Here is a 72,089-nt window from a genome sequence, read left to right on the forward strand (position 1 = left end):
TGAACTGTGCCTGGTGTGACGAGGGTGGACCCAGAAGTATGTTAACCAATCAAATCAACTTAATGTTCATATATCTTTTGCTTTTTTATTATTTTTCCAATCAGTTTATTTATATACAACTCGGCACGAAGTAGTGTACAAAAAATAAATCAGGGGACACTCGCCACCATGAGGGTAAAAATAGAAGTGACTTCATTAAGTTTTTAGGAAGAGTGAACCAGTGTGGTACACTTAAAACACTAGTTCAATCAATATACTGTAGACCTCAAACACTAGTTTAATCAATGAGGTGCACTTGAAACACTAGTTTAATCAATGTGTGGTACACTTAAAACACCAGTTCAATCAATGAGGTACACTTGAAACACTAGTATAATCAATGTGTGATACAATTGAAACACTAGTTTAATCAATGAGGTACACTTGAAACACTAGTTCAATCAATGAGGTACACTTGAAACACTAGTTCAATCAATGAGGTACACTTGAAACACTAGTTTAATCAATGTGTGATACAATTGAAACACCAGTTCAATCAATGAGGTACACTTGAAACACTAGTTTAATCAATGTGTGATACAATTGAAACACTAGTTTAATCAATGAGGTACACTTGAAACACTAGTTTAATCAATGTGTGATACAATTGAAACACCAGTTCAATCAATGAGGTACACTTGAAACACTAGTTTAATCAATGTGTGATACAATTGAAACACTAGTTTAATCAATGAGGTACACTTGAAACACTAGTTCAATCAATGAGGTACACTTGAAACACTAGTTTAATCAATGTGTGATACAATTGAAACACCAGTTCAATCAATGAGGTACACTTGAAACACTAGTTTAATCAATGTGTGATACAATTGAAACACACAGTGATGTCGAGAAAACCCACTTGTTGAGAAATATATAATCACAAAAGGCTCGTTTAGTTGAGAAAATAGTTTACATAGAAGAGCCTGACGATGACCGAAGAAGGTCGAAACGTTGTTTGCTCTTCTATGCAAAATATTTTCTCAACCCAAACGAGCCGTTTTTGCATATATAATTGAAACACCAGTTCAATCAGTGTATGGTACACTTGAAACACTAGTTCAATCAGTGTGTGGTACACTTGAAACACTAGTTCAATCAATATACTGTATACCTGAAACACTAGTTCAATCAATGTATAGTACACTTGAATCACCAGTTCAATCAATGTATGGTACACTTGAAACACTAGTTCAATCAATATGTGGTACACTTGAAACACCAGTTTAATCAATGAGGTACACTTGAAACACCAGTTTAATCAATGAGGTACACTCGAAACACTAGTTCAATCAATATGTGGTACACTTGAAACACCAGTTTAATCAATGAGGTACACTTGAAACACTAGTTTAAACAAGTATGACGTTTAGATCGTTCACAATTCGAACTTTGACCTACAATTACAGATATTTTCTTCATGAAGTAGTAACAGTAAGTTTTATTAACTTCAATATTATTGTGTTTCCAATCTTGAAATACACGTTATCATGATAAGTTGAGCGGTTTGTGTACAATGTCCACATTCTTATTGAACTAATTACTCTTACCAGGAAAAGGACCAACGCCTCTCTCAAGATCTTAGAAACCATAATATTATATTTCATATGGCAGGAGTTACACAGCATACACCGTGTATCCAGATTGTGACCCATCCTGTACCCAGATTGTGACCCATCCTGTATCCAGATTGTGACCCATCCTGCAATATAAGGAGCACTAGGATGTCCTCACCCTCTATCACAGTGTTCATGTTTTCATGTTACAGAAACTAGGAAATTCCCATCCTGGGTTTTAGGTTTTATATTAGGTAGCATAGGAAATCTCTATTTCATGTTACAAAAACTAGGAAATCCCCGTATGGCATCATATATTATATTAGGGATAGTAGAAAATCCTCATGTTGTATCATAGAGTTTATGTTACAGTGAATAAGAAATCCCCATCTTGCATCATAGGGCTTATGTTACAATTAATATGAAATTATATGATGCAAGATAGATTTCATATTAACTGTAACATTAATACTTAATATGAAATCCCCATCTTGCATCATATGGTTTATGTTATACTTAATATGAACTCCCCATCTTGCATCATATGGTTTATGTTATACTTAATAGGAAATCCCCATCTTGCATCATAAGGTTTATGTTAAAGTTTTGTTTGTTTATGTTTTTTTTTAATTTCGCGCAAAGCTACACGAGGGCTATCTGCGCTAGTCGTTCCTAATTTAGTAGTGTAAGACTAGAGGGAAGGCAACTAGTCATCACCACTCACTCACCCACGACCCTCGGATTGCGAGTCGAACGCCTTAACACACTTAGCCATGCCGGGTCTATGTGACAGTTAATAGGAAATCCTCATTTTGCATCGTATGGCTTACGTTAGGGACACAAGGAAATCTCTGTCATTTTTCTTAATGTTAAATGTACATTAGAGAAACAAGACACTTTTCATTCTGATTTAATATACTTTAGGAAGAATCAAAAACTCTTATCCTAAACATTCTTTGATCTATGTTATGGAACTAAAGGTTCTTCTATATTAGGGACGACAGAGAAGTTTGATCGTCTTTCTTAGAGTTTTCTCTGTTAGAAGCGCTAAAAATCCCACTACGCGTCGTAAAGTTTAATCTAATTCATTACACTGAAAACAAATCTTCATCCTGCATACATCAGCGTAATTTACATTTGCACGTTAGGTGTCGCCGAGAGACACCTAACTACAGGAGGAGTCAGCTCCAAGGTATAGAAACCTCTGTCCTTCTTAATGTTGGCTGTATCAGTGTATTGTTAACATATCTGTACCACATCTATAGAACACACATCAAGTTTTATCGGCCACGTTATCTCGATACAACCCAACATTAAGTTCGCCTGTGAACAGGAAAAACACAAACCAAATAGCATTTCTTAGCCTCAAGATCACTAGAACTGATACACAATTCAAAACAGAAATACACAGAAAAATCACCCATACTGGACTATACATTCCTTGGGACTCAGAACATGAAACAAAAGAAAAACTCAACATATTAAGAAACCAAATAAACACAACCATAAAACTATGTTCACCTGATAAAATTAACAATGAAATCAACAAAACAAAACAACACTTCATCAACATCAGCAAATCTCCTCAAAAAACCATGGAAAAAATTATACACACACACCTAGACCAACAAGGAACAAACAACAATAAATCCCAAGATACAACAAACCACAAAGCCTTAAACTGTTGTATACTATATGTTCCAAACATCAGTGGAAAAATAACCAACATTTGGAAAAACTTATAACAAAACACAACAATCCAGTAAACACCAAATTTATTCAAAAATCAGGTACAAAACTAAAGTCCATACTATGTAAAAACTACACTGACAAACACAACACCAACATAATTCATAAAATACGATGCAACAACTGCCACGACTTCTACAATGGAGAAACCAAATAGAAAAATGGAAATCAGACTCAAAGAACAAAAAACAACAACACCTTCACACGTTTTTGAACACTGCAAATCAAATAAACACAACATAACTATAGAAAACACTCAGATATTAAGTAGTGAAACAAATATAAACAAACACAAAATCAAAGAAGATCTACTTATACAGCAACTAAAACCAAAATTAAACCAATATAAAGGAACACCTTAATACTTATACTAATTAATAACCTAACATCTAACTGCAATGCCACCTACAGGCCCGTACCCGAATACACTCTCGTCCCAATGACATGTGCCCGGCAACGGTCAGTTGCAAACTCTCTCTTTGTTAACCTGAAGATGACCTAAGAAGGTTGTAATACTGTTCTCTACTTTATTTTAACAAAAGTGTTAATAACCATACCAGCCATCTTGAGATACAGTATTAGTTCAAGTTGGATCCTTGTCATCACGAAATGAGCAGTGTTGAACAAGACGAGTATATAGGTAAAGTCAGCTTCACAGGGGTACTGGTTCTATGTCTTCCGTCAACCAAGTTCAGGTTAATAACCTATGTGTTCACCATTTCTAGTTGCTTAAGGTCTTGGGCTTTGTGTTGGCATCCTTTTCTCAAGACAGCTCGTTTTCAAGACCGTGTTTCCCACTAAAATAAACTAACATGACCTGATTCAGGTTTTGGAAAAATATCCAGGTTAAATTTAAACTACCTTTATGTTATGTTTAAACAAACGTAACATCTAAAACCAGGTTTATTACTACAAACGATTAAAAATGTGATAAAAAACAACAGATTTTACAACTTTTCAGTTCATCAAGGAACATAAGAAATATATCTCTGAAATAAGCCAATGTCCCAAGGGCATTAATTTATGACAGATGGTAAGATGGATGTGTAACACGAAGCAGGTTGTTTACTTACTAAACGTTATATGTTTCTCGGCCTATTATCAATAATACCTAGAAACACATATCTTAAAATACTTCCTTAGATTTGTGAAGAATTAATATTAAAAGGTATTTCTACGTGTTTTTGTTTCAGTCCACTTACAGTTTCGTGATTTAAATATTACGTAGTTTGATATTTCAACATGGCCTGGCAAGGCCAGGTGGTTTTACCTTAATTAAATCTAGGAGATTTACATGTGATGTTTCTGTAAAATAAATAAGTTGATTTTCTGTAAACTTGTTACATATGTATATGTATGTATTAGGTTTATTTCTTATCTTGGATTAGTGTAATTAAAAAAAAAAGGACGCTCCACTCATAATCTGATGGTCGCAAGTTCGAATCCCGTTACACCAAACATGCTCGCTCTTTTAGCCGTGAAGGCGTTATAACATTTGGGGCTATCTGCACTAGCCGTCCCTAATTTAGCAGTGTAAGACTAGAGGGAAGATAGCTAGTCATCACCACCCACCGCCAACTCTTGGGCTACTCTTTTACCAACGAATAGTGAGATTGACCGTCACATTATAACGCCCCCACGGCTGAAAGGGCGAGCATGTTTGGCGCGACGGGGATGCAAACCCGCGACCCTCAGATTACGAGTCGCAAGCCTTAACACGCTTGGCCATGCCGGGCCCATTTGGTTTATATACAGTGCCTTGCAAAAGTGTTCACCCCTACCAATAATGCAACGTTTTGAAAACATTTAAAAAATTTGAAGAGTTTGGTTTTAATTAACTTGTTTCTATGCAGACTCTAATGATCAAACTTGACTCTGTTATATGTAAAGGAGGGTGAATTTCAACAAAACCTGTAAAAAAAGAATATAAATTGAAATTCGATGATTAATCAAGTATTCAGCCCCCTAATTCAGTACTTAGTGGAAACAGCAATTACTGCTGTGAGTTAACCTGAATAAGTGTCTATCAGTTTCACACAATGAGATGGTGTAATTTTTGTTCATTCTTCCTGAAAAAAATGTTCTAGTTTTAACTTCTTTGGAAATCGTTAACGAACTGTAATATTCAAGTCTCACCAAAATTTTCCATTGGATTCAAGTCAGAACATTGATCGAACCACTCCAAGACATTTACTGTCTTCTTTCGAAACCACTTCTGTATGGATTTGACCTTGTGCTTCGGGTCACTACCTTGCTGAAATGTTAAATATCAAATCAGTTTTAGATTTATGGTTGATTCAAGCAGATTGTGTTCTGGAATCAACCTGTACATTGAACCATCCACCTTCCCCTTTTGGCAATGCTTTGAATTTAGAACAAAAGACTCAATTTTTGTCTCATCTGACCACAAATCCCTCTACTACATGTCTACGGTATCACCCATACGCTTTGTTGTAAACTCCATACGAGATTTAAGATGATTCTTTTCAGTAATGGCTTCTCTGTTGCCACTCATCCATACAGACCAGCTTTGTGTAGGGACCAGGATATTGTTGATGTATGAACATTGACTCCCATCTCAGACATGAAACTTTGCAAGTTTTTCAAAGTCACTGTTAGCTTCACGGTTGCAACCATAACTAATCTCCTGCTCACCCAGCTGCTTAGTTTGCGAGGAAGTTTGCTGACGTGGGATGGTTGGATGGTATGAACCACATTCCATTTCTTAATGATGGACTTCACCTAACCAAAGAGATAATCAACGAATTTGACGTTCTCTTGTAACCTTCTTCTGATATCTGCTTCTCTGCCACTGTATCCATGATTTGTTGGGGAAGTTCCTTAGTCTTCACGATCGGTTTGTTGTACCACTGTGTGAGATGTCACTTGAACAAATCTATCTACTCTGAAGTTAAGTTAAACCGTTTTAATCACACTCAAACAGAGACCATTACACTAACTGAGTGACCTTTCAAACAAATATTTTACACCATAACTGATCTAGGACTGATCTAACTCTGATATAGAACTATATATACAATTGAGAAAATTCTAATTTTCTTTAAAAATTTACACAATATTACCAATGTTTAGCTCAGTTTAGATTCTTTATATTCTAAATACAAATTCCCATTAGAAAGTTTCATGAATGCAAGATTAGACGATAAAAGAAACTTTGAAGATGGGTGATCACTTTAGTAAGACACTGTATTTGGATTTCTAGAAGAGAATTTAACTTATACTGACCTCTAGAGATAACACCTGATTCCTTATTTCTATCTATCAAATATATCTACTGCCTTTATTTGTAAAAAAGTTATTGTCACGTTTTTGAACACTGATCCAGAAATAATCTTGTTTCTGGGATATTGGTTGTTCTGTCACATGTGTGGTTTAATTATGAATCTAGAGTTTCTTACAATAAACAAACGAAACATGACGTTTATCCACGTTTTCAGAAATCGCGTTTTTAAGGAACATTTAAATGTACACTCTAGCAAATCTGTGGATGTACCCACGCTGTTATTAAGAGCACTGTAACTAACACAAGTCACAGTGTGTTTCATAAGTAGTTTAGAAAAGTGTTTCTCGAAACCAGTGAAATTGACACGAATCTCAACGGAAACTTGGCTATTCGGGTAACATTTTAACATAAGAATTTTTCAGGATATATAACATTTTGATATACCCTTCATCATAACATAAACATATACCCTCATCGAGAAGAACGTTACAACTACATATCACCAAACGTCGGTGAAACTAAACTTCACGAACAATCACGAAATTTACAACGTTCGTCTAAAAACCTTTCGTGAATCCTGCCCTTTCTTCACCTGAACCTCTTCCTGATAGCATAAGTTGCATTTATACTATCAGCCAATAACCTTATTGAAGTCCGTAACAACTGGTACAGTAACGTTCATATCGTTAAAAAAAAAATGGACAAAAATATAGTCACTCGTCCAAGATGACAGCCTGCATTTGTCAACGATCCCAGAAGGCACTACACGTGTCATTGAATTCGAAAGATCGGTTAGAACTTTGCTCTAACGGGCTATTTATGAAACGTGCTTATATCTAAACATATTTTCATTCATTTTAAGGACACTGCAGCGAATAGACACCGGTTTTAAATACAGCGTCACTCAAGAAAACAAACCTTGGCAACACGTGCGTTCAAATCGCCACTTGATTTCACGTTTTCCACGTGAATGTTTAGTTGTAAAAAGCAACGTGCTTCAAGCTTAAACTCAAATAATCACAATTCAGTCTCGAACTCAGTGGACTTAATAATTATATAAAGTTATTACAAAACGTAACTGAAAAATTTCATCCACTAACCCCATCATTAAACCTACATTAACCGACAATCGGTTTGAAAACAAACCCCTCATGCAAGGAATTAAAGAGAAAGGTTGTCACCAGATAAAACGTTATTTACTTTTCCCTGTATTTTCTTATAACCAACCCACATCGAGCTATCTGCTGTGCTCACTGAGGGGAATCAAACCGCTGATTTTAAGCATTGTAAATTCTAAGACCGCTGTCTCACCGACTACACGTTAACCCTAACTCAGTGTTATAATGGTGATTAAAAACGTATTTTTAAAACTGACTTTTAATGTTTTTGATAAACACATGGATATGCCGCTACCACCACGGGCTCGGCATGGCCAAGTGGTTAAGGCACTCAATTCGTAATTCGAGGGCCGCGGGTTCGAATCCCCCTCACACCACTCATGCTCACCCTTTCAGCCGTGAGAGCGTTATAAAGTTACGGTCAATCCCACTATTCGTTGGTAAAAGAGTAGCCCAAGAGCTGGCGGTGGGTGGCGATGACTAGCTGCCTACCCTCTAGCCTTACTCTGCTAAATTAGGGACGGCTAGCGAAGATAGCCCTCGTGTAGCTTTGCGCCAAATCCAGAAATAAACAAACAAACAAATCCACAAACAGGGGGTGTTTTACGCTTCTTTAATAATAAATAACAGGAAAACTGAACATTTTCTTTTGACAAACTTTGCGACAATCCACGAAATAATTTAGCATTCAGTTGGATTTGTGACATAAGTAATAACTTAACGATCAGTTTATTAACATAATTTGTAACCAGATCTTGTGTCGTCCATCTAACTATTTTATAAACAAATATGATCCTGTGTCGTCCATCTAACTATTTTATAAACAAATATGATCTTGTGTCGTCCATCTAACTATTTTATAAACAAATATGATCTTGTGTCGTCCATCTAACTATTTTATAAACAAATATGATCCTGTGTCGTCCATCTAACTATTTTATAAACAAATATGATCCTGTGTCGTCCATCTAACTATTTTATAAACAAATATGATACTGTGTCGTCCATCTAACTATTTTATAAACAAATATGATCTTGTGTCGTCCAACTAACTATTTTATAAACAAATATGATCTTGTGTCGTCCATCCAACTATTTTATAAACAAATATGATCCTGTGTCGTCCATCTAACTATTTTATAAACAAATATGATCCTGTGTCGTCCATCTAACTATTTTATAAACAAATATGATCTTGTGTCGTCCAACTAACTATTTTATAAACAAATATGATCTTGCGTCGTCCATCTAACTATTTTATAAACAAATATGATCTTGCGTCGTCCATCTAACTATTTTATAAACAAATATGATCTTGCGTCGTCCATCTAACTATTTTATAAACAAATATGATTTCACAATGACCAGTTTAACTACATGAAGCGTAAAAAAATAAGATTTTAAATCCAAAATATACAGAAAATATTACATATTGTTTTCATATTAATACATTCCATTACTATTATCAACTATTGTTCATTTTACCTCCAATAGGTTTATAAAAGTGATTTGAATGTGAAATAAATCTACTCCAGAAAAATAAACACTGATAATAATATTAAAATGAAAATAAAAACCTAATTTTAGAAAATGTCTTCTCAAAAATACATTTATTTGTAATTTGATTTGTTTACGTTTCAAGCTTTTAAGTAATTTAATTTGTGAAATATTTTAGAAAATCTGATTTACTATCAATAGGAAATAAGCCAGTTTTTTTTAAAGTAATAAATCTGTTTGTCTCATCATTTAGGAAATCATGTTTTGTTTCTTTACTTTCAAGTAATTTATTCAGTTTTGTTTTGTTTTGTTTTATGATCACCAAGTTAGAGGCCTGGCATGGCCGAGCGCGTAAGGCGTGCGACTTGTAATTCGAGGGTCGCGGGTTCGCGCCCGCGTCGCGCTAAACATGCTCGCCCTCCCAGCCGTGGGGGCGTTATAATGTGACGGTCAATCCCATTTTTCGTTGGTAAAAGAGTAGCCCAAGAGTTGGCGGTGGGTGGTGATGACTAGCTCCCTTCCTTCTAGTCTTACACTGCTAAATTAGGGACGGCTAGCACAGATAGCCCTCGAGTAGCTTTGTGCGAAATTCAAAAAACAAACAAAACAAAACCAAGTGAGAATGTTCCGAAGTGTGTTGGGAAACCAGTCGAATATTCTGGTGTTATGTCGTTTGTTTACCGGTAACGCAATGTATTGTTAAGAAACGACACCGTGTGCTATGGTGAATTCTGCTGTCATTTAAAACGTAACACAAGAGAGGTTTCCAAAAAACGGCCTTGTAGTGAGTAATGACTTCTGTGTCTCTACACATAATCCTGAACGAAGCGTTAACACTTCACGAAAACACGAAATCAAAGCTTTTGAATAATAATAAAGGCTGAAACACTCGATCAAAGGATAGAAATATAGGTCAACCTTGAAAGCAATGAATCACGAAAAGCACGTCCGAGGAATATCTTGACTCTACCAGTTGAAGCCAAATGGTTACATGTTTTAGTAGCGACAAACACCGCAAACTGACACCGAGAGTCGGAAAGTGACAAATATTTTAATTATAGAGTGTATTTCAACTTAGTAACCACTTTTTATGTTTATATTCTTATTCACTGAGCCATAGATGTGTCAGTGACGAATTAAAAAAAAACTTCATGATTTATTAGAATAAAATTATTAATTAAATTTTAAATTATTGACATGTTTAAAAAACGACTGTTTCTAATTTAACGATTAGCTAAGTTCATAGAACTACCTGTTTCTCTTTTAACTGACTTTTAATGTTTTTCCATAAATAGACAGCTATGCCTCCCCTACCATGGGCCCCGGCATGGCCAGATGGTTAAGGCATTCGACTCGTAATCCGACGGTCGTAAGTTCGAATCCCGGTCGCACCAAACATGTTCTCCCTTTCAACCGTGGGTGGGATTATAATATGGTGATGACTAGTTTCCTTCCCTCTATTCTTAGGCTGCAAAATTAGGAACGGCTAGCCCAGATAGCCCTCGTGTAGCTTTGGGCGAAATTCAAAACCAAACTTCCTTTCACGTGATACAATTCTAAATATTCATGTTATTTAACTCTAATAATCACGTATTTCATTCAGGTTAGTTCAGGCTAGTTTTAATTCTGAATGTATATGTTCTACAGACTATTATTCTATCAGTTTTACTTAGAACGTTTTAAGTTTAATACCCTATCAATGTTACATCATTCAACCATTATGCCAACCCAGTATGACAAGTTTGAAAGATGTTGTTCTTGACCAATATTTATATCAAGAAACGTAAATATAGTCATTTATTTACCTCAAACAAAATAGCTAACAAAACACCAATATAACATACACAGTATTATGTAACACTAGCCTAAACCGTGGGCCTTCTCAAAGAGTTCTTAGAACTAAAATGAAAATGATCGAAGTGAATTAGTGGTAACTAGAGACTTTTGAAAACATAAATTGGTTAGAAGTGTAAAAAGTGTTTAGTAAGTTTCTGGATTATTTAATTGTTCAAAATTGACATTTATTTATTTGTTTAGAAAGCCCCTTGTCTTTTCTTTACGACGACAGTTGTTTAATTAAAAAGATCCCCCCCCAGTAATACAGTAGTATGTCTGCGGACTTACAATGCTAAAAATCGGGTTTCGATACCCGAGGTAAGCAGAACACAAAAAGTCTTTCGTGTTGCTTTGTGTTTAACTTCAAACAAACAAAAGAAACCCAAGTCATATTTAAACCTTATTCAGTTTTTAGTTAAATGTTGGATTCACCAAACGAACTCATATTTTAACTTAAAGTTGCAGTAGAATCTTGAAAAAGATGGGCAGAGTACAGATAGCCCATTGTGTAGCTTTGTGCTTGATTCAAAACAACGGCATAATTAAGTGTACTGAGTGTTATTTCTGAGACTATCGTCAGCTTCAATTTTAGGACCTTCATCACTGATGGTGTTTACCGTTTCACTAAATTTCATTTCCTTAGGCTCTTGAAGTATTTATAAAGCTGGAAGTTCATTGTTTCTTGTTCCTAATCACGTGGTTAGACTTACGTGACAGTTTTAGAATTTCCCAAAATGGTTGTGTGCAAAGTGCTAAGGTCGTCACCACAAGAAAGTACAAATTAGAAAAGCTGCAATCTTATAAATAACTCATCAGGGCTGTCACTATGTAAACAGATAAACTATCGAGGCTTGAACCATACAGATAAAGTGCAAAAACTGCTACCACATAAACGGACAATGTATCGAGACTGCCATGAAATAAATAAGGTATTGGGGATGTCATCATAAAATAAATAAACTGCCAATATAATCACCATACAAAGAGACAAACTATCAAGGTTGTCACAATACAAAATGATAAATTACGGAGTATATAACCATAAAAAGATAAACTATGAAGGCTGCCACCATACAAAAAAAAGATAAAGCGTCAATTCTGTTATCATATAAAGGGATAAAGTGTGAAGGTTGCCACCACGTAAAGTGATAAACTATAAAGGCTGCCACCATACAAAAAGATAAAGCGTCAATTCTGTCATTAGGTAAAAGGATAAAGTGGGAAGGTTGCCACCATACAAAAAAGATAAAGCGTCAATACTGTTATTAGGTAAAAGGATAAAGTGTGAATGTTGCCACCATGTAAAACGATAAACTATGAAGGCTGCCACCATACAAAAAGATAAAGTGTCCATTCTGTTGTCGTATAAAGGGATAAAGTGTGAATGTTGCCACCATGTAAAATGATAAAGTATGATGTTTGTCACCATGTAAAATGATAAACTATGAAGGCTGCCACCATACAAAAAAGATAAAGCGTCCATTCTGTTGTCGTATAAAGGGATAAAGTGTGAATGTTGCCACCATGTAAAATGATGAACTATAAAGGCTGCCACCATACAAAAAAGATAAAGCGTCCATTCTGTTATTATGTAAAATGATAAACTATAAAGGCTGCCACCATACAAAAAAGATAAAGCGTCCATTTTATTTTCATATAAAGGGATAAAGTGTGAAGGTTGCCACCATGTAAAAGGATAAAGTAAGGAACGGAGTGAAAACTGTAGCATTGAATTTGCTGTTAAATGCCAGTTAAATTTGAAATGTAAACCACATTATGTCTGTCAGCTGGCATTCTAGAGCTTAGGCCATGAATTGTTTTCTTTACTACAAGAATACCCTCCAAAACTGTTCACCAACAAAGGTAAAACATCCCTCAAAAACCATAATATCTTTACCACTTCCACATTTACAACTTACTGAGAAAAACAACAACAAAAACACTTACACATCTATGACCTACCGAGAAAAACAACAACAAAGTATACAAGACTCTGTTTGATCTCACTACCCACGCAAATGGGCTGAGTGCTCAACATTACTCAGAAACACGTCAATTTGACGAATTATTGGTATTAATGTGAACATGAATTTAAAGGCACGTAACGAATGGAAATTAAAATCCAGACTATATAAAGATGTGAACTATCTAAACCGAAAAGGTCGCCTTCTACTGAGACATCACAAATACACTAAAAGTTAAGAATGACACCAGGTAAGAGCCATCATTAAGTAAAGAATGACACCAGGTAAGAGTCATCATTAAGTAAAGAATGACACCAGGTAAGAGCCATCATTAAGTAAAGAATGACACCAGGTAAGAGTCATCATTAAGATCGATGAAGAAAGATTGCGTTGGTAGAAATTGGCTCCAAGTGTTTGGCCCTGCATAGCCAAGCGTGTTAAGGTGTTCGACTCGTAACCCGAAAGTCGCGGGTTCGAATCCCCGTCGCACCAAACATGCTCGCCTTTTAAGCCGTGTGGGTGTTAAAATGGGACGGTCAATCCCACTATTCATTGATACAAGAGTAGCCCAAGAGCTGGCGGGGGTAATGATGACTAGCTGCTTTAGATGGGGAGGAATAACAATACATTTACGAGCCATACTGACCACTAGAACAAGAGTTCTCTATCCCTCTTTAGATGGGGAGGAATAACAATACATTTACCAGCCATACTGACCACTAGAACAAGAGTTCTCTATCCCTCTTTAGATGGGGAGGAATAACAATACATTTACCAACCATACTGACCACTAGAACAAGAGTTCTCTATCCCTCTTTAGATGGGGAGGAATAACAATACATTTACCAACCATACTGACCACTAGAACAAGAGTTCTCTATCCCTCTTTAGATGGGGAGGAATAACAATACATTTACCAGCCATACTGACCACTAGAACAAGAGTTCTCTATCCCTCTTTAGATGGGGAGGAATAACAACACATTTACCAGCCATACTGACCACTAGAACAAGAGTTCTCTATCCCTCTTTAGATGGGGAGGAATAACAATACATTTACCAGCCATACTGACCACTAAAACATCAGTTCTCTATCCCTCTTTAGATGGGGAGGAATAACAATACATTTACGAGCCATACTGACCACTAGAACAAGAGTTCTCTATCCCTCTTTAGATGGGGAGGAATAACAATACATTTACCAGCCATACTGACCACTAGAACAAGAGTTCTCTATCCCTCTTTAGATGGGGAGGAATAACAATACATTTACCAGCCATACTGACCACTAGAACAAGAGTTCTCTATCCCTCTTTAGATGGGGAGGAATAACAATACATTTACCAACCATACTGACCACTAGAACAAGAGTTCTCTATCCCTCTTTAGATGGGGAGGAATAACAATACATTTACCAGCCATACTGACCACTAGAACAAGAGTTCTCTATCCCTCTTTAGATGGGGAGGAATAACAATACATTTACCAACCATACTGACCACTAGAACAAGAGTTCTCTATCCCTCTTTAGATGGGGAGGAATAACAATACATTTACCAACCATACTGACCACTAGAACAAGAGTTCTCTATCCCTCTTTAGCTGGGGAGGAATAACAATACATTTACCAGCCATACTGACCACTAAAACATCAGTTCTCTATCCCTCTTTAGATGGGGAGGAATAACAATACATTTACCAACCATACTGACCACTAGAACAAGAGTTCTCTATCCCTCTTTAGATGGGGAGGAATAACAATACATTTACCAACCATACTGACCACTAGAACAAGAGTTCTCTATCCCTCTTTAGCTGGGGAGGAATAACAATACATTTACCAGCCATACTGACCACTAAAACATCAGTTCTCTATCCCTCTTTAGATGGGGAGGAATAACAATACATTTACCAACCATACTGACCACTAGAACAAGAGTTCTCTATCCCTCTTTAGATGGGGAGGAATAACAATACATTTACCAGCCATACTGACCACTAGAACAAGAGTTCTCTATCCCTCTTTAGATGGGGAAAAATAACAATACATTTACCAACCATACTGACCACTAGAACAAGAGTTCTCTATCCCTCTTTAGATGGGGAGGAATAACAATACATTTACCAGCCATACTGACCACTAGAACAAGAGTTCTCTATCCCTCTTTAGATGGGGAGGAATAACAATACATTTACCAACCATACTGACCACTAGAACAAGAGTTCTCTATCCCTCTTTAGATGGGGAGGAATAACAATACATTTACCAACCATACTGACCACTAGAACAAGAGTTCTCTATCCCTCTTTAGATGGGGAGGAATAACAATACATTTACCAGCCATACTGACCACTAGAACAAGAGTTCTCTATCCCTCTTTAGATGGGGAGGAATAACAACACATTTACCAGCCATACTGACCACTAGAACAAGAGTTCTCTATCCCTCTTTAGATGGGGAGGAATAACAATACATTTACCAACCATACTGACCACTAGAACAAGAGTTCTCTATCCCTCTTTAGATGGGGAGGAATAACAATACATTTACGAGCCATACTGACCACTAGAACAAGAGTTCTCTATCCTTCTTTAGATGGGGAGGAATAACAACACATTTACGAGCCATACTGACCACTAGAACAAGAGTTCTCTATCCCTCTTTAGATGGGGAGGAATAACAACACATTTACCAACCATACTGACTACTAGAACAACAGTTCTCTATCCCTCTTTAGATGGGGAGGAATAACAACACATTTACCAACCATACTGACCACTAGAACAAGAGTTCTCTATCCTTCTTTAGATGGGGAGGAATAACAACACATTTACGAGCCATACTGACCACTAGAACAAGAGTTCTCTATCCTTCTTTAGCTGGGGAGGAATAACAATACATTTACCAACCATACTGACCACTAGAACAAGAGTTCTCTATCCTTTTTTAGATGGGGAGGAATAACAACACATTTACCAACCATACTGACCACTAGAACAAGAGTTCTCTATCCCTCTTTAGATGGGGAGGAATAACAATACATTTACCAACCATACTGACCACTAGAACAAGAGTTCTCTATCCCTCTTTAGATGGGGAGGAATAACAATACATTTACCAACCATACTGACCACTAGAACAAGAGTTCTCTATCCCTCTTTAGATGGGGAGGAATAACAATACATTTACCAACCATACTGACCACTAGAACAAGAGTTCTCTATCCCTCTTTAGATGGGGAGGAATAACAATACATTTACCAACCATACTGACCACTAGAACAAGAGTTCTCTATCCCTCTTTAGATGGGGAGGAATAACAATACATTTACCAACCATACTGACCACTAGAACAAGAGTTCTCTATCCCTCTTTAGATGGGGAGGAATAACAATACATTTACCAACCATACTGACCACTAGAACAAGAGTTCTCTATCCCTCTTTAGATGGGGAGGAATAACAATACATTTACCAACCATACTGACCACTAGAACAATAGTTCTCTATCCCTCTTTAGATGGGAAGGAATAACAATACAAGTAACATATTTTTAACAAATCACCTAAAAGAACCAAGAACAGAAACCGTTCAACGATATTAATAATTCTGTAAGTAAACTCGACTATCAGTAGAAATTAGCTCAATAACTTGAAAAGAAATACTTTTATTTATTGTTTCTCTGTGTGTGTGATAAAGCCACATCGGGCTACCTGCTGTGTCTACCGAGGAGAATCAAACCCCTGATTTTAATGTTTTAAATCCGAAGACTTACTGCTGTCTCAGCGGGGACATTATTTTACTTATGTTTTACAGAATACACAGTGACTCAGCAGCTTCTAGAAAGATATCTTCTCGTTTCATAACTTTCAACTACGTACGTTGCTCGAATCAAGTTGTTCCAAGTGCTTCACACGTTTAGTCCACATAAATGGCAAAGTCCGCGAGCAAATTGTTAAAAAAGGAAAAACGGTTTTTGACTTAGAATAACGTCCTACTAAAAGGCGAACCGTCGCTTAATATTAAACAGAGACGCTTTTCGCTCTGAAGCAAAATGAACACGTCCCTAATCAGTGTTGACGTCTATTTGATAGTGAAATAAATCAGACATTTCTGACTTGTATAAATATTATCAAACGTCGGCTCTTCGATTAATCATGTATTACTACGTAAAAGAGAAAATTATGAATATATAAGTTTAGAAATTTTATGTGTAAGATAGTTTGTCTGTTCCGAATTTTTTGCGTTCAGCAAAAACAGGGTTTATGACCTCTAGTTCTGAGCAAATACTGGAAATAGACAACAACAGTCACACCTCGCGCCACCTATTGGGCTACTAAAATGAAATTAGTGAGATTCGATCATTATTCTCACAACTCAACTCGCAGCCCCAAAGTTAGGGGCGCAATTTTACGATAACTGGTCGCGAACTATGAGCCTTCGGTTCAACAATTTAGCGATAATTCCAGGCCATGTATAAACCAGCCATCCGACGCGTTTTATTAGTAGTTTTAAAACAAAGTTGCATTTGACTTAGTTTACTTTATTCGCCGACACAGGTGTTGATGGATTAGAAAACGTTGACTTTCCTTTGGAACGAGGGAGTCCAGCAAACAAATATAGCATCTAAAAGAAACTAATATCAAAATATGTCTGAGATGGAGGACAGTAATATAACAGAAAACTAAATTGTATATTAGACATCGCTGACACCTGTTTAATCTCCGAACAACAAACACAAACGTTATAGTTAAAAACGTGGTATCAAAGGCCTTCTTTAACGTAACATTGTTCTGTTGGTATGTCACGGTTTCAAACCAGTTTATGGATCAATGTTGATGCCTAAAACGTACATACGTCAACTTTAAACATAGAAATGGATCGATGTTGAAGCCTAAAACGTACATACGTCAACTTTAAACTCAGAAATTGTCTCTTCTATTTAAAAGTACGTCATTTTTCTATCTAAAGTTACTCTTTGTTTGAACTGTTTACGTAACAGCATCCTACTTAGGATATCAAATTCAAATAACCCACCTTGAACCTGTTAAGCAATATCCAAATATGACAGAAACTTGAACGGATTAAATTTTCTGTATATTGTATGTGAAACACTCTAGTGGTCATTCCTCATTTAAAACTGCTAATCATAGCGAGGGAAAGAAGTTAAAAACACCCACCGTCTATACAGCTACTACTAACCAAATATAGGGATTAAATGTTACGATTGGTAAATTTCCACATAAAGAACGTTTTCAATAAGCAGTCGAGGCTTGAACCTAGGACCCTTAGATATTCTGCCTGGAAGACCAGTTAATTGTGCAATCACACGTGAAGTGTTTTTGTTGAATCAAACATAAAGTGATTCATGGTGAGAGTGATATACACGGCGTGGCCGTTTGGGTTCTCATAGAGCGAATCTTTTCGCTGTGTGTTTTAGAAAACTAACCATCATATAACGTTCCTGTTAAAACAACCGAACATGTTGTTGTTTTTCTCGCTTGCTCATCTTCTCCTGCGAAACGGCTTGATATAATTAATGTAACTTGAAGGTACGAAAAACAAAACGAACGATATTCATGACTAGATCTGAACAGAAGTTGAGATACAAAACTAACTACAGTCGTGACTAGATCTGAACAGAAGTTGAGATACAAAACTAACTACAGTCGTGACTAGATCTGGACAGAAGCTGAGACACATAATTAAGGACAGTCGTGAGTAGATCTGAGACACATAATTAACGATAATCCAAACCCAACCTAAAACCTAACCTTCAGAAATTAAAACTCGACATACAGATACGAAAATTTAGCCTTCAAATACTATACTTATTTGTAGGACATGATATGTTGAAGCCAAACTTTAAACATGATTTTCCAACTATTAGCATTCAAAAATACTCCATAAATTGTGAAATATGTTAAATTTAAGAAATCAAAAAAATATATTTAAAAAAAACGACTAAACTGAAGATTCGGTAGAACCAGTTCTTATTGGGTTTTGTTTTAATTTCGCGCAAAGCTACACGAGGGCTGTCTGCGCTAGCCGTCCCTAATTTAACAGTGTAAGACTAGAGAGAAGGCAGTTATTCATCACCATTCACTGCCAACTCTAGGGCTACTCTTTTACCAATGAATAGTGGGATTGACCATCACATTATAACGCCCCTACGGCTGAAAAGGCGGGCACGTTTAGTGTGAGGGGAATTTGAACCCGCGACTCTCAGATTATGGTTTGGATTGAATTTCGCGCAAAGCTACACGAGGGCTATCTGCGCTAGCCGTCCCTAATTTAGCAATATAAGACTAGAGGGAAGACAGTTATTCATCACCATTTACTGCCAACTCTAGGGCTACTCTTTTACCAATGAATAGTGGGATTGACCATTACATTATAACGCCCCTACGGCTGAAAGGACGAGCTTGTTTGATGTGACGGGGATCACTTGTTAGAAACTAAAGTCTGAAGACGGCTTGAATGGGTAGTGTAAGAAACCATCACTAAATATCCAACGTTTCGACAAACTTCCTCAAGTACTTGTTGATGGCATAAACTTTTCGAAACGCTGTTCACTTGTAATAAAGTTTCTTTTAACACCCATTCAAGCCGTCTTCAACTTTTATTATATATGTATATCCATTACTTCTGTAGCTGTCGGTTTTCCTGCCAATACTAGAAGTATCAGTGGAGTCTGTATGGGTCTCACACCTGTAAACTATTTAACCCCCACATTTGTTTTTGATCCGTGGCTTCGTTGGTTACAGGAAGGTCCCGGGTCCTCAGGATTGAGAAAAGTCTTGGGCTAAGACAAAAATTTATAAAAAAAATAGTCAAAAGTAAGATGTATCGTTGAGAAACGTATGTTTTCGAGTTTTTACTATAATAACAGCATCTTTAGTCGTTTCACGTTCATGTTTTTTCTCTCCCACAAGTCGCTACTTAAAAAAGATTTTCTTTAAAACTAGATGTCACTAGTTGGACTAGATAACGAAAGAGTAAAGCTTTTTATAGTTTGGTTTGGTTTGAATTTCGCGCAAAGCTACTCGAGGGCTATCTGCGCTAGCAGTCCCTAATTTAGCAGTGTTAGACATTTGGGCTACTCTTTTACCAAGATTTGCCTTCCTTTAAATTATCTTTGTTGTTGTTTTGAATTACGCACAAAGCTACACAGTGGGCTATCTGTGCTCTGCCCACCACGGATATTGAAACCCGGTTTTTAGTGTTGTAAGTCCACAAACATACCACTGATCCACTGGGGGGGGGCGATTATTTTTGTATTGTAAAGGGAAGAAACAAAACAACAACGTAGTTTCAGTAAAGTAGTTTTGTTTGAATTTCACGAAGGCTATCTGCGCTAGCCATCCCTAATTTAGCAGTCTAAGACTAGAGGGAAGGCAGCTAGTCATCACCATCCACTGCCAGCTCTTGGGCTACTTTTTACCAACGAATAGTGGGATTGACCGTCTCATTATATTCCCCCTCACTGCTGAAAGTGCGAGCATGTTTGGTGCGACCGGGATTCGAACCCGCGACACCTGACCAAGCTGGGCCAAGATTTGTATAAAGCACAGTTTTGATTTTGAGCAGCAACGAACAAAGTACGAGAATTCTGGGAAATGTGTTATAGTTAGCTTTACTTTTATAGCAATCTTTAAGTCTTCGAGCTCCCAGTGGTTCGGAGAATTTCGAATATGTATCACGTTTTGCTGTTAAAGGTAGAGCTGTAACAGTTATAAACATATTTATCATTGTTAATCAGCTCTGAATGGTATGGGATATTTATTTATCTAGTACAGACTACATCTTTTGCTATATATGCTCAGATAATTGAACTAAATGTATCTGTGCATGTTTTTCTTGTAAATGCAACTGTTTCACTAATCCTCATTAGTTCTTTGGCTTCTACACACTTGATTTGCCCTCCGTAAGAGTAGAATCAAACTCATTCCAAAGAGAAACAAGAAGACTCGTACAAGCTAGTATGAGTTAGGAGTAATCTCCTCGGAAATATATTTAATAGACAAGATCGCTGACCTAGTTAATTTATGGATTGTGGGATACCGCAGTATACAGGTCTCTGCTCTTGCTTAACAGTATGGTAGCTAGTTATTCCCTGCTTTCTCTTTGCTCAGTATTGGTATGAATCCTGTTTAATGGGATGATCGTATCTTTTGTTTTTATATTAAGCATAAAATTGCACAATAAGTTAGCTTTTTTAGTGCCCATTGCGGAGCTCGAACCCTAAACCTTAGAAATACAAGCAATCGAGGAGCGATTATGTTGTTTTCTACTTCAGCAGTCATTTGTAATTTTCACCGTGAATCAGAAGATGACCACTAAACTATATATATTTCACAATTTATTTATATATATTTGTATTTCCTCTAAACTGTTATTTGCGTAACATTCCTGGTACGTTCGTTTTGTGGCTATCTCAATTACTCTGACATATATTAGTTAATCTCAACACCACAACAACACTTGTTGTTCTACGAGTCGTTTAGTACTCAAACACGGAATTGTTGTCTTTAACAATACCTACGTCAACACGTTTTTAGATATATGTTTTATTAACATTTTCATTAACTTGTAAGTTAATCAGCTCTGTCATCAAGTTTATAGTTATACAAATACATTCAGAGAAATAAAATTTATATTATCCCATCGAAGATCTCTACGTAACCATTTTTTCCTTACAACGGGCACAGCACGGTGGTTAAGGGTCGCACCTAAAATGCTCGCCTTTTCAGCCATGGGGGCGTTATAATGAGACTGTAAGTCCCGCTATTCGTTGGTAAAGAGTAGCCCAAGAGTTGGTGGTAGGTGGTGATGACTAGCTGCCTTCCCTCTAGTCTTACACTGCTAAATTAGGAACAGCTAGCGTAGATAGCACTCGTGTAGCTTTGCGCAAAATTCCAAAACAAACAATTTTGTTCAGCCAGTACTTGATTTCGAGATTGTATACCCATATCGACCTCTTAACAGCTTTCCAGTAACACAGCAGTAATTCTGTGGTCTTATAACCTTAAGAAGTGTGTTTTAATATCTGTTATAAGCACAGCACAGACAGCTCATTGTGTAGTTTCGTGCTTAACTTTAAAAAAAATACAACGCTAAAAACTGGGTTTCGATACTCGTATTGGACACACCATAGAAAGCCAATATCTACATATTTTGGTTCAATAGTTCAAGAAACAGAGTAACACACTTGAGTCAGAAGTACAGCTTGTCTGTATCAACAAATATCACAAAACTGATCGAAATAGACAGCTGAAAGAGACACTTTTAAATCTGAACAATGTAACCTATTTACTTCATATGCCTGATTAAGTGTACGTCTCAGTGCAGTTACACACGTTGGCACGTTGTTCTACAAAAGTAATATATTCAAAAGTTCCGTTTATGTTACTATAATAATTGGATGAAAGGATATTGGCTGTGACTACAAAATTAATCACGTATTCAGTTAAACCACTGAAAGTACTAACAACAATAATAAGTTATCATTTCACTGATTCATCGAAAGAAAACGTGTTTTTTTGCAAGATTCATATCCATCACATCACCATCTAAAGTGTGTCAAAGTTTATTCACGCTCTACCAGGGAGCGCTAAGAAGAGAGATTCGATAAAGAGACTCGTTGATGTACATTTCAAACATCTGTTGGTTGGTAACTGGAAAACTGTGCAATTTGTTTTCCACCACGGGTATCGAAACTCGATTTTAAAAACGGTAAATAAGCTTTCAGTTCTACCTCTGAGTCTCTAGAGGCCATTTCAAAAAGTAAATATATGAATATATTATATTTATTTGTGCGTGTTTAATGAAACTTAAAATACACATCGGTTACCATAAGGAATAACACGCATTCGTTGACTCTGTTCTTCTGAGGAGGTACGTATGTTGAAAACTAATACTAGAGACATCTATCTTATGAAACCTAAATCACATAACATAAAGAAAACAGTAAACGTGAGCAACGTGTACGAATGGTTGATTAATTTTCTTCATTTTCCCTAATCAAACCCTTATTATTACCTAATACGTTTGTTTTCATAATTTTGTTCTTCATTTCACGTAAACTGGCCAGCAATACGTAAGTTTACTTTCGTAATTTGCATAATCTGTCCAAAGGAAATTCTCCTTTTCAAGACGATCTATTCAAGGTCCAACACAGTCAGGTGGGTTAAGGCGTTCGACTCGTAATCTGAGAGTGGCGTCGCACCAAACATGCTCGCCCTTTCAGCCGTAGGGGCGTTATAATGTGACGGTCAACCCCACTATTCGTTGGTTAAAGAGTAGCCCAAGAGTTGGCGGTGGGTGGTGATGACTAGCTGCCTTCCCTCTAGCCTTACACTGCTAAATTCGAGACGGCTAGCGCAGATAGCCCTCGTGTAGCTTTGCGTGAAATTCGAAAACAAATGATATATTCAAGTTTACTTCCGTCTCTCTGTTACTGTTGTTTGTAGCGCAGTGGCTCCTGTCATTATTACATCTACTTCACTTCATCTTGACTTATTTACCCCCCCCCCATCATAAAAGAGATCTTTGTAATTATGTCAAGTACGATAAATAATAGAAATTCATAATAATTTAAAGTTTCCAAATTTATTTTCTAAGTATATTTATATTCCACTTGTTACAAAGCGAGGCAGTAGAATTAGTACGAACATAAACACACAGAACAGATGTAACTATAGAATATGTACACTTATAAACACACAGAGCAGATGTAGCTATAGAATTAGTACACTTATAAACACACAGAGCAGGTGTAACTATAGAAATAGTACACTTATAAACACACACAGTATAAAAGGTTAATTTTGTAATAATTTCGCTTGCAGACTTGTTCACAGACTTGTAACTGGCCCAACACAGATAGCCATTGTGCAGTTTTGACACTGGTATTGAACACTTTATGTAAGATACAACTTGGGATTGTTGTATTTCAAGCTAAAGTAAAACACGTGATTAATTGTTACTAATAATAGTCATCAGAGGTTTACATCTTAAAATATATAAAAAATATAATTAAGACCAATTTTCTAGTGTCGTACATTCATTGCTGAATTACCCTGCGCAGTTTCCCGTTTCGCTGTTTTGAGTTTTAACCGCTAGATGACAACCGTTTCTACATTACTGTCATTCAAATGCTTTAACGACAAAAACAATTGTTCCCAATGTCAGAAGACATTGAATTAGTAAGAATTAGGTATTTTATTTTGATATAGACGTATAATTTGACTTTTTTATGAAACATAAGAAGTAGGCCTAATGTGTTAAAATTGTATTTATTCAAAATAAAAGTGACTATTTCTTCTCGGTGGACTCTGCAAATAGCCCGATGTGGCTCTACTATAAGAAAACAAATGAACCGATGAATGAATATCTCTTTTAATATGCTATAATTTCCTTAATAAAAACTTCATTCAAAGCTTATATATGATCACGTGATCTATGCGTGATAATATTCAACCTTATCAATTACTGGGTGTTCACTACATGCATGTGTACCACGAAGTTGATATTTTTAAGAAATATATTCATTGTACTTTTTCCTATTTAGACGACGTCTAATCAGGGCTGTGCTTACCTCTATTTAATGAACAATACTGAAATTGACACTGGAGTCGTTGGTTGTCTTTGTTTTTAACTTACAACTATTCACAGCTTGAGATGACTTCTGTTCATTTTTTTTCACGTCGAAAGTGTTTAAGATTGTTTACTTTTCCAAATAAGAAACTAAGAAGATACCAAGAAACTCTTTCCTTGTGCGGATGTAGACAGAGCTGTAGAGCATACCGAATGAAAAGACTTACATCATTGCACCACAACTAGGTGTGTGATACAAGTTTAGTATAATTAAATAAAGTACCAGTATCCTGAGAAGGTCCGTAAGGATCTCTTCTTCCAATTAAATATTGTCGGTCTTTTAAATATATTTTGTAAAATATATGTGTGCTCGTGAGTCGCCGACATTCTTAATGTAAGAGGATTACTCGTAAAACACTGTCCAGTTGTGAATAAAACCAAACTGTCAGCTAGAGCGCTTGTTATACATACTTCATAAAAGCCATTGATTTATTATTAAATAACAAGGATTTATTAGTTTACTTTTTGAAGAAAAATCGATAGTTCTTTAACGATAGAAGTTTGTTTTCATACATGTAGCAGACGTTTTAGTTTTGTTTTTTAATTTCTCGCAAAGCTACACGAGGGCCATCTGCGCTAGTCGTCCCTAATTTTGCAGTGTAAGACTAGAGGAAAGACAGCTAATCATCACCACCCACTCTTGGGCCACTCTTTTACCAACGAATAGTGGGATTGAGCGTAACATTACAACGCCCCTACAGCTGAAAGGGCGAGTATTTTGGTGCGACGAGGATTTCGAGTCGAACGCCATAACCCACCTGACCATACTGGACCCGCCATAACCCACCTGACCATACTGGACCCGCCATAACCCACCTGACCATACTGGACCCGCCATAACCCACCTGACCATACTGGGCCCGCCATAACCCACCTGACCATACTGGGCCCGCCATAACCCACCTGACCATACTGGGCCCGCCATAACCCACCTGACCATACTGGACCCGCCATAACCCACCTGACCATACTGGACCTAGGAGATGTTTTAATATTTTGAAATTTCCAGATGCACTTTGCCTGTTTACTCATGAATTAAAACATATTTCTAGCGACTGCTAGATTTTCACATGTTTCTTGTTTTTCGAGACCTCGAAATAACCTCGGAAGGTTATTGACTTTTAATATTTAATGGGAATAAGCCTGTTTTGTCTCTTTTGTCTGAAAATAAACGTTGATAAGAAGGGAAAAAATGAACAATATACATTTAATATTTAACTATTAAAGAGCATTCATTATATACTTATCAGGTGAGGAAATTTGTACTGAAACCTTTGGCGAGAAAAAAACAACCGTACGTTTCTATAGAAATACTAAGTGAACGTCTTAAGGAAGTGAGCTAGAAAGTCGCGTGCTTTAATTATAAACCAGAGCACGGGGTAAGCAACCCGGTGTTGTGAGTTCTTATTTTTATTTGTATCTGTAGTTCGTATTAAATAATATTTATCCTTACACTGCTAAATTAGGGACGGTTAGCGCAGATCGCCCTCGTGTAGCTTTGCGCCAAATTCAAAACAAGCAAAAGCAAACCTCTATGGTTAAACAAACTAAACTAATTACAAACAATATTGAATGAACTGGAACATGCTCTCTAGAGTTCCTAAGAGAAAGACAGATGCAACACAAATTACACTAAAGTTTTTTTCATGTTGTTCTGTTCAACTGTCAAACTGATGTCGTAAAATGGCCTGGCATGGCCAAGCGTCTTAAGGCGTGCGACTTCTAATCTGAGGGTCGCGGGTTCGCATCCCGGTCGCGCCAAACATGCTCGCCTTTTAAGCTGTGGGGCGTTCTAATGTGACGGTCAATACCACTATTCGTTGGTAAAAGAGTAGCCCAAGAGTTGGCGGTGGGTGGTGATGACTAGCTGCCTTCCCTCTAGTTTTACACTGCTAAATTAGGGACGGCTAGCGCCGATAGCCCTCGAGTAGCTTTGTGCGAAATTCCAAAACAAACAAACAAACAATTTCGTAAAATAATTACATTTTGTTCCGCTTGGTGAAACTTATCTAAATCATTCTAAATTTATTTTCTTAGACAACTCAAAACCAATTCGTAAGTGATGTGTAAAATTGTCTTGCAAAATTATTAAAATACGTAGAAATTTCAAAAACGTAAAATAGTCTAAAGATACGTGGTAAATTCACGTGTAAAATAAAATTAATACCACGTTAACAAAATCACAAAATGGCATTTTTCATGAATAACACGTAGATTACAGAAAAGCATTACATAAATTATTCAAGGCATGTTCCGTAATAACAGGAGATTTGCAGGAGTTAAAGGAATTTATTGGTCAGTTGTTGAATCATGTTTATTTGGAATTCCATGCCAAACTACTTGAGGTCTACCTGTTCTCACCATCCCTAATTTTAAGATAAATAGAAGGGAAGGCGTTTAATCAACTTAACCCAACAACAGCTCTTAGGCTACTCTTTACCAATGAATAGTGGAATTGTCCTTAACGTTACAACACTCTCACGTCTGCAATGGTGAACATCTGTGTGGAGACAGTATTCGAACCATTGTTTCCACTAAAAAAAAATTGCGTTTCGAATATCCTAACCGCCAGGAAATTCCAGGACTCTGTCGAGTTGTCGAACGCTGTTAAAATTGCCAAAACCAGCACCAGGTGATGAAATCTAATTTTATCGTTAAAAATCTATAAAAAATAAAATAATTATAAAATAATTATTTAAAGCAGAAACTCCTACAACCGGTAGATGCTACCCTTTAAGTGTATTTTAAATGGATCCTTAACTCATAAGAAGCGATAAAAAAAAGTCATACTTTTGTTGTGGGAGAAACTAGCCAACAGAAACTGTTGTGTCAAGTGACATCTTTCTTGGGAGATGTCAACCGATAGAAACTACAATTAGTTGAAATATTACTTAGAATACACCTTCCTACAGAAACTGTTGTGTCAAGTGACATCTTTCTTGGGAGATGTCAACCGATAGAAACTACAATTAGTTGAAATATTTCTTAGGACATACCTTCCTAAAAACACTTCTGTGTCAAATGTTATGTGCTTAATCTGAGAAGTAAACTATTAGAAAACTACTACAAAACAGTAGCTGACCAATCACTGAGCACATACATCCTATAACGGCCCGGCATGGCGAGGTGGGTTAAGGCGTTCGACTCGTAATCCGAGGGTCGCGGGTTCGAATCCCCGTCGCACCTAAAATGCTCGCCTTTTTAGCCGTGGGGAGGTTATAATGGGAGAGTCAATCCTACTATTCGGTGGTAAAAGAGTAGCCCAAGAGTTGGCGGTGGGTGGTGATGACTAGCTGCCTTCCCTCTAGTCTTACACTACTAAATTAGGGACAGCTAGCGCAGATAGCCCTCATGTAGCTTTGCGCGAAATTAAAAAAACAAACAAACAATTTCCCAAATGTAAGTTTCAAAAACATAGCCCCCCAGTGGCTCAGCGGTATGTCTGCGGACTTACAACGCTAAAAACCGGGTTTTGATACCCGTGGTGGGCCCATTGTGTAGCTTTGTGCTTAATTCAAAAACAACAACAACAAAAACATAGCGAATTATTCGTGTTGGTCACTAATATAGAATCTCTCGTTTAATTACAACTTGTGTAAATATATCGGTAATTAGGTCATAGGACCTAAACTGTTCTGTGTGATTGCTGTTAGTTGTTCTAATAAAAAAAATCACTGTTCAACTTTAGTGTAATACAACTTCACTTAAACCTGGGGTACTTTAAGAAAAATGCAATAATACAGTTCAGTGGACAAGGATAAGTGTCGTCTTATAATAGCATCGTATCATGTGTCTGTAATATATATCTCTATACATGAATAAAGCCAAACTCCTGTGAAAACTATGTGACTGCCTTATTATATCAAACGTTCTATAGAGTTATCAAATTTAATAATACCCTGGAACAGTAACCACCTAATCGTTGCTACAGGTTCTATACAGTTATCAGGTTTAGTGATAACCTACAACTATAATCACCTAATCGTTGCTACATGTTCTATATAGTTATCAGGTGTAATGATACCTTACAACTATAATCACCTAATCGTTGCTGCATTCAGAAAGTTCTGTAAAGTTATCAAACTTAGTGATACCCTACAACTATAACCATTTGAACCTCAGGGTTTTTTAACTATCTTCCATTTTAAATATATCAATAGTAATAAACGTATTTGATTTTGTTTGTTTGTTTTTAGAATTTCGGCTAAAGCTACACGAGGGCTACCTGTGCTAGCTCTCCCTAATTTAGTGGTGTAAGACTAGAGGAAAGGCAGCTAGTCATCGCCACCCACCGCCAACTCTTGAGCTACTCTTTTACCAACGAATAGTGGGATTGACCGTCACATTATAATGCCCCCCACAGCTGAAAGGATGAGCTTGTTTGGTGTAACGGTGTTTGATTCGAAAGCGATCCTCAGATTATGAGTCGAGCACTCAAACCACTTGGTCATGCCAGGCCATTAACGTATTTGGAAAACAAAATTCATCCACGTGTTTATTAATGTCACCTTAATTATATGAAAGTCACATGTTAGGGTTAGTTAAGTTGTTTCAATTACATACAATGTTTATGTTGTTTTTCATAGCTGCTTTAAATAATTAACAGTTTACTGAAGGTCTATATGAAACACCACATTTTCCACCAACATAAATACAGAGTTACGGTATATACACTCGAATGGTATTCTTAAAACGTTTCTAAGTTACTTTAGTTCATACATTGTACGAGTGTTTATTTATGTGTATCAATATTACAAGTTCTGCAACAGCGTGACATAAGATACGCATGTGTGTACACTGAAAGGACTTTGGTGTAAAATTACCACCAGAACTTAACAACTATATTTCCACCAGGGCGCGGTGACCAACATCTCAATTGTAACTTGGTGTAGCGGCAAAAGTAATGACTTTGAGAGTAACAAGAAACAGACAACAAAATATGACATTCATGGAGAGAGACAAGTTTCCCTGACATCGACGCATACTTGTGGCACGTGTTTAGGTTTCTTTTGTTTTACTCAACTCTTCTAATGTTAATAATCACCAACGTTTAATGTATTAGTGATCAAAGTTCAATTTCATTATGTTGCACTGACTAGGTTTGTAAGTTTAAAAAAAAAATCCATAACAAATAAATTTAAAAAAGGGCAAATGAACTCAGCAAAGCGAGTTGTAGATATTCCTAGGACTTTCGTATCTTTCTTGAAATAATAAACAAGGTGTTATCAGCATATTTTGTACAATGTCAAACGTCAACAAGGAAGAAAAGTATTGAGATGTCACGGCGTTTACCTTCAGCAAACTGATAAACATATGAGTTTCAACACAAAGCTTTCTGTGTTCTGTAAGTTGTGAGACTTACAACTGAAGAGCACGTGCATCATTATATATATTCATTAACAGTTAAGGTTTGTCTTGGGAAGTTCTAAGCCCCCACCCTCCACCTGAATCCAAGTCAATCTTTTTGGTTTGTAGAATGTGAAATTTCACTACACGAAGGGCTACTTGGCAAGAGGAGTGGCGGTGCACTCCACCAAATGCTGCTAATTGTTGTTGACTAGTGTTAATAACGAATGTAAGTCTCACGTGTATATAATAGGTGTGTTTTTGATCTGTCGAAATAGGAAGTTGAGTTGTGAAAGAAACCCCATAATTTTCAAGTTCCTACTACAACTTTAGGTTAAAATATGAGTTCGTGTGGTGAATCCAACATTTAACTAAAAACTGAATAAGGTTTAAATATGACTTGGGTTTCTTTTGTTTGTTTGAAGTTAAACACAAAGCTACACGATGGGTTTTCTGTGTTCTACTCATCTCGAGTATCGAAACCCAGTTTCTATCATTATAAGCCCGCAAACGTACTGCTGTGCCATTGGGATGCACATGATTTTGTTAAAGTAACACACATTGTTTAAGGATAACTCTTACCTTCACATACAGCTTAGGCGTAACAAGAAACCGGTAAACACTAACGGTAAATAAAATAGTATATGAAACTAGTAAACAGTGAAGTAATATTGCAAATAAAGTAATTTATGAAATCGGTAAACGGGAATGCAATAATACAGGTAAAGCAGTTTGTGAAATTAGTGAAAAGTAATACAATAATGTGAATAAAATAGTGTGAGAAACCGGTATGTAATATTGCAACTAAAATAGTACAAGAAACCGGTTCTAAATTAAGTATTAAGACGACGGGTAAGAGAGTTTACTTTGAATAAAGTAAGATTTAAAATAAGTCAATATCATACTAAAATAAATAACTAAACAAGAACTTATCAGACTGTCTTAGCTCTAGCCTAAATGTTACCATAGCAACGCTGTACATAATCCTTGAATTAATCAAAACGGAGAACTATGTTGAAAATCAAATGTTTCATACAACACTCCATGACTCTCTGTATCAAATGTTTCATACAACACTCCATGACTCTCTGTAGATACAACATCCCCCCCCCCAACGAATCGATAACATCAGTAGATATTTGTGTAACTTCGATGAGAAAACGTTTATATAACGGATTTACAAAGCTAAAATCAGGGGTTCGGTTCCCCTCGGTGGACTCAGCAGATAGTCCGGTGTGGTTTTGCTATAAGGAAACACACGCATGCGTTTATATGAACAAGCATTCTGTTATTCGTAATAACTACTAAATTTAAAATAGTTTACTTGGTCACGACTGAGTCTATACACTTTAGCGACAATAATATTCGCGCACCAGTAAATATTGTTTTAATAACAATGAGGACGACCGCTTCCAAACATCAGACGTGTGAAGCGCGTGCTTACTTCGAGTCACTCGATCACAAACAAATGAGCATTAACACGTTTTGTTTCACTCAACAATCAGCTCCTTTTAGGAAGTTATTTAATAGGGTTTGTACAACAAATTTATCTATAGAAAAAAAACATTTCAATTTAACAATCTTAAACAAAGAAAACAATAAGATACAACAGAAATAACCGTCTGTAAAAGTGTTACGATTGTTAATTCCATCAATTACATGAAATCTAACATTAATAACAAGGAAAAATAACTGAAAACACCGAGACGCCATCTGTAGTTTATACTGAACTAGATTAATATTATTTTATTATTACATGGCTAAGGACACGGTTCTGTAGTTTATACTGAATTAGATTAATATTATTTTAATTTTACATGGCTAAGGACATGGTGGGCTTTGGATTTCTGAGATGGCGAGCCGGTTTCTGATCTGTGCACTTAAAGAAAAAAAATTCACTCTCTACACAAACACAAACAAACAAACTGTGGGTGCGTTATAACAGTGAAAATTAAATATTGTATGATAAGGTGCTGTTTATCGGCTGTTTTTCCTCTGGTCAAGAGCTCAGAATGATGTACCGAAGCAGTTTTCACTCATAGCTTTGCCAAATATATAACGTAGCAATCCAAATCTCCCATAAAAAAAAAATACAAGAAAATTACATTCACCACAACAATCTTAAATATAAGCTTTAGAACTAATGTTATACATCCTAGGGATATGACGTTTGTATTTAGTGAGATGTTATGGTATGAAGACTAAGTCGTTAATATCGATGAAAATTGTTATGTACGTTACACCGTGAAGGCTATGTCATTATATGTTATCTAAATTTTTTGTATTGTTGTGTGTGTTACATTGTGAAAGCTATGGCTGTTATTGTTGTTGTTTTTTAATTTCGGGCAAAGCTACTCGAGGGTTATCTGCGCTAGCCGTCCCTAATTTAGCAGTGTAAGACAAGAGGGAAGGCAGCTAGTCATCACCACCCACCGCCAACTCTTGGGCTACTCTTTTACCAACGAATAGTGGGATTGACCTTCACATTATAACGCCCCCACGGCTGAAAGAGCGAGCATGTTTGGTGTGACGGGAAAAGCTATGTCATGATTAGCTATCCAGATTTAACATCGTGAATAATATATGAAATTATATTTTACGTGGAACTACACGTATATTTCCAACAGGTATAAACAAACCAGGTTTTATTTGCAGCGCGTTGCAGCACGGAACGCTTGTGTTCATTTTAAAGTGTTTCTGAAATTCTCTGTTCGCGTATTCTGTCCACAGTTTTATAACTAGCAGAACCAAACTTAGTTTAGTAGGAGAACTGACAGTGATCACAATTACCTATATAGCGTAGCCCCCTGCTCCTATTTATTTTGGGTACCTAGATGGTTAAAACACGCTCATAAGGTTAGCCAGGCACGATAGAAGTCCAGAAGTGGCTTTACTGGATCGTTGACTTTGAATCTGATATCAAATTTCGTGTTCCTGTCCCCCTCAGAGTCCCGGACAACATTTTCGAAACTATGTTGGTACGAGCAACTAGAGAAGTAATTATGGATAATGTAGAAACCTGATGGATACATCGATGTCTTTCTGTATATTCTGTGCTAGTTTGAAATAATTATTGAAACAATGCTGAAAGATGCAAATATTTTCAGATTTTTCCCTCCCTCTGCATGAAAATGAACTGCGCCAGTGTACAGTCACTTGTTAAGTGTCAATAGTGGCTGTCATCCAACCAGACAGCGGCATGACGCACCAACGTAATGCCTATAAAAACACAAGCAATTATACTATTCCCAGCAGTAGTATGGTTGATGCATTCGTGGCTTCCCGAACATAAACGCTGCATGACAAGAGTGCATAAATAAAATGTTAACTGGTGAAGGCAGCTTTACGCAACATACTGAGGGGGTAATCTTACGTTTCAGTAAAAGTATATAAAACTCTGAAGAAGGTACGTGAGATTAACAATGTTTATAACAGAAGCGGTTTGGGTATAAAACCAAGAATTTTCAGAAGTGACGCAAGTTATTAATGTGATACACAACAATCCCATAGAGATCTTGTCCTCTATCACAGAAAGAGTATACCTTGAAATACTTAACGTCATTGTTGTAGAGTTTTAGCTTTCTAACACAATCGCTTCTATTCTGTTCTGAAAACCAAGAGTGTATTCATTATCACCACACTACTACTGGGAATAGTGTGAATACCTAAAGTTGTATAGGCATTATGTAGGTGTTATATTCTCAGATTGGTACAAACTTTACACAAATCACAGTACAAAATTTCACCACATAACTGAACATCCTACAAATTTATTTTCATTTGATGGAAACGAGGCAGTCCGTCGTTTCATAATTATTTTCAATGTTGTTTATAAATGCAGTTTTCGCCATTTTGAAAATGTGTACGGTGGAGTAGGGGATTATGGGAATATTTTAAACTTATTGGTTCTATTTGATTGTTTTGTTGGGTTTTTTTTTAAGTGAGAAAAATTGTACCATGAGCTCAGCTATCTGTTCTCTACCCTCTGAGGATATCAAACCCAACTTTTAGCGTTATGAGCACAGAGACTTCTGAGCCCCCTGGCAGTGGTGCCTGTTAGAATGAACGTGACTTAGTTTCAATTAAACAACATTACGACAGCATAAATGAATAAAACAGTATCTGTAACAATGGCCTGTGGCCTTTTAATAGTCATGAACCTAAATCCGGCCCAAGTCTTTTGATGCTTTCTTGGAACCAAAGAAAGTTTACCTAATGTTCTGTTTTGTTATATATATTTGTGTGTGTGTAGGCCGAGTCACGTGTTTTTTTTTTAAATGGCTTTTATCTACTGACCTACTTAAAAGTTGTTGTTATTTCAAGCATAGTCGATATGAAAATTGTAACTAAAAAAAAAATATTAGCATTTCTGAACTGACTTGAAGGTTTCTCAGCTTCTCTATTGCGTATCAACATGAAATAAGTTGTTTGCATAGCATATTGTCGTTTTGGTTGAGTGATTTAGTTCAGCGCCAAATAAACAAGATATCAGACGGAGAAGCACTAAACGCCACCATGTGGTTGAAAAAACAAACTATTTTTATTTATTAAAACACTGGGCAACTCTCCCAATATTCTCGAGAAAAAATCCTCATTCATTGGCCAGAATATAGCAGAAGTTCAACTTTTTGTCACGTGGTAACGGGTTCGATTTCCTTCACCGAATGTGCTTGCCTTTTCAGACAAGGGGATGTTATAATATGACAGTCAATCCCTCTATTCATTGGTGATGAGTAACCCAAGAGCTGGAGTTAAATGGAGTTAACTAGCTGCATCCCTTATAGTTTATTACTTCAAAATTAGGGACACTGAGAGATTTTCGAGTAGCTTCGTCAAACATACTAAACGACATTTTTTTGTGCACTGATTGGAGGAAATAATATAAAATAAAAATTAAAAATCCACTAGCGAGATAAAGAACAAATTGACCACGCCCCCTAAAATTAAACGTGGCTTAAAGTGCTTAAAATAAAAAATACCTCCTCTATATTATGTTTTCAACGTCTGCCTGTCTTAAAGACAATAAAAAAGTTAAGTTATAAAAGAAATCAGAAATCCTCCTCTTTCTTAAGAAGAAATATTTGCCTCAGTGGGATCAAGCCCGGCACGGCCAGATGGTTAAAGCACTCGACTCGTAATCCGAGGGTCGTGGGTTCGAGTCCCCGTCGCACCAAACATGCTCGCCTTTTCAGCCATGGGGGTGTTATAATATGACGGTCAATCCCCCTATTCGATGGTAAAAGAGTAGCCCAAGAGTTGGCGGTGGGTGGTGATGAGTAGTTGCCTTCCCTCTAGTCTTAGACTGCTAAATTAGGAACGGCTAGCACAGATAGCCCTCGTGTAGCTTTGCGCGAAATTCAGAACAAACCAAACCCAATGGGATCAGACATAAGTTTTTTTTTAATTTACTATTTTAAAATCGGGTATTCGATTTCCCGTGGTAAAATAACCTATTAAGTAACTTTGTGCTAATACACGTAAACACATGATCTAAAAAAAATATCAGTTATTTATGACCATAAATAACGGTGAGATGAACAATAGTATTGTTCAGTGTATGTTGGAAAATGGCTTGTATTTATTACTGTTAAAGTCACTTATATATCATGTCAACTATAAAACTAAAAAACTTGGAAACTTACACAACTCTTATCCAGTATAGCTATCCAGTCATAATCCACCGTCTATCCACATCTATATTATGTTTAGTGCGGCAAAAGTAAAACAGGCTTTACAAAAGCCCTGATAGAGGACAAACGTTTACCAAACTGTGGCGCTGTAATTCCGATGCCATCGACCCCCAGAAGATGAGATCGTTGCTGAGTTATAAGAGTGACTACTAAACTGATAATAGTAGCCTACGAGTTAGAAGTGCACGTGCTCTTCATCTAGTCTAGAACAGGTAACCCTAGTATAGCTCTGCACAAAATTCAGCAGACACCTGGTGCTTATTGTTAAAGTCGTTAAAATTTCATGAAATACAAGTGTCTGTTAAAACCAAAAGTGCCCAAAAATATATTGACCTGTCTTTAATAATGAAATTTATATATTATTCTAACACAGGATCGGAAGGACTTTTGTTTCGAGAATTTGTTATTATTTACCAAAATGTTAATCGCATTAAATATTTTATTTATATACTTCAACAGCAGCTTCCAATGTCTCCGCAGTAAGTCTGAGGACTTATACGTCTAAAAGTTGAGTTTCCATATCCGCAGTGGGCAGGGCAAAGATAACTCATTGTGTAACTTTGTGCTAAACAACAAACATTAAGTATCCAGCTGCACAGAGGTACGTCTACGGACTTACAACCCTGGAAGCCGGGTTTCGATATCTCTGGTGAGCAGAGCGTAGACAGCCCATTGTATAGCTTTGTGCTTAACTTCAAACAACGAACCTTAAATTAGTATCCATCGAATAGTCGGTGCGCCATCTAACGGCAATATTAAATACAAGTTGAGATATTTGGTGTTAAAATGCAATCGAAATGAGATGATACAGTAATTTAAGTTTTAAAAAGATAATTTCAATTATTAATAATAAATGGATTTTGCATTCAGTGAAATCGTTCTTGAGGATGTTAAGTGGAGTGATTTAGTCAGTTGACGAAACGCTAGAAATTTACGCCATTTGCCAGATATTTATAAGGAGGAATAAAAATCTATCATCACCTTAAAATGAGTCTCTTCAGCTGCGAAGACGTCATAATGTAACGGTTAATCCTATTATTTGTTGGTAAAGAGTAGCCTAAGACATTTTAGATGGGTGATGTTTACTAACTGCTTTCCCTTTAGCCCATCACTTCCAAATTAATTAGGGACGGTTTACGATAATAACATTAAACAGTGGTAAATTTATGATAATTATGTTTGTTTAATTCTCTTAAAGCAAAGCCACATTGGGCTACTAGCTGTAGATTTACTGCTATCCTACCTGGAAACAAAGGTGATATGTGTTGTACTCGTCCTAGATATCAAAACCCTTCAGACATATCGCTAAGACACTGGGGCTTTTAAAGAAACATGTCCCATTTTAATGTTTATCAAAATTTTGGTTTATTTTTTATTTTTGTTTTACAAATACCATAGTCTGTATCAATTTTTCCTGACGAAATTTTTTATCAAATACGTCATTCGGTTTGTTTTTTGTTTTGTTTTTGCAGCAATTCAAGGTGTTTAACAAATTAATAACTATTTAGGGTTATAATTTTATATAGAAAGATGTTTTTTTCACAAAATAATGTTTTATAATATTTTTTTGTGTTATTTTCCCATATTATCTATCGATCCACCCATCACTACATCTATCTGAAAACAAAACGCACAAATTCAATATGAAATCCTTCACTGATATCGAGCTATCTGCTGCACCCACCAAGAGGAAGCGAAACCCTGATTTTAGAGTTGTAAATCCGTAGACTTACCGCTGTAATAGCGTGGGGGAAGGGGGCTAGTCGTTAGTTGATACAAACTTCCAGCCAATTGAAACTTTACAATTTCACGAGTATAGATTAAAATTTAAAATAATGAAGTTTTGTATTTTAAAAAATCTACAACACGTCTTAATACATTAAATTTACACTCAAAAAATAGACTAACAACAATTAAAACCATATGTTAACGTATGTGATAAAAGTCTTCACTGGCATACGAAAAATAACGGTCATTGTCTGGATTTACGAAAAAAAAGCTATCTTTCTAGTCACTGAAATAGACTTAAACTTGAAAGAAGCAACTTGATTTTCACAGTTTCAAAAACTAGCTGTTTGCTTGTATATAAAATAGTTCGAAACTGAAATACCTGAAAAAGGGGATTTCCACAGCACATGTATTTATTTTTACTTATGGTATTACTATGTTCAAAACTTATTTTAGTCTAACTTTTTAGATGTTAAATGCAAGAAAGGTGAACAGGTATCGAGCAAGATCATTAGCACAATTATTACTTTTGGAGGTTCATTTATCCCTTTTAATTCAGGCCCGGCATGGCCAAGCGTGTTAAGGCGTGCGACTTGCAATCTGACGGTCGCCAAGAGTTGGCGGTGGGTGGTGATGACTAGCTGCCTTCCCTCTAGTCTTACACTGCTAAATTAGGAACAGCTAGTACAGATAGCCCTCGAGTAGCTTTGTGCGAAATTCAAAGAACAAACAAACAAACCCTTTTAATTCTATTCAAAGACCTAAACGTTTTCTTGTCGCGCATGCGATATCTGCAAATAACCAACGACGAGAGTAACACACAAAATAATTAAATTTGTGCTTTTATTTAATGAAGACTTTTACTTGAAATTCATATTGTGAAAGATAAATAGTTTCTGCATGTTTTAACGTACAGATCGAGAAAATTCGCTGAAACTAAGCCTGAAAACATTGCCACAAAATTAAAAAATTAAATAGTGACAAGTGTGTTTACTTATCACTATTTCAGTGTATAACTGACAGAGTACAAATTCAATTTACGTGATAAATTTTTATTTATGATTTTTTTCTTGCTAGATCGTGTATGTCAAAAAAATTTCGTAGCAGCAAATATAATCAGGGTATTTAATATAAATTACCGCTGGTACACCGGTAAGTCTCCGGATTTACATCACTAAAATCAGGGGTTCGATTCCCCTCGGTGGGCTCAGGAGATAGCTCTATGTGGCTTTGCTATAAGAAAACACACAACACACTGTATAAATATAAGACGTTTTACTCTTTGAATGTCATTGTTGTTGTTGTTTTTAAATATTATTTAACTGCTTACAGAAAAGGGTGTTAAAATCGAATGTCACGTGATTGTAATTTCAAACAATAATAAATGGAAAGTATGTGAATGCAGATAACGATGTAAGTCGTGGTTCAATCCCGTAGATAGCAATTATATGCCAGTCAGACAGATATAAAAAGAATTCACGCCGCATTCTAATGGGCTTCTTACAAATTTTTACAACGAAACAAAGCATTCGTGGCTCGAGCAAGTTGATATTTTCTTTTATTTAAAAGTTTACACAGTTGGTTCAAGCTCTATAAATTTTGTTTTGTAATTTCCAAATAATAATTAAGTAAAGATTACAAAAAAAAATTGTTGCAGCATCGTTCTCATGGAAGATTTGCCCACATTTGAACATATTACTCACATGTATTTTTAAACTTTCCTGATAGCAGCCTAATAATATATTTGATTTGGAATTCTGGGAAAAGAAGCAAATTTTTTGGAAATATACTTTTAGCCACTACATATTGGCTTTTAGAATGAGTTTGTTTTTTCAAGTTCAAACTTTAAGCCCAAAGCTCCGTCATTTCTTGACTGATGTGAGTCCAAATTACAATTTTAGGCTAAGGAAGTCAAACCCTTTCGACTGATGTATTTGTCCACGCCCAAGGTTTCGTAGATTAATTTACTCTAATTCTGCCTAAAAAAAATTGTTTTCAATGAGTAATTTTGATGAGTAATAAAATAGACTCTGGTATACGTATAACCCTTGCTTGGTCTTGCTGATGCACAAAAATATAGATGTTGTTCGCTCCTCTACGTAAAAAAAAAAAAAAAAATTCTCCATCCAAACGAACCGATTTTACATATATAAAAATATAGATAGTAAAAAGGAGAAAAAAATCATAAATTAATTTACTCTAATCCTGAACAACTTTCAAGTGCAGCGGTTATTGAGAGTTACTTCTTCTTTAATACACATCAGATCTAACAGAAATACGAAATTACGATTATGCTGCTGCTGCTAAGAATGGATTCTATAATTTCTCCAACAAGCATCCTTAACAGAGAACAAGGATAAAAGTGGATTTGTTAAAGGTCGAGTCACTTCTGCTGTTTCTATTATTCTTTGTTATAGGTAGGAAACAAACAAATAATCAGATATTTTGTTTTTTTATTTAAATATAAAGAAAACTAGTAATTTTTGTATTGGTTTGTTTGTTTAGTTTGAATTTCGCACAAAGCTACACAAGGGCTATCTGCGCTAGCCGTCTTTAATTTAGTAGTGTAAAAAATAGAGAAAAGGCAGCTAGTCATCATCACCCATCATTAACTTGTGGGCTACTCTTTTACCAACGAATAGTGGGATTGACAGTCACACTATAATACTCTCACGGCTGAAAGGGCGAGCATGTTTGGTCTGACGGGGATTCGAACCTGCCACCCTTGGATTACGAGTCGAGCGGTTTAATCGCCTTTGGTTTGGAAAAATTCACAACACACACTCTGTTAACAGATATTCTCTGAATCTTCTGTCAGTAGGCCCTGACTGACAACAGTGGCAGAACTCCATACGTCTGAAAAATATCAAAATTTACAAAATGACAAAATATAATTATTTATATTATTGACCATATAAGGCATAATTTCTCATGTAAATACCATTAATAATTATTATTTTACCATTTAGAAAAGAAAGATATATATTAACCGAATTTTAGAAGATAAAAAAATAAACTTGGCGCTAAATTTTATATTTCGCTACCGCCATTCACAAAATTTCACTAGATGGCGAAGAAACTACGATTAGCATAATACTGTAAAGGCGCATTCATCTTAAACGTAATGTGTAATTGAATCTGTATTAAACACGTTCTTTGAAATATCGTTTTAGTATCTGTGGTAAATATTTCTGAACAAGGTTGGTTGTTTATTATATTATTTGCATTGTTTAATAATTTTATTGAAAGAGGTATAAAAATGAAACAAAAGTTTATTACCCCCTGGTGAAATTACACGTAGTGAAATATCAATTATAGATATTTTATGATTAGTTGTTAACTATCAAATAAAATTTGGAATTTCCTAAAGTCTACCTATAACGATTTTTTAACCCTAAAATAAAGGACTTCAGACTTATAATTCAGACCTTCAAACCTTATAATTGCCTGTTGTTTGTGCATTTGGGTATGTTCCAAGAGCTTTGGTAACCATAATGAAGAAAGATCTATCCTAGAATGTTATCAAAGCTCGATTCATTCACTGACTTTTCAGTTAATTGTGATGTGCGTGGATATTTTATTTCAAGTGCTGAAACCTCGCATCTAAGAATTTTTCACTTTAGTAATTTATTTGCAGCGTTTTTATATTTAATCTTTCTCACTGTATGAAATGAACGAACTTTCTTTTCCTGAAGGAACAGAGCAGGAACCAAGAAGCAATTTCTCCATGTTGGAAGCAGATGCGTATTTGAAGTTTATAACTTGTACATATATTGAGATCTTTACTCCTGATTCATATAGACCTCTTAAACTTCTTTAGTTTCAGAGGAGACCTGGAAATAACTTTGGGTTTTTATTCTAAAATTTTAAATTCATTGATGTTTGTTGGAACAATCACTGAATTTCTTCTTAAAATAAAAGGATAATTTCAACTTTATTCTGACAGTATATTTTGAATATACAATTTGATTGTTAGCACATTTTTATAGCTAGAATGTTTTGTGGCACGTGGGTCATATGTTCATTACTTCTGGCTGTACCAGAATAAGCTTATTGGCTAACGCCAATTAATCAGCATTGTAAAACTGTACGTTAGAAAAGTTATAGTAATATTGTGAAGAAACTTGTTAGCCATAGATTTAAATTTTTCAGAAGAAATTTAAGAAAAGCTCTGAAGGTACATATACTTAATGAGGTTTATTATACATACACTTGTAGTGCATCTAGCTTCAGCTACACTAATCCTATATATTCTTTGTTACATTGTGAGGCCAGTCAGATTTAGTATCATGGTAATATTTACTGCTGCATTCAAACATCTTTGTGGTTAAATCTCCAACCACAAAGAAATTGTTACACAAAAGTTATTCATCCATACAACAAACAAATGCACAGTTAGCAATTTGCTAAGGAAAGTGTGTGTTTTTTTTATGGCAAAGCCACATCAGGCTATCTACTGAGACCACCTAGGGGAATTGAACCCACTGAGAACCCCTCATTTTAGCATTGTAAATCTGTAGACTTACCACTGTACTAGCGGGGAGGCTACTAACAACAGCAGGGGGGGAAACAGTGAGCTTTCAACATTAGATAATAAAACCAAAGCTTGAATATGTGAAAGCAGTACAGATATTTCCTCAATGCTACCTGGTGTATTTAAGATGATTGGTTGTTTACTTGTATGCTTTGAAACACAAACAGATTAATGGTTGTGGGATGAGTAAACTCAAAATGTGTACTTTTAATATTTCTAGTTCGAGGATCGCGGGTTTGAGTCCCCGTCACACCAAACACGCTTGCCCTTTCAGCCATGAGGGCATTATAATGTGATGGTCAATCCCACTATTCATTGGTTAAAGAGTCGCCCAAGAGTTGGTGGTGGGTGGTGATGACTAGCTGCCTTCCCTCTAGTCTTACACTGCTAAATTAGGGATGGCTAGTGCAGATAGCCCTTGCGTAACTTTGCATGAAATTCAACATGAACAACATTTCCAGAAATCAATATGCATTTCATGAAATGTGTGGATTTATTTACCTCTAAAATGACTGTAGTTGAATTGTATGGTGATACGTTGCTTTGATAACTTTTAAACAGGTGACTAAAAGGTTATAATGTGAAATTGTATTAAAACCAGATAGTGTGAACAATCATATGAACTTGGAGCAGGACAATATAGCTACTGTTTTATTATAAAGAAGAGTTTAATGTAATCTTTTATTAATGTTTTAACTTGAAATTATTGTATCAGCAAACTAGAGAAAGAAATCACCAAGTCTGTATTAACTACACATATAAACTAACTTGTATCTCTATAGGTATCACTACACTTTTGAACTAACATATTTAATGTGAGTATATTTTCTCTTTGATTTAATAACTTTATTAGTATTTCAATTTATGACCAATAGATGACCAAAGTGTGATATTTATATTAACATGTTGAGAGTAGACTTCAACTTTTCTCTTCTGTCCATTGTGTTAATGGTTTCTCTCTAACATTTTTAACATAAATCACGAGATACAGAAAACATTTTGTACAGCTTGAATTTTCTAACAGTTTCAAGACCTGACAAATCTAGAAGTGTCAGGAAGCGTCTGGTGGCTTCTCTGTTTCTTGTCATTGATTCTGCACAGAAACAAGTTTTAACATAATGTTTGTCAACACTATATTGATGTGTAATTCACTAAATATAATGAATAGTCATATTAAGTTTGTTTTTATGAATGAAAATTGAAACAGTTTATCTATAACCAAGTTACAATGCCCTTACTTCAAGATCTAATGTATTGAAAGAAAATGTCCTGAAGTTATTTCTTATTATAAGTAGATTATTAGTCGAAATGGTGTTAATTAGAAGTATTGGAAACGTGTGTGTGTGTGTGTAGGTCTAGATAATATGAAACTTTAGAATGTTGTCAGTCTGTTAAAAGCAAGAATGCTACATTATATCATCTTAACATTTTCAATGAATAAAAAATAATTATTTGCAAACATGAACCATTTGATAACATTGAGACAAATTCAGGTTTCATGTTTAAGGTTTTTACAGTAAGTTTAACTGTAACCTATAATGGCTCTAGTTCTGTTCTGTAACCAACAGCATTATTGGTAACCTAGTGTCTTTTCATAACTTTTAATGATTCTACGATGATGGTTTTCCTTGTATGTTGTTGGAAAGTAATCACCATTGTTCTATCCTCCCTCTTGTTTACGTTATAGACTTGAGGGCGGAAAAACTCTGGAACATAAATGTTTTTTTGTATCTAAATTAACATAATCTTGTTGAAATGTACATATATAATAATGTTTTCTTCATTACCGATTCAAACCACCTTCTAACTTTTAGTTAATGACAGATATGTTCTGTAATATGAACAGTTACACTACTTTGTATAGCAGTATTCTGTAGATTGTTGCTGGCTAGCTTTTATATTGAACACCCCTTGTATGAATTATGAAGTTCACTTATTTTGCTGAACTGAAACTATAGAAATAACCACTTCTGTGAGGTCATCCCTTAAGTAATGTCTGATTTTAGGTTTAGAAAAATAGAAAGGATTTGAAAAGGTTTTAATGTTATTTAACGAATAATGTATGTCCCATTATTATTTCCTGCCAATGATTCACAAGCTTTTGAATGTCACTTCTATAAAAGTATTTGGGTTTGGAGGAAAAGAATATAGTGACGGTAGTTTTGACATCTTCATGTGTTCCAATCTCTTTTACACCAAGATAGTTCTACAAACTTTGGAATAGATGATAATCAGATGGGACAAAGTCTGGAGAATAAGGAGGATGTGGAAGTTTCTCACAGGCTAGTTCTTCAATCTTTGCAGATGTGATCCTTGCTGTATGGGGTCATGCATTATCCTGGTGTACACAACACCTTTGTGGTTAATCAAAGCAGGCCTCTTTCCTTTCAGTGCAACATTCAAGTGCTCTAACTGTTAGAAGTTTCATATAATTGTTATATAGAGTGGCAGCAACCTAGTGGATCACACCAATATCCCACCAAAAGTTTAACAAGACTTTCCTAGGGTGGAGGTCAGTTTTTGGTTGTACTTTAGCCAGTTTACCTGCACTGAGCCATTTGTATAATATATCAATTTTTCCATCTTCAGTCACTAACCTGTCAAAAGTGTAATGTTCATGAGAGTGTAGAGAAGTGTAAATGTCCACTCTTGCTCTAAGGTTGGTTTCTGTCAAATCATGTGGGACCCATTTTCCAAGTTTTGACACCTTTCCAAGCTGTTGCAGATGACAGTAGACTGTTGAATGGGTTGAATTAAGCTTCTGTGCTAGTTCTTCAACTGTTACAGCATAATTTTCATCAAGTACAGCCAGCAGCAAGTCCTCATTAAACTCAACAGGATGACCTGAATGTGGAGCATCACTTAAGCTGTAGTCACCTGATCTGAACATCTGAAACCACCTTCGACATTTTCTTTCATTGAGAGACTCCGCACCATAAACACCTTGAATGTTTCGTGTAGTTTCTGCTGCACTATTACCTTTTGTAAACTCATAAATCATTATATACCTAATGTGTTCCTCAAGCACATCCATCTTTATAAGGGTTTATTTGATTAATGATTTGAAAAAGTAGAGTTGGGTTAGTTTCTTTTATTTGTCTGAACATTTTTACACATTCTACCAAATATTGTAGTAATTAAAGTAATTTTGTTTACAAAGACAGAAATGATGATGAACTTTCTGAATTAAATTTTTGGGCATCACTTATAGGATGACCTGATGTACAGAAGGAAAATGGTACTTTCATGGTTGTTGATTAACATATAATGTAAGGGGGTAGTTGATGTAAGTTATGCAGTATGTGCGACTTCTATCCAGGTTTGACCTTTGTTTTTTATTGTACTTAAAAAAAAATTAATCATTGAATTGAGTTTTGTGTTTTGTTCTGGTGGACTTGTACTTTAAGCATTAATTTTTTGTTTTCATAAACTATGAAAACAGTTTTGTAAGTCAAACCATTTCCCAGTTTCTTGAAGACAGCATTTTGTTCTAACATTCACTGTTAATACCACATTTTTTATATATTAGGTAGCACTTCTGTAACTGTGTTTAGTTGCAGAACGTCCACAGGTTAGTAGTCTGTTTATAAAGATTAATAGTTTCATTTGTTTTTGTTTTATTCTTTCTAACAGTTCAGGTTACTGGATGGCAGGATACATGTTCATGAAGAGATTGTTTATTTCTAGACTCCTGGCTCCATTTTGATTGTGAATTATTCTTTTGGTAAGCTGTAACTTATCTCTGACTATAAAGATATCTAGAGTAAATATTGTCATCTTCCTCATGAACTTTAGGTTGTGATAAAAATCGTAAGAAATTTTGTTTTTTTAGGATCAATGAGTGAATTTTGTTAAATTGTGAATTCTTTCCATGGTAAGTCCAAGTTAGTGTGTTCTTATAAAGCTTTAATAGAAGTTATCTAAGTAGTCTGTTAATTGATTTATCTTTCTAGAGGGGCTAGCCATAGGGTAGTGGCCACATTGTGAATCCAGCTTTGTAACAAAAACACATTCCTTATTTTGATATTAATTTAGCAGTACCTGATGCAGACTTTATATTTTTGCTGCATGCCATGAGATATAAATGCCCACTAAACTTTGAAAGCATCACAGGCACTGGATATGTTATATGGCTGACATTTTTTCCACTTATGGGTTGTAGTTAACTACATGTACAAGTAATGATGCTTGAGCTGTCTGAGACAAATCAGACTAGATCATTTAATTGGTGAACTGGAGATACAATTGTGTGTGTGTATCATTTATTTGCTTCACTTGAAATTTCTCTTTTTTAAATATTCTGTTGGTGTTAACTGTTTAACTAGTGGTAACCTTATTTAATTTATAGTTTTTGTGTCTGAGTATTTTAAAACTAATTCTGATTTCATATATCTTGTCATTCATTGCTTTGTTCATCATAATGGTTATTTTGTATAGTAATTTGGTGCAAGAAACGTAAGTTAGTATTCTTGGAAATTGTTTTTTACAACAAGTTTGAAATGATGTCTGTACATCTTACAAATACAACATTTTTAACATCACAACTTTAAAAATACAATCTATACATGAACCAGTTAATTACTTTAAACTTTAAGGTTTTAGACAGTAAGTTTAACTGTAACATATAATGGGCAATGTTCTGTTGTGTACAACAACATAATGTGGTAACCTAGTGATTATTCAGTTATAATGATTCCACGATGATGGGTTTCCTATTATGATGTTGGAAAGTAATCACCATTGTTCTATTCTACCTCTAGTTTACGATATAGACTTGAGGGCCGGAACTACTCTGGGACATGGATTATTTCTTGTAGTACACATAAACTAATAATTATAGACGTTTTCTACTTTACTTTTTAAAGACAGTTAAATTAACTTCTAACTAGTTGAGTTTGTTTCAGGTAAAAGGATGCCCCCCACGTAGTGACCACTGTCATTACTGTGTATCAACATCTTAGAGACACTGTTGATAAATTCTTTGTGTGTCACAGGTGAGAACAAATGTATTTATTGTATTCATCCAATAGTTTTAATGCCATTGTTATTCATGTTGTGATTTGTTTGCTTAGATTCTGTACAATATTATGTTTAATACTGGTTTAGAATGTATTTATCTACAGATTTTAATGAAGTTTCTCTCAGTATGCTCAGTATAAGACTTATCAATGTTCTACTACAATTATAGATTTGATTAACTTTGTATAAAAGGGTAGATGTTAATTGACAGAGCGACAGTACATTATCATGTGGCAAAGTTACTTATATTGGCGTGTACAGACAACCACATCTTAGTGGAAAATAAAAGACATCCTTAACATTAAATATTTGGTGAATTAGGAACCATTGTGATTGGACAAGCTCTCTTCTTTATTACAACATATGGACACTTATGGACATTAAAACTTTGTCTAATTTCAAGTTGTTCTGGTATTGAAATTTTGTAAGTTGATACATTTATAGTTTAACAATAAAACTTTGTCTACACTGGTCTGTAAGGATGTCTGTGAAATAAAATTTATATTTTGAACTGAGTTCTAAGTGAATTTTAAAACTTTGTCTACACTGGTTTCTAGTATGTTGTGACAGTGTGATATTACTGTGTTTTATAATTTTGAACTGTCACTTATCTGTGTTTTATAATTTTGAACTGTCAAACTTGTCTTACATAATTATATTTCTGTAAAGTCTCATCTAGAACTAATGTTTTACAACAGTATAATGCCAGTTTAAATATACAGTTCAGTATATTTGATTTATACTTTAAAAATGTGTTACCACAAACCTGACAAAATCTAGAATCATCAGGAATTTAAGTTTGGTAAAGTTCTAGTTGTCCCACTTTTTTATCTTTGATTTTGCACACAAACAAATTTTACCATAATGTTGGCCAACAGTTGTTTATATTAATGTGTAATTCACTAAATATAATGAATGGTCATATTAAGTTTGTTTTTATGAATGAAAATTGAAACAGTTTATCTGTAACCAAGTTACAATGCCCTTACTTCAAGATCTAATGTATTGAAAGAAAATGTCCTGAAGTTATTTCTTATTATAAGTAGATTATTAGTCGAAATGGTGTTAATTAGAAGTATTGGAAATGTGTGTGTGTGTGTGTGTAGGTCTAGATAATATGAAACTTTAGAATGTGGCCAGTCTGTTAAAAGCAAAAATGCTACATTATATCATCTTAACATTTTTAATGAAAAAATAATTTTTTGTAAACATGAACCATTTGGTAACATTGAGACAAATTCAGGTTTCATATTTAAGGTTTTTACAGTAAGTTTAACTGTAACCTGTAATGGCTCTAGTTCTGTTCTGTAACCAACAGCATTATTGGTAACCTAGTGACTTTTCATAACTTTAATGATTCTAATGATGATGGTTTTCCTTGTATGTTGTTGGAAAGTAATCACCATTGTTCTATCCTCCCTCTTGTTTACGTTATAGACTTGAGGGCCGGAAAAACTCTGGAACATAAATGTTTTTTTGTATCTAAATTAACATAATCTTGTTGAAATGTACATATATAATAATGTTTTCTTCATTACTGATTCAAACCACCTTCTAACTTTTAGTTAATGACAGATATGTTCTGTAATATGAACAGTTACACTACTTTGTTTAGCAGTATTCTGTAGATTGTTGCTGGCTATCTGTTATATTGAACACCCTTGTATGAATTATGAAGTTCACTTATTTTGCTGAACTGAAACTATGGACATAACCAGTTCTGTGAGGTCATCCCTTATTTAATGTCTGATTTTAGGTTTAGAAAAATATAAAGGATTTGAAAAGCTTTTAATGTTATTTAACCAATAGTATATGTCCCATTATTATTTCCTGCCAATGATTCACAAGCTTTTGAATGTCACTTCTATAAAAATATTTGGGTTTGGAGGAAAAGAATATAGTGATGGTAGTTTTGACATCTTCATGTGTTCCAATCTCTTTTACACCAAGATAGTTCTGCAAACTTTGGAATAGATCATAATCAGATGGGGCAAAGTCTGGAGAATTAGGAGGATGTGGAAGTTTCTCACAGGCTAGTTCTTCAATCTTTGCAGATGTGATCCTTGTTGTATGGGGCTGTGCATTATCCTGGTGTAACCAACACCTTTGTGGTTAATCAAAGCAGGCCTCTTTCCTTTCAGTGCAACATTCAAGTGCTCTAACTGTTAGAAGTTTCATATAATTGTTATATAGAGTGGCAGCAACCTAGTGGATCACACCAATATCCCACCAAAAGTTTAACAAGACTTTCCTAGGGTGGAGGTCAGTTTTTGGTTGTACTTTAGCCAGTTTACCTGCACTGAGCCATTTGTATAATATATCAATTTTTCCATCTTCAGTCACTAACCTGTCAAAAAGGTGTGTAACGTTCATGAGAGTGTAGAGAAGTGTAAATGTCCACTCTTGCTCTAAGGTTGGCTTCTGTCAAATCATGTGGGACCCATTTTCCAAGTTTTGACACCTTTCCAAGCTGCTGCAGATGACAGTAGACTGTTGAATGGGTTGAATTAAGCTTCTGTGCTAGTTCTTCAACTGTTACAGCATAATTTTCATCAAGTGCAGCCAGCAGCAAGTCCTCATTAAACTCAACAGGAAGACCTGAATGTGGAGCATCACTTAAGCTGTAGTCACCTGATCTGAACATCTGAAACCACCTTCGACATTTTCTTTCATTGAGAGACTCCCCACCATAAACACCTTGAATGTTTCATGTAGTTTCTGCTGCACTATTGCCTTTTTAAACTCATAAATCATTATATACCTAATGTGTTCCTCAGCACATCCATCTTTATAAGGGTTTATTTGATTAATGATTTGAAAAAGTAGAGTTGGGTTAGTTTCTTTTATTTGTCTGAACATTTTACACATTCTACCAAATATTGTAGTAATTAAAGTAATTTGTAGTAAATACAAAGACAGAAATGATGATGAACTTTCTGAATTAAATTTTGGGCATCACTTATAGGATGACCTGATGTACAGAAGGAAAATGGTACTTTCATGGTTGTTGATTAACATATAATGTAAGGGGGTAGTTGATGTAAGTTATGCAGTATGTGCGACTTCTATCCAGGTTTGACCTTTGTTTTTTATTGTACTTAAAAAAAAATTAATCATTGAATTGAGTTTAGTGTTTTGTTCTGGTGGACTTGTACTTTAAGCATTAATTTTTTGTCTTCATAAACTATGAAAACAGTTTTGTAAGTCAAACCATTTCCCAGTTTCTTGAAGACAGCATTTTGTTCTAACATTCACTGTTAATACCACATTTTTATATATTAGGTAGCACTTCTGTAACTGTGTTTAGTTGCAGAACGTCCACAGGTTAGTAGTCTGTTTATAAAGATTAATAGTTTCATTTGTTTTGTTTTATTCTTTCTAACACTTCAGGTTATTGGATGGCAGGATACATGTTCATGAAGAGATTGTTTATTTCTAGACTCCTGGCTCCATTTTGATTGTGAATTATTCTTTTGGTAAGCTGTAACTTATCTCTGACTATAAAGATATCTAGAGTAAATATTGTCATCTTCCTCATGAACTTTAGGTTGTGATAAAAATCGTCAGAAATTTTTGTTTTTTAGGATCCATGAGTGAATTTTGTTAAATTGTGAATTCTTTCCATGGTAAGTCCAAGTTAGTGTGTTCTTATAAAGCTTTAATACAAGTTATCTAAGTAGTCTGTTAACTGATTTATCTTTCTAGAGGGCTAGCCATAGGGTAGTGGCCACATTGTGAATCCAGCTTTGTAACAAAAACACATTCCTTATTTTGATATTAATTTAGCAGTACCTGATGCAGACTTTATATTTTTGCTGCATGCCATGAGATATAAATGCCCACTAAACTTTGAAAGCATCACAGGCACTGGATATGTTATATGGCTGACATTTTTTCCACTTATGGGTTGTAGTTAACTACATGTACAAGTAATGATGCTTGAGCTGTCTGAGACAAATCAGACTAGATCATTTAATTGGTGAACTGGAGATACAATTGTGTGTGTGTATCATTTATTTGCTTCACTTGAAATTTCTCTTTTTAAATATTCTGTTGGTGTTAACTGTTTAACTAGTGGTAACTTCATTTAATTTATAGTTTTTGTGTCTGAGTATTTTAAAACTAATTCTGATTTCATATATCTTGTCATTCATTGCTTTGTTCATCATAATGGTTATTTTGTATAGTAATTTGATGCAAGAAACATAAGTTAGTATTCTTGGAAATTGTTTTTTACAACAAGTAGAAAGAACTAAAGCAAACTTTGAAATGATGTCTGTACATATTACAAATAAAACATTTTTAACATCACAACTTTAAAATACAATCTATACATGAACCAGTTAATTACTTTAAACTTTAAGGTTTTAGACAGTAAGTTTAACTGTAACATATAATGGGCAATGTTCTGTTGTGTACAACAACATAATGTGGTAACCTAGTGATTATTCAGTTATAATGATTCCACGATGATGGGTTTCCTATTATGATGTTGGAAAGTAATCACCATTGTTCTATTCTCCTCTAGTTTACTGATATAGACTTGAGGGCGGAACTACTCTGGGACATGGATTATTTCTTGTAGTACACATAAACTAATAATTATAGTTTTCTACTTTACTTTTTTAAAGACAGTTAAATTAACTTCTAACTAGTTGAGTTTGTTTCAGGTAAAGGATGCCCCTACGTAGTGACCACTGTCATTACTGTGTATCAACATCTTAGAGACACTGTTGATAAATTCTTTGTGTGTCACAGGTGAGAACAAATGTATTTATTGTATTCATCCAATAGTTTTAATGCCATTGTTATTCATGTTGTGATTTGTTTGTTTAGATTCTGTACAATATTATGTTTAATACTGGTTTAGAATGTATTTATCTACAGATTTTAATGGAGTTTCTCTCAGTTTGCTCAGTATAAGACTTATCAATGTTTTACTACAATTATAGATTTGATTAACTTTGTATAAAAGGGTAGATGTTAATTGACAGAACGACAGTACATTATCATGTGGCAAAGTTACTTATTGACGTGTACAGACAACCACATCTTAGTGGAAAATAAAAGACATCCTTAACATTAAATATTTGGTGAATTAGGAACCATTGTGATTGACAAGCTCTCTTCTTTATTACAACATTTTCACACTTATGGACATTACGAATTTCAAGTTGTTCTGGTATTGAAATTTTGTAAGTTGATACATTTATAGTTTAACAATAAAACTTCTCAGTCTGTAAGGATGTCTGTGAAATAAAATTTATATTTTGAACTGAGTTCTAAGTGAATTTTAAAACTTTGTCTACACTGGTTTCTAGTATGTTGTGACAGTGTGATATTACTGTGTTTTATAAAACTTTGTCTACACTGGTTTCTAGTATGTTGTGACAGTGTGATATTACTGTGTTTTATAAAACTTTGTCTACACTGGTTTCTAGTATGTTGTGACAGTGTGATATTACTGTGTTTTATAAAACTTTGTCTACACTGGTTTCTAGTATGTTGTGACAGTGTGATATTACTGTGTTTTATAAAACTTTGTCTACACTGGTTTCTAGTATGTTGTGACAGTGTGATATTACTGTGTTTTATAAAACTTTGTCTACACTGGTTTCTAGTATGTTGTGACAGTGTGATATTACTGTGTTTTATAAAACTTTGTCTACACTGGTTTCTAGTATGTTGTGACAGTGTGATATTACTGTGTTTTATAAAACTTTGTCTACACTGGTTTCTAGTATGTTGTGACAGTGTGATATTACTGTGTTTTATAAAACTTTGTCTACACTGGTTTCTAGTATGTTGTGACAGTGTGATATTACTGTGTTTTATAAAACTTTGTCTACACTGGTTTCTAGTATGTTGTGACAGTGTGATATTACTGTGTTTTATAAAACTTTGTCTACACTGGTTTCTAGTATGATGTGACAGTGTGATATTACTGTGTTTTATAAAACTTTGTCTACACTGGTTTCTAGTATGTTGTGACAGTGTGATATTACTGTGTTTTATAAAACTTTGTCTACACTGGTTTCTAGTATGTTGTGACAGTGTGATATTACTGTGTTTTATAAAACTTTGTCTACACTGGTTTCTAGTATGTTGTGACAGTGTGATATTACTGTGTTTTATAAAACTTTGTCTACACTGGTTTCTAGTATGTTGTGACAGTGTGATATTACTGTGTTTTATAATTTTCAACTGTCAAACTTATTTTGCATACCATTATATTTCTGTAAAGTCTCATCTAGAACTAATGTTTTACAACAGTATAATGCCAGTTTAAATATGCAGTTCAGTATATTTGATTTATACTTTAAAAATGTGTTACCACAAACCTGACAAAATCTAGAATCATCAGGAATTTAAGTTTGGTAAAGTTCTAGTTGTCCCACTTTTTTATCTTTGATTTTGCACACAAACAAATTTTACCATAATGTTGGCCAACAGTTGTTTATATTAATGTGTAATTCACTAAATATAATGAATGGTCATATTAAGTTTGTTTTTATGAATGAAAATTGAAACAGTTTATCTATAACCAAGTTACAATGCCCTTACTTCAAGATCTAATGTATTGAAAGAAAATGTCCTGAAGTTATTTCTTATTATAAGTAGATTATTAGTCAAAATGGTGTTAATTAGAAGTATTGGAAACGTGTGTGTGTGTGTGTGTGTAGGTCTAGATAATATGAAACTTTAAAATGTGGCCAGTCTGTTAAAAGCAAGAATGCTACATTATATCATCTTAACATTTTCAATGAATAAAAAAATAATTTTTTGCAAACATGAACTATTTGATAACATTGAGACAAATTCAGGTTTCATGTTTAAGGTTTTTACAGTAAGTTTAACTGTAACCTGTAATGGCTCTAGTTCTGTTCTGTAACCAACAGCATTATTGGTAACCTAGTGACTTTTCATAACTTTTAATGATTCTCTGATGATGGTTTTCCTTGTATGTTGTTGGAAAGTAATCACCATTGTTCTATCCTCCCTCTTGTTTCACACGTTATAGACTTGAGGGCGGAAAAACTCTGGAACATAAATGTTTTTTTGTATCTAAATTAACATAATCTTGTTGAAATGTACATATATAATAATGTTTTCTTCATTACCGATTCAAACCACCTTCTAACTTTTAGTTAATGACAGATATGTTCTGTAATATGAACAGTTACACTACTTTGTTTAGCAGTATTCTGTAGATTGTTCCTGGCTAGCTGTTATATTGAACACCCTTGTACAAATTATGAAGTTCACTTGTTTCACTGAACTGAAACTATGGACATAACCACTTCTGTGAGGTCATCCCTTATTTAATGTCTGATTTTAGGTTTAGAAAAATATAAAGGATTTGAAAAGCTTTTAATGTTATTTAACCAATAGTATATGTCCCATTATTATTTCCTGCCAATGATTCACAAGCTTTTGAATGTCACTTCTATAAAAATATTTGGGTTTGGAGGAAAAGAATATAGTGATGGTAGTTTTGACATCTTCATGTGTTCCAATCTCTTTTACACCAAGATAGTTCTGCAAACTTTGGAATAGATCATAATCAGATGGGGCAAAGTCTGGAGAATTAGGGAGGATGTGGAAGTTTCTCACAGGCTAGTTCTTCAATCTTTGCAGATGTGATCCTTGTTGTATGGGGCTGTGCATTATCCTGGTGTAACCAACACCTTTGTGGTTAATCAAAGCAGGCCTCTTTCCTTTCAGTGCAACATTCAAGTGCTCTAACTGTTAGAAGTTTCATATAATTGTTATATAGAGTGGCAGCAACCTAGTGGATCACACCAATATCCCACCAAAAGTTTAACAAGACTTTCCTAGGGTGGAGGTCAGTTTTTGGTTGTACTTTAGCCAGTTTACCTGCACTGAGCCATTTGTATAATATATCAATTTTTCCATCTTCAGTCACTAACCTGTCAAAAAAGTGTAACGTTCATGAGAGTGTAGAGAAGTGTAAATGTCCACTCTTGCTCTAAGGTTGGCTTCTGTCAAATCATGTGGGACCCATTTCCAAGTTTTGACACCTTTCCAAGCTGTTGCAGATGACAGTAGACTGTTGAATGGGTTGAATTAAGCTTCTGTGCTAGTTCTTCAACTGTTACAGCATAATTTTCATCAAGTACAGCCAGCAGCAAGTCCTCATTAAACTCAACAGGAAGACCTGAATGTGGAGCATCACTTAAGCTGTAGTCACCTGATCTGAACATCTGAAACCACCTTGACATTTTCTTTCATTGAGAGACTCCCCACCATAAACACCTTGAATGTTTCATGTAGTTTCTGCTGCACTATTGCCTTTTGTAAACTCATAAATAATTATATACCTAATGTGTTCCTCAAGCACATCCATCTTTATAAGGGTTTATTTGATTAATGATTTGAAAAAGTAGAGTTGGGTTAGTTTCTTTTATTTGTCTGAACATTTTTACACATTCTACCAAATATTGTAGTAATTAAAGTAATTTGTAGTAAATACAAAGACAGAAATGATGATGAACTTTCTGAATTAAATTTTTTGGGCATCACTTATAGGATGACCTGATGTACAGAAGGAAAATGGTACTTTCATGGTTGTTGATTAACATATAATGTAAGGGGGTAGTTGATGTAAGTTATGCAGTATGTGCGACTTCTATCCAGGTTTGACCTTTGTTTTTTATTGTACTTAAAAAAAAAATTAATCATTGAATTGAGTTTTGTGTTTTGTTCTGGTGGACTTGTACTTTAAGCATTAATTTTTTGTTTTCATAAACTATGAAAACAGTTTTGTAAGTCAAACCATTTCCCAGTTTCTTGAAGACAGCATTTTGTTCTAACATTCACTGTTAATACCACATTTTTATATATTAGGTAGCACTTCTGTAACTGTGTTTAGTTGCAGAACGTCCACAGGTTAGTAGTCTGTTTATATAGATTAATAGTTTCATTTGTTTTTGTTTTATTCTTTCTAACAGTTCAGGTTACTGGATGGCAGGATACATGTTCATGAAGAGATTGTTTATTTCTAGACTCCTGGCTCCATTTTGATTGTGAATTATTCTTTTGGTAAGCTGTAACTTATCTCTGACTATAAAGATATCTAGAGTAAATATTGTCATCTTCCTCATGAACTTTAGGTTGTGATAAAATCGTAAGAAATTTTGTTTTTTTAGGATCAATGAGTGAATTTTGTTAAATTGTGAATTCTTTCCATGGTAAGTCCAAGTTAGTGTGTTCTTATAAAGCTTTAATAGAAGTTATCTAAGTAGTCTGTTAATTGATTTATCTTTCTAGAGGGCTAGCCATAGGGTAGTGGCCACATTGTGAATCCAGCTTTGTAACAAAACACATTCCTTATTTTGATATTAATTTAGCAGTACCTGATGCAGACTTTATATTTAAAAATTCTAGTGTTAAACTTCTAATAAATTGGCTGTATAAGTATGGTTAGTTGATAATCAGTTTTGTTGTCTACAGTCAATATTTTCCTTGGTATTGTTTTTTTTTCTTTTGTTTTCTGAATTTTACTAATTTCATATGTGTTTTGACAAGCTTTTACCAATTTATTATGATTGAAGGTATACCATAATACAAACAGAATGGGTGTTACTTTGTTAGAGTAAAATAACTTGGTAAATTTTCTTTTATATTTTTATTTTTTCAGAGATAATAATTTTGACTAAGATGTATTTCTTTTTTAAAGTCACTATTTGTAGAAGTCTATACAAACAACGATACTATTATAGTTATATTTTTTTTAATGTCATAACTTCTTTTGACTACAAGATGTGTAATAAGATTGAATAGTTTTAAAAAGTAGGCCTAGGTAGTTCTTAAAATTTGAAGTTGTGTTTTCTCTGAAACAATTAAAGAAGTAAATTATAAATGCACGCGTTTCTGTGAAGCATCACAAAGATGGTTGTTTCTTGTCTGTTTTTTTTGTTTCATTAAGTATTGTATTGGGTATTTCAATTTTAATTATTTGAATGATTAGCTATGAAGTTAAGTTTATTTTGAAAGAGATGTAGATGCAGTTACTGCTGCTGTAAACATGGTATACATGGTATTTTTTACTTTAGAAAATGATAAGGCAGTAATAAAATTATTTTCACATAGACTGGACTTGAATTATTCTTAAATATTATCAAACACGATACAGTTTTCCCTGTTGACAACCAGAAGTGATGCTGTTAGTACCACAATCAAACCACTACAATTTCCATTGTTTGCAACTTAACAAACACGCATGAAGTTTTTTCCTGTTGACAACCAGAAGTGATGGTGTTAGTACTACAATCAAACCACTGCAATTTCCATTGTTGCAACTTAACAAACACGTACAGTGTTTTTCCTGTTGACAACCAGAAGTGATGCTATTAGTTACTACAATCAAACCACTGCAATTTTTATTGAAAGCAAACTTAAAGAAACACGTGTTTTTCCTGTTGTGACAACCAGAAGTGATGCTGTTAGTACTACAATCAAACCCACTACAATTTCCATTGTTGCAACTTAACAAACACGTACAGTTTTTCCTGTTGACAACCAGAAGTGATGCGTTGTTAGTACTGCAATCAAACCACTACAATTTCCATTGTTGAGGCAATACGTAACTCAGTTGTACTTCGTTCAGTTGCATTATTGCTCAACAAATTGTAGTGGTTTGATTACAGTACTAACAGCATCACTTCTGGTTGTCAACTTAGGAAAAAAACTGGCGTGTTTTGGTAAGTGCAACAATGGAAGTGTAGTGGTTTTTGATTGTAGTACTAACAGCATCACTTCTGGTTGTCAACAGGAAAAAACTACGTGTTTCTTAAGTTTGCAACAATGGAAGGTACGGTGGTTTTGATTGTATTCTAATAGCATCACTTCTGGTTGTCCAACAGGAAAAACTGTACGTGTTTGTTAAGTTGCAACAATGGAAATTGCAGTGGTTTGATTGTGATACTAACACCATCTTCTAGTTGTCAACGGAAAAACTATGCGTGTTTTGTTGTTGCAACAATGGAAATTGTAGATGGTTGATTGTGGTACTAACAGCATCACTTCTGATTTGTCAACAGGAAAAGGCTATGCGATGTTTGTTAATATTTAGAATAATTCAAGTCCAGTCCATGTTGGAAAATAATTTTATTACCTTATCATTTTCTAAAGTAAAAATACCATGTATGTATGTTTACATACAAGTAACTTCCCACTTTTCACTTCTTTCAAATAAACTTAACTACCAGCTAATCATTCAAATAATTAAATTAAATACCAATACACAATACTTAATAGAACAAAAAAACAGACAAAAACAACCATCTTTGTGATGCTTCACCAAGCGATGCATTTATATTTGCTTTTGATTGTTTTCAGAAAACACAACTTCAAATTTTTAAAACTACCTAGGCCTACTTTTAAAACTATTCAATCTTATTACACATCTTGTAGTCAAAAAAAATTATGACATTAAAAATATAACTATAATAGTATGGATTTGTTTGTATAGCTTCTACAAATAGTGACTTTAAAAAGAAATACATCTTAGTCAAAATTATTCTGAAAAAATAAAATAAAGAAAATTTACCAAGTTATTTTACTCTAACAAGTAACACCGATTCTGTTTGTATTATGGTATGCAACTGATCATAATAAATTGGTAAAGCTGTCAAGTACATATGAAATTAGTAAATTCAGAAAACAAAGAAAAACAATGCCGGAGAAAGTATTGACTGTAGACAACAAAACTGATTAGAATAACTAGCCAGCCTTATACAGCCAATTTATTAGAAGTTTAACACTAGAATTTTTTAGGAAATAATACCATGCCATCAAATCTCCCCACAGTTTATTCTAATGGTCTGCAATATTTACCTTGTCATGTTTGGATGCTGTAAGTGTTCGAACCAGAGATAAACATGACTAATGTGTGAGAAAAATGTTCAACCTCATGATCACAGAAAAAAAGTATCCATAGATAGCCTTATTATTTATATATTAAGAAAATAATGCACATGGACAAGCGGTTAAAACAAAGTCATTAGTAGCTTCTTCATGTTAAGTTTGTTTTACTGTATTATAACCCAAGATTCATTGTTTGAATGATTCTACAGGTAACTTAAGATTTAAGAATATAAATACTTGTTTACCTAAAGTTTTATGAGCATTTGTATCTCAATTATGTAGCAAATATTTAAAGTCAGCCATAATTTACTGTACATACAAGTTAATTAAGTATAAATATACATTTTTTCAATTATAAAATCTACCTATTCTGAAAAAATGAATAATTAAATGTTATTTTCACATCATAAATTAGTAATAAATTCTAGAAATTAATATAATCATGGCTAATATCAAACAGCTTATGGCGATGGGCTGTCTTTTCAGGATAACAATACCTAAATATGTAAGTTTTGGTTGTTTTATTTTGTACATACTACCATGAACCACTAAGCAGGGAAAATGTAGATATTCAAATTTTTTCTAACAAAGCATAAACTTCTTGGCAAGAATCAAGTTTGATTTATCAAAATTTTTGATCACAGCCGGTGGAGAATGTTCTAGAGTTTCAGCTACCACAAGATTAATGTATTTTGTTTTAATCATCAGTGGTTTAGGTAACTTATGTTCAACAGTCCTGTTGTAATAGAAAGATGGCCAAATTATTTCTGGAGATAATTTAGTTGTTTCTTGTCTCAAAATCAATTGCTTGGTAGTTTTTTTGTTTATTTAAATTAGTTGTACATGTAAGAATATTTTATCTCATTCTACACAGTTTTATATCATAATTAGACTTTCGGTGGTCACACATATAAACTTTTAACCATGACAACAACTGTCACCCCAATTTTATCAGGTAATTAAATAGAGGTACAATCTGGACTTTGAAGAAAGAAATAAGTAAAAATCTTAACCATAAATAAGAATAGATTACATTTCACCCTGCTTTATAAAGCCTGGATCAGGTATTGCCATATGAATAACAAATCAGATGAGTTTTTGTAACAACAAGTCACAAAGTTGGATTCACAATGTGGCACAACAGCTACTAAGCCATGGTAGCCCCTCTAGAAAGATAACTTTGATTCAAATTTTATAGCAACACAATAAGTTGTACTCCCAAATTAAAGAAATTCACAGATTAACTAAATTCACTCATGGATTCTCAAAAAGTCTCCCAGTAGTGCAGACACATCTGAACACAGTAATAAACTTAACTAACAATCTAACACAACCTGAAGTTCATGAGGTAGGTGATAATATTTACTCTAGATATCTTTACAGTAGGAGATAAGTTACAGCTTACCAAAGAATAATTCACAATCAAAATGGAGCCAGGAGTCAAGAATAAACAATCTCTTCATGAACATGTATCCTGCCATCCAGTAACCTGAACTGTTAGAAAAAAATATAAAACAAAACAAATGAAACTATTAATCTTTATAAACAGACTACTAACCTGTGGGGTTCTGCAACTAAATACAGTTACAGAAGTGCTACCTAATATATAAAATGTGGTATTAACATTGAATGTTAGAGAACAAAATGCTGTCTTCAAGAAACTGGAAATGGTTTGACTTACAAAACTGTTTTCATAGTTTATGAAGACAAAACATCAATACTTAAAGCACAAGTCACAGAACACTAAACTCAATTCAATGATGAATTTTTTTTTAAGTACAATAAAAAAAACATAGGTCAAACATGGATAGATTAAGCACATACTGCGCAACCGTCAACTACCCCTTACATTATATGTTAATCAACAACCATGAAAGTACCATTTTCCTTCTGTACATCAGGTCATCCTATAAGTGATGCCAAAATTTAATACAGAAAGTCCATCATCATTTCTGTCTTTGTAAAAGGCTTTAATGACTACAATATTTGGTAGAATGTGTAAAATGTTCAGACAAATAAAAGAAACTAACCTCTACTTTTCAAATCATTAATCAAATAAACCCTTATAAAGATGGATGTGTCTGAGGAACATTAGGCATATAATGATTTATGAGTTTAAAAGGTCATGGTGCAGCAGAAACTACACAAAACATTCCAAGATGTTTATGGTGTGGAGTCTCTCAATGAAAGGTGGTTCCAGCTTAAGTGATGTGCCCGTTCAGGATGTCCTGTTGAGTTAAATGATGACTTGCTGCTAGCTGCACTTGATGGAAATTGTGCTGTAACAGTTGAAGAACTAGCACAGAAACTTAATTCAACCTATTCAACAGTTCACCGTCATCTGCAACAGCTTGGAAAGATGTCAAAACTTGGAAAATGGGTCCCACATGATTTGACAGAAGCAGCAACAGAGCAGAGTGGTCATTTACACTTCTCTACACTCGTGACGTTACTCACCTTTTTTGGACAGGTTAGTGACTGGAGATGAGAAAATTGATATATTATACAAATGGCTCAGTGCAGGTAAACTGGCTAAAGTGCAACCAAAACTGACCTCCACCCTAGGAAAGTCTTGTTAAACTTTTGGTGGGATATTGGTGTGATCCACTAGGTTGCTGCCACTCAATATAACAATTACATGAAACTTCTAACAGTTAGAGCACTTGAATGTTGCACTGAAAGGAAAGAGAGCCTGCTTTGATCAATCATAAAGGTGTTGTGTACACCAGGATAATGCACAGCTACATGCCAAGGATCACATCTGCAAGATTGAAGAACTAGCCTGTGAAAAAACTTCCACATCCTCCTTATTCTCAGACTTTGCCCCATCTGATTACCATCTATTCCAAAGTTTGCAGAACTATCTTGATGGAAAAGAGTTGGAACACATGAAGATGTCAAGCTACCGTCACCATATTCTTTTCCTCCAAACCCAAATACTTTTATAGAAGTGACATTCAAAGCTTGTGAATCATTGGCAGGAAATAATAATGGGACATATACTATTGGTTAAATAATTAAAAGCTTTTCAAATCCTTTCTATTTTTCTAAACCTAAAATCAGACATTATAAAGGGATGACCTCACAGAACTGGTTATTTCTATAGTTTCAGTTCAGCAAAATAAGTGAACTTCATAATTGGTACAAAGGGGTTCAATATAACAGATAGCCAGCAACAATCTACAATACTGCTAAACAAGTAGTGTAACTGTTCATATTACAGAACATATCTGTCATTAACTAAAGTTAGAAGGTGGTTTGAATCAGTAATGAAGAAAACATTATTATATATGTACATTTCAACAAGATTATGTTAATTTAGATACAAAAAACATTTATGTTCCAGAGTTTTCGACCCTCAAGGTCTATAACAAACAAGAGGGAGGATAGAACAATGGTGATTACTTTCAACAACATATAAGGAAAACCATCATCATTAGAATCATTAAAGTTATGAAAAGACACTAGGTTCCCAATAATGCTGTTGGTTACAGAACAGAACTAGAGCCATTATAGGTTACAGTTAAACTTACTGTAAAAACCTTAAACATGAAACCTGAATTTGTCTCAATGTTATCAAATGGTTCATGTTTGCAAAAATATTTTTTTATTCATTGAAAATGTTAAGATGATATAATGTAGCATTCTTGCTTTTAACAGACTGGCCACATTCTACAGTTTCATATCTAGACCTACACACACACAAACACACACCGTTTCCAATACTTCTAATTAACACCATTTGACTAATAATCTACTTATAATGGAAATAACTTCAGGACATTTTCTTTCAATACATTAGATCTTAAAGTAAGGGCATTGTAACTTGGTTACAGATAAACTGTTTCAATTTTCATTCATAAAACAAACTTAATATGACCATTCATTATATTTAGTGAATTACACATTAATATAAACAAGTGTTGGCCAGTTATGGTAAAATTTGTTTGTGTGCAGAATCATAAAAAATTAAGGACAAGAACTTTTGTCAGGTTTGTGGTAACACATTTTAAAAGTATAAATCAAATATACTGAACTGCATATTTAAACTGGCATTATACTGTTGTAAAACATTAGTTCTAGATGAGACTTTACAGAAATATAATGAATGCATAAGATAAGTGACAGTTCAAAATTATAAAACACAGTAATATCACACTGTCACAACATACCAAAACCAGTGTAGACAAAGTTTTAAAACACTTAGAACTCAGTTCAAAATATAAATTTTATTTCACAGACATCCTTATAGACTCAGAAGTCTTATTGTTAAAACTATAAATGTATCAACTTACAAAATTTCAATACAGAACAACTTGAAATTAAATTGTGTCCATAAGTGTCCATATGTTGTAATAAAGAAGAGAGCTTGTCAATCACACGGTTCTAATTCACCAAATATTTAATGTTAAGGATGTCTTTTATTTTCCACTAAGATGTGGTTGTCTGTACTTTCGTCAATATAAGTAACTTTGCCACATGATAATGTACTGTAGTTCTGTCAATTAACATCTACCCTTTTATACAAAGTTAATCAAATCTATAATTGTAGTAGAACATTGATAAGTCTTATACTGAGCAAACTGAGAGAAACTCCATTAAAATCTGTAGATAAATACATTTCTAAACCAGTATTAAACATAATATTGTACAGAATCTAAACAAACAAATCACAACATTAATAACAATGGCATTAACACTATTGGATGAATACAATAAATACATTTGTTCTCACCTGTGACACTACTTTATCAACAGTGTCTCTAAGATGTTGATACACAGTAATGACAGTGGTCACTCAGGTAGGGGCATCCTTTTACCTGAAACAAACTCAACTAGTTAGAGTTAATTTAACTGTCTTTAAAAGTAAAGTAGAAAACTATAATTATTAGTTTTTGTGTACTACAAGAAATAATCCATGTCCCAGAGTAGTTCGGCCCTCAAGTCTATATGTAAACTAGAGGGAGAATAGAACAATGGTGATTACTCCAACATCATAATAGAAACCATCATCGTGGAATCATTATAACTGAATAATCACTAGGTTACCACATTATGTTGTTGTACACAACAGAACATTGCCATTATATGTTACAGTTAAACTTACTGTCTAAAACCTTAAAGTTTAAAGTAATTAACTGGTTCATGTATAGATGTATTTTAAAAGTTGTGATGTTAAAAATGTTTTATTTGTAATGTACAGACATCATTTCAAACTTGTTGTAAAACAATTTCCAAGAATACTAACTTGTGTCTTTGCGCAAATTACTATACAAAATAACCATTATGATGAACAAAGCAATGAATGACAAGATAATCAGGAATTAGTTTTAAAATACTCAGACACAAAACTATAAATTAAATAGGGTTACCACTAGTTAAACAGTTAACACCAACAGAATATTTAAAAAAGAAATTTCAAATGGAAACAAATAAATGATACACACACACAATTGTATCTCCAGTTCACCAATTAAATGATCTAGTCTGATTTGTCTCAGACAGCTCAAGCATCATTACTTGTACATGTAGCTAACTACAACCCATAAGTGGAAAAATGTCAACCATAACATATCCAGTGCCTATGATGCTTTCAAAGTTTGAGTGGGCATTTATATCTCATGGCATGCAGCAAAAAATATAAGTCTGGATCAGGTACTGCTAAATTAATATCAAAATAAGGAATGTGTTTTTTGTTGGATTCACAATGTGGCCACTACCTATGGCTAGCCTCTAGAAAGATAGATCAGTTAACAGACTACTTAGATAACTTGTATTAAGCTTTATAAGAACACACTAACTTGGACTTACCATGGAAGAATTCACAATTTAACAAAATTCACTCATGGATCCTAAAAAACAAAACATCTGACGTTTTTATCACAACCTAAAGTTCCGCGAGGAAGATGACAATATTTACTCTAGATATCTTTATAGTCAGAGATAAGTTACAGCTTACCAAAAGAATAATTCACAATCAAAATGGAGACCAGGGTCTAGAAATAATCTCTTCATGAACATGTATCCTGCCATCAATAACCTGAACTGTTAGAAAGAATAAAACAAAACAAATGAAACTATTAATCTTTATAAAACAGACTACTAACCTGTGGTTCTGCAACTAAACACAGTTACAGAAGTGCTACCTAATATATAAAAAAATGTATTAACAGTGATGTTAGAACAAAATGCTGTCTTCAAGAAACTGGAAATGGTTTGACTTACAAAACTGTTTTCATAGTTTATGAAGACAAAAAAAAATACTTAAAGCACAAGTCCACCAGAGCACTAAACTCAATTCAATGATTAATTTTTTTTTTTAGTACAATAAAAACATAGGTCAAACCTGGATAAAGTGGCACATGCTGCATAACTTACGTCAACTACCTTACATTATTTGTTAATCAACAACCATGAAATTACCATTTCCCTTCTGTACATCAGGTCATCCTATAAGTGATGCCCAAAAGTTAATACAGAAAGTCCATCATCATTTCTGTCTTTGTAAAGGCTTCAATGACTACAATATTTGGTAGAATGTGTAAAATGTTCAGACAAATAAAACTAACCCAACTCTACTTTTTCAAATTATTAATCAAATAAACCCTTTAGATGGGCGTGTCTGAGGGCACATCAGGCATATAATGATTTATAGTTTAAAAGGCAATAGTGAAGCAGAAACTACGAAACATTCAAGGTGTTTATGGTGCGAGTCTCTCAATGAAAGAAAATGTAGGGTGGTTTCAGAAGTTTAGATTGGGTGATTACAGCTAAAGTGATGCACCACGTTCAGGTTGTCCTGTTGAGTTTAATTATGACTTGCTGGCTGCACTTGTGAAGATTATGCTGTAACAGTTGAAGAACTAGCACAGAAGCTTAATTCAACCCATTCAACAGTCTACTGTCATTTGCAGCAGCTTGGAAAAGTGTCAAAACTTGGAAAATGGGTCCCACATGATTGACAGAAGCCAATCTTAGAGCAAGAGTGGACATTTACACTTCTACACTCGTGAGCGTTACTCACCTTTTTGACAGGTTAGTTACTGAAGATGGAAAAATTGATATATTATACAAATGGCTCAGTAGTAAACTGGCTAAAGTACAACCAAGCCTCCACCTAGGAAAGTCTTGTTAAACTTTTGGTGGGATATTGTGATCACTAGGTTGCTGCCACTCTATATAACAATTATATGAAACTTTAACAGTTAGAGCACTTGAATGTTGCACTGAAAGGAAGAGGCCTGCTTTGATTAACCACAAAGGTGTTGGTTACACCAGGATAATGCACAGCCCCATACAACAAGGATCACATCTGCAAGATTGAAGAACTAGCCTGTGAAACTTCCACATCTCTCTAATTCTCCAGACTTTTGCCCATCTGTTATCATCTATTCCAAAGTTTGCAGGACTATCTTGGTGTAAGGGTGGAACACATGAAGATGTCAAAACTACCATCACTATATTCTTTTCCTCAAACCCAAATATTTTTTATAAGTGACATTCAAAAGCTTGTGAATCATTGGCAGGGTAATAATGGGACATATACTATTGGTTAAATAACATTAAAAGCTTTTCAAATCCTTTCTATTTTTCTAAACCTAAAATCAGACATTACTTAAGGGATGACCTCACAGAACTGGTTATTTCTATAGTTTCAGTTCAGCAAAATAAGTGAACTTCATAATTCATACAAGGGGTGTTCAATATAACAGATAGCCAGCAACAATCTACAGAATACTGCTAAACAAATTAGTGTAACTGTTCATATTACAGAATATATCTGTCATTAACTAAAAGTTAGAAGGTGGTTTGAATCAGTAATGAAAACATTATTATATATATACATTTCAACAAGATTATGTTAATTTAGATACAAAAAACATTTATGTTCCAGAGTTTTCCGACCCTCAAGTCTATAAGTAAACTAGAGGAGGATAGAACAATGGTGATTACTTTCCAACAACATACAGGGAAAACCATCATCGTAGAATCACTAAAGTTATGAAAAGTCACTAGGTTACCAATAATGCTGTTGGTTACAGAACAGAACTAGAGCCATTATAGGTTACAGTTAAACTTACTGTAAAACCTTAAACATGAAACCTGAATTTGTCAATGTTATCAAATAGTTCATGTTTGCAAAAATTATTTTATTCATTGAAAATGTTAAGATGATATAATGTAGCATTTTGCTTTTAACAGACTGACAACATTCTAAAGTTTCATATCTAGACCCACACACACACACACGTTTCAATACTTCTAATTAACACCATTTAGACTAATAATCTACTTATAATGGAAATAACTTCAGGACATTTTCTTTCAATACATTAGATCTTGAAGTAGGGCATTGTAACTTGGTTACAGATAAACTGTTTCAATTTTTATTTATAAAACAAACTTAATATGACCATTCATTATATTTAGTGAATTACACATTAATATAAACAAGTGTTTGTGTGCAGAATCAAAGATAAAAAATGGGACAACTAGAACTTTACAAACTTAAGTGCCTGATGTTTTGTCAGGTTTGTGGTAACACATTTTAAACTATAAATCAAATATACTGAACTGCATATTTAAACTGGCATTATACTGTTGTAAAACATTAGTTCTAGATGAGACTTTACAGAAATATAATGGTATGTAAGACAAGTTTGACAGTTCAAAATTATAAAACACAGTAATATCACACTGTCACAACATACTAGAAACCAGTGTAGACAAAGTTTTATAAAACACAGTAATATCACACTGTCACAACATACTAGAAACCAGTGTAGACAAAGTTTTATAAAACACAGTAATATCACACTGTCACAATACTAGAAACCAGTGTAGACAAGGTTTTATAAAACACAGTAATATCACACTGTCACAACATACTAGAAACCAGTGTAGACAAAAGTTTTATAAAACACAGTAATATCACACTGTCACAACATACTGAAACCAGTGTAGACAAAGTTTTTATAAAACACAGTAATATCACACTGTCACAACATACTAAAACCAGTGTAGACAAAGTTTTATAAAACACAGTAATATCACACTGTCACAATACTAGAAACCAGTGTAGACAAAGTTTTATAAAACACAGTAATATCACACTGTCACAACATACTAGAAACCAGTGTAGACAAAGTTTTATAAAACACAGTAATATCACACTGTCACAACATACTAGAAACCAGTGTAGACAAGTTTTATAAAACACAGTAATATCACACTGTCACAACATACTAGAAACCAGTGTAGACAAAGTTTTAAAATTCACTTAGAACTCAGTTCAAAATATAAATTTTATTTCACAACATCCTCAGAGACTCAAGTTTATTGTTAAACTATAAATGTATCAACTTACAAAATTTCAATACCAGAACAACTTGAAATTAAATGTCCATAAGATGTCCATATGTTGTAATAAGAAGAGGCTTGTCAATCACTATGGTTCCTAATTCACCAAATATTTAATGTTAAGGATGTCTTTTATTTTCCACTAAAGATGTGGTTGTCTGTACCGCGTCAATATAAGTAACTTTGCCACATGATAATGTACTGTCGTTCTGTCATTTAACATCTACCCTTTTTTATACAAAGTTAATCAAATCTATAATTGTAGTAGAACATTGATAAGTCTTATACTGAGCAAACTGGAGAAACTACATTAAAATCTGTAGATAAATACATTCTAAACCAGTATTAAACATAATATTGTACAGGATCTAAACAAACAAATCACAACATTAATATAATGGCATTAAAACTATTGGATGAATACAATAAATACATTTCTCACCTGGCACACAAAAAATTTATCAACAGTGTCTCTAAGATGTTGATACACAGTAATGACAGTAGTCACTCATTGGAGCATCCTTTTACCTGAAACAAACTCAACTAGTTAGAAGTTAATTTAACTGTCTTTAAAAGGTAAAGTAGAAAACTATAATTATTAGTTTATGTGTACTACAAGAAATAATCCATGTCCCAGAGTAGTTCCGACCCTCAAGTCTATATAAGTAAACTAGAGGAGAATAGAACAATGGTGATTACTTTCAACATCATAATAGGAAACCCATCATCATGGAATCATTATAACTGAATAATCACTAGGTTACCACATTATGTTGTTGTACACAACAGAACATTGCCATTATATGTTACAGTTAAACTTACTGTCTAAAACAAAGTTTAAAGTAATTAACTGGTTCATGTATAGATGTATTTTTTAAAACTTGTGATGTTAAAATGTTTTATTTGTAAGATGTACAGACATCATTTCAAAGTTTGCTTTAGTTCTTTATACTTGTTGTGAAAAACAATTTCCAAGAATACTAACTACGTTTCTTGTACCAAATTACTATACAAAATAACCATTATGATGAACAAAGCAATGAATGACAAGATATATGAAATCAGAATTAGTTTTAAATACTCAGACACAAAACTATAAATTAAATGAGGTTACCACTAGTTAAACAGTTAACACCAACAGAATATTTAAAAGAAATTTCAAATTGAAGCAAATAAATGATACACACACACAATTGTATCTCAGTTCACCAATTAAATGATCTAGTCTGATTAGTCTCAGACAGCTCAAGCATCATCACTTGTACATTTAGTTAACTACAACCCATAAGTGGAAAAAAATGTCAGCCATATAACATATCCAGTGCCTGTGATGCTTTCAAAGTTTAGTGGGCATTTATATCTCATGGCATGCAGCAAAATATAAAGTCTGGATCAGGTACTGCTAAATTAATATCAAAATAAGGAATGTGTTTTTGTTACAAAGCTGGATTCACAATGTGGCCACTACCCTGGCTAGCCCTCTAGAAAGATAAATCAATTAACAGACTACTTGGATAACTTCTATTAAAGCTTTATAAGAACACACTAACTTGGACACCATGGAAAGAATTCACAATTTAACAAAATTCACTCATGGATCTAATAAAACAAAATTTCTTCGATTTTTATCACCTAAAGTTCATGAGGGAAGATGACAATATTTACTCTAGATATCTTTATAGTCAGAGATAAGTTACATCTTACCAAAGAATAATTCACAATCAAAATGGAGCCAGGAGTCTAGAAATAAACAATCTCTTCATGAACATGTATCCTGCCATCCAGTAACCTGAACTGTTAGAAAGAATAAAACAAAACAAATGAAACTATTAATCTTTATAAACAGACTACTAACCTGTGGGCGTTCTGCAACTAAACACAGTTACAGAGTGCTACCTAATATATAAAATGTGGTATTATTAACAGTGAATGTTAGAACAAAATGCTGTCAAGAAACTGGGAAATGGTTTGACTTACAAAACTGTTTTCATAGTTTATGAAGACAAAAAAATGCTTAAAGTACAAGTCCACAGAACAAAACACTAAACTCAATTCAATGATTAATTTTTTTTTAAGTACAATAAAAAACAAGGTCAAACCTGGATAAGTCCTTGCATGCTGCATAACTTACATCAACTACCCCTTACATTATATGTTAATCAACAACCATGAAAGTACCATTTTCCTTCTGTACATCAGGTCATCCTATAAGTGATGCCCAAAATTTAATTCAGAAAGTTCATCATCATTTCTGTCTTTGTATTTACTACAAATTACTTTAATTACTACAATATTTGGTAGAATGTGTAAAATGTTCAGACAAATAAAAGAAACAACTCTACTTTTCAAATCATTAATCAAATAAACCCTTATAAAGATGGATGTGTCTGAGGAACACATTAGGTATATAATGATTTATGAGTTTAGAAAAGGTAATAGTGCAGCAGAAACTACATCAAACATTCAAAATGTTTATGGTGCGGAGTCTCTCAATGAAAGAAAATGTCGAAGGTGGTTTCAGATGTTCAGATCAGGTGACTACAGCTTAAGTGATGCTCCACATTCAGGTCATCCTGTTGAGTTTAATGAGGGACTTGCTGCTGGCTGTACTTGATGAAAAGTATGCTGTAACAGTTGAGAACAGACAGAATTCAACCCATTCAACAGTCTACTGTCATCTGCACACAACTTGGAAAGGTGTCAAAACTTGGAAAATGGGTCCCACATGATTTGACAGAAATACAGAGCAGAGTGGACATTTACACTTCTCTACACTCTCATGAACATTACACTTTTTTTGACAGGTTGTTGACTGAAAAATTGATATATTATACAAACTCAGTGCAAGTAAACTGGCTAAAAGTACAACCAAAACTGACCTCCACCCTAGGAAAGTCTTGTTAAACTTTTTGGTGGGATATTGGTGTGATCCACTAGGTTGCTGCCACTCTATATAACAATTATATGAAACTTCTAACAGTTAGAGCACTTGAATGTTGCACTGAAAGGAAAGAGGCCTGCTTTGATCAATCGTACAGGTGTTGTGTTACACCAGGATAATGTACGGCCCCATACAGCAAGGATCACATCTGTAAAGACTGAAGAACTAGCCTGAAAACTTCACATCCTCCTTATTCTCCAGACTTTGCCATCTGATTACCATCTATTCCAAAGTTTGTATCTTGGTGTAAAAGGATTGGAACACATGAAGATGTCAAAACTACGTCACTATATTCTTTTCCTCCAAACCCAAATACTTTTATAGAAGTGACATTCAAAGCTTGTGAATCATTGGCGGGAAATAATAATGGGACATATATTATTGGTTAAATAACATTAAAAGCTTTTCAAATCCTTTCTATTTTCTAAACCTAAAATCAGACATTACTTAGGGATGACCTCACAGAAGTGGTTATTTCTATAGTTTCAGTTCAGCAAAATAAGTGAACTTCATAATTGTACAAGGGGTGTTCAATATAAAAGCTAGCCAGCAACAATCTACAGAATACTGCTATATACAAAGTAGTGTAACTGTTCATATTACAAACATATCTGTCATTAACTAGTTAGAAGGTGGTTTGAATGGGTAATGAAAGAAAACATTATATATATGTACATTTCAACAAGATTATGTTAATTTAGATACAAAAAAACATTTATGTTCCTTTTCGACCCTCAAGTCTATAGCGTAAACAAGAGGAGGATAGAACAATGGTGATTACTTTCAACAACATACAAGGGAAAACCATCATCATTAGAATCATTAAAAGTTATGAAAGACACTAGGTTACCAATAGTGTTGGTTGCAGAACAGAACTAGAGCCATTATAGGTTACAGTTAAACTTACTGTAAAACCTTAAACA

General features: G+C 34.3%; 1 long non-coding RNA gene across 3 annotated transcripts; it reads left to right on the top strand.

Moving 5' to 3' along the window:
* The first annotated feature begins 40,502 nt into the window (after window positions 1-40,502).
* On the top strand, window positions 40,503-57,184 carry LOC143241946 (uncharacterized). 3 transcript variants are annotated; one of them, XR_013022356.1, is made up of 6 exons: window positions 40,503-40,623; window positions 45,591-45,681; window positions 46,862-46,951; window positions 50,367-50,452; window positions 55,949-56,039; window positions 57,133-57,184. It is a non-coding gene; the product is annotated as an uncharacterized LOC143241946 (long non-coding RNA). The 3 variants fall into 3 exon arrangements; XR_013022357.1 differs by lacking the exon at window positions 50,367-50,452; XR_013022358.1 differs by lacking the exons at window positions 50,367-50,452; window positions 55,949-56,039; window positions 57,133-57,184 and adding an exon at window positions 50,561-50,584.
* Window positions 57,185-72,089: the final 14,905 nt, after the last annotated feature.

Source organism: Tachypleus tridentatus, unplaced genomic scaffold, assembly GCF_004210375.1.
Source record: "Tachypleus tridentatus isolate NWPU-2018 unplaced genomic scaffold, ASM421037v1 Hic_cluster_1, whole genome shotgun sequence".
NCBI lineage: Eukaryota > Metazoa > Arthropoda > Merostomata > Xiphosura > Limulidae > Tachypleus > Tachypleus tridentatus.